A 68,397-nucleotide genomic window follows, 5' to 3' on the forward strand; every position below is an offset into this window, starting at 1 on the left:
CCCGCAATACCAAGGAGATATATCAAATGAAGTGTTCCACTGGAGACTGAAATTAAGGAAGTCTAAATACCTTCTGAATGAAGATCCTAGGACCAAGTTTGTATAAACATTCAATGAAATTAATGAAAAAAGTTTAATGTAATAATGTGTCCAATGCTTGCAACTGGAAAAAAAGTAATTTAATATAAACACATACGTATTGTTACAAAGCGTAAACAATAATAAAACATACACTAATAAAATATATACATAAGATAACTGAAGATGTTTTCATTTCAGCGCTCAAACATCTTGAGATGGAACGATTTTAGACAGGGAATTTATGACATATGAGAAACAGTGCAATGAAATTTCAAATTTTATATCGATTCAATTGGCAAGTTTTTTCTCGTCGAGTGATTAAACCATGGAATGAATTACCACATGTTGTAGATGTCAAAACTGTAAATGACTTTAAAATAAGGTTAGATAAGCACTGGCAGGGAGAAACTCCATGCAAAATAAGACACTAAACCATTGACGATATGAGCGGACCTCTCACCTTTCTAAAATAAACTGTGATAAAACCAAATTTAGCCTCGCAGCAGCAATACCAGAACAAAAAGGGGCTTAAATTAAAAAGGGCTTTAGCCCTTCCACCAGAGCCTAGAATCATCCTACAGGTATCATCCTACAGATTTTATGACATTATTTTTATATTTAATTTTCGGTCATTGATAAGTCATGTACTTAAATAAATTTTACTTCCTTTTACACTTTGTTTTTCAGTCTAGAAATTAGTCATGTATATACCGGTAAAGTATGTAAGTTTATAAATGAAGCCTTTGCAATTAGACAAGGTATAATAAATAATCACAATTAGGCATGTATTTACTGCCAATTTTCCCTAACCATCATTTCATGTGCATGTTTATGTAAACTAATATAGATGTTTTTGTATGAAGTTTCACTTTCCATGTCCTTGTACATACTTGTCATGTTTGTATGTTACGTTTGGCATATTATTGTTTCATGAAAATAAATATTAGTTTATTGAAGTGAACAGTCGTTCTTGTTGTTGTTACACCACACGTGGCTATTATTGTCCTCCAATTTAATTAAACGACTGCACACATACTCCTAGTCAGCCAGGTAGTAGGCATAGAAGAGCAAGAAAAAAGCAAATGAAGAGAGAAATGATACGGTTACATCATAGTCATTGTGATATATGTACCCAGCCGTACCAGACTGTTAGGAAAAGGCCTCATGGTTCTCATTCAGGCATCCTATCATCTAAGTTTGTTGTATAGCGCATACCCCTGATAAAGGAAAAAACATTCAAGAAAGGTTCATTTGCCTTGTTGGCACTTCACTTCAATTCAAAATGACGAAAATGAAGAAAGCTGTAACAGACTATTGCATTTTTAACTTAGATATGTTACAGGAACATGGAACATTTGCAGTCAGTTACTGTGCATACATTTCAGTGTTGTGCTGCATGTAATTTAGTGAGTAAAGGTGATATCTTTCAAGCCATTACGGTTCAGTGCACGGCTGTATAAAGGAATTTCCATTACCAAGAAGCAAAAAAAAAAAAAAAAACTAGAAAAAGGGTTGTATTATATAAATGTTCGTGCTGTATGGGGAACCATGGCAAGTGGAAGTCTTCTGATCTAAATGAGCAGCTAAGTACAATGAATATTCCATCAATACGTGATGGAACATTTTCAGGTTTTGAACCTAATATAGGCTGTTGGTGAGGCGAGGCCTTGAGAGAAGAGATGGCAAAACAGGCGCAGAAGAAAAGACACTTGCTACGGAAAGGGGAGAGTTTAGTAATGGTGTTTCTGTCGTCACCGTTATTCACATGGTCCGAACGTTCTCACAAGCACACATAGAATGCAATAGGTGGTGTATGTGTTATTTTCCGTTCTGTCACGAAATAGTTCTTCACCACAAAGATGTACGCAATAAAGAGTGCCATGTATGTACCCGAGCAAAAAATATGGGGACTAATACATGCTTTAACAACTGGTCGGATAGTTCACAGTCAATGGAATCTGACCGGATTTTTGGAGACCGAGTCTGTTCATGATGTACGTAAATAAAAATCATTGCAAATGGTGACAATTCTTTACACGCTAAACTACAGGAAAATGTACCGGTTTTGTTAAACTGGAATGTGCTTATCACACCTGTAAATGCTTAAGATCAATTTTAGAAAACAATAGTTCTGGAAATACCACAATATACGGGGGAAAAAAATTACAAAGTTTAATAGAGTACTATTAACAACAGCAGTACGATATACCATAAAATGAGAACTTATGAAAATAACCAAAAACAGCTGTGGACACTATTAAATCTATTTATCTTACTTTAGGATTTCATGAATACTGAAGTAAACTTTGTAAAAAGAGCAAACAAATTGCAAATGTGGTCGATGATCAGGATGATGAAGAGGATACTGATAATGACTTTCTTTCCGATCAGATCTTTGAAAATCAATATAAATTTTGGAAGTGGCCATTGGAAAAAGAAATGGAAACATCAATACGTCCTGCCAAAATATTTTTTGCAAAGAAGAATTGAAAGAACTGATAAAAGACACTGAAATGATATTGAACAGAAAAGTAGAAAACAGTGAAAGACATTTAGGGAATTTCACAACAAATTTGTATGAAAGTTGGATGTCCATACGTTCAAATTTGTAAATGGAAAATTTGTAAATAGATATGGAAGTGCTTCTTTAAATAAAAGGTGTTATGGGGGTGGATTAAGGAAAACTATTGGAATAGCTTGGTTCCCATTAACATTTCTAAAGGTGACGCAAATATGAAAATGGCATAGCTTTTGCTAGGCGTAAGAAGGCAATCACAGAAAAGACAAGGCTCCGTAAAACAGAACAATAAGCCAGACAGTCAAACTATACGCAGAAAAATATGGAATTGCAAGATTTAAAAGTTAGCCAAAATAAACCTTTAAAAATGGACTATGGCAGTAATCTAGATGATACCCCGGATATTTCACAAGCTAAACATATTAAAGGAGTTCTGCAAGTAATTTATGGACAAACGTGTTAAAAATCATAAGAAGAGATATTGAATAATGCGAAAAAAAGCAGTGAACCAAAAAAAAAAAAAAAAAAAATTTGGATTGGAGAAAAGAAAGACATATCACACTGACCAGGTATAACTTTGGACAAGTGATAAATAGGAAACACAATTAACAGTAACTTTAAGGGAAACATTAATACAATTCGAGGACTAACACAAGGAGAAACACAATTATATAATATAAAAACCAGAAAAAATATCTGAATCACATCCTTTTTAGCTGGATCAAGAGATAGTATAGTTCACTCAAGCAAAGATAGGAAGGGCTTACTTGAAATTAAAACATTTCTACCAAACAATACTTTATCAATTGTTAATGCTGCTAGAAAGTTACATTCTTTCTACAACTAAAAAGCCATTTCATATCAGGCATTGATTTGATCGATAAATTGCACATAAAACATATTTAAACATCAAATTTTTATTATATGCATTGTAGTTTAATATTCACCAAGTATCTGGAGCTAGTAGTAAAGTTCCTCGGACAACAGACAAGTTAGAGAGCAACTTCCGCAACTTCAGTAAGAAGACATGTTGTATATTTCAGGGAATCGGTGGCGCAGTGGTTAGCAGGTTGGACTACAACGCCAGCGGTCCGGGTTCAGTGCTGGGTGATATGCTTAAATTGGTACTGTTTCCAGCAATATCGGCCTAGACTGGATGCTGGGGAGGTAAATATGACACCTGTCGTGGGCTCGGCTGGAAATAAATTGTTCCATCCATTCCAGGTGGGGACTTTCGTCGACTACCCACGTTAAACAAGAAACTTTTTTTATATTTACACTTTGTACTAAGTCAGACAATTTGCGTAATGTCGAGAAGAAACAACTAGCTGAAACAACAACAAAAGGTATTAACACTTTTTGTCATTTGTTCGTATATTCTACCTTAGTCGTTTTGTCTTTTCGCGTGAACAATAGTCACATCGCTGTATAATGACAACAGGTCTCTTAAGGTCAGTATCTAAAATAAAATATTACATGTTTTTCATTGTATTATTGAAATATGTGTAAGGCAGCTGCTTTAAAGCTGTGTATTGAGATTAATGGCAAACCTGAATGATATTTAAATGCATAAATTTTAATATGAAATATGTGTGTTCGAAAATAATAGCAGAACGCGGTATGGGTGGCACGGAACCGCTGAAATGTCATCATGTGTACTAGTTGGTCGCTGCACGGAAAATCTTGTATGTAAGTAATTGTTCAATCGTGCATCGAATAGCATTCACTGATTTTTCATTTGTAGTAATATTAGAAAGAAAACGTAAGAATTCCTTACCTGTGTCTCTGTTTTTACAGTAAAACGTTAGAACAGAAGCATTTTCCATTCATAAACGAAAGGTTATGATTCTGGAGATACCGGCGTGAATTCATGTATTAAAATCTTTTGTCAAGACAGTAAAAGGTGTTACGTTAAACTTAAATAGATTAAACATTTGTTTTTGTATATATGTTATTATTGCCGTAATTTGAATTCATTTCTCATTTTAAGCTTATGGCATCCACAGAACGTCATCTTTTGTACAATTTCCCATGATTGATTTTGAAGGTTAGTGAATGTTTCTAAATATCTAATATAATCATAAAATGAAATCACACGTGTGTCTTTTAGTTGGGATTTGAATAACGGATCGAGAAAATGCAGGTTCGAGTCCTGCCGAGATTTCAATCTATACCATTTTCATATCAAATGAAGTTTGTGCCGCTCTCTTGGTTTATTACAAAGTTTTTACAACTCCAGCTAACTTATATTAAGTTTCAGGTTCTTTTTCCATGCAAAATACACCACACTTGCATAACTTATTTTTCGGTGATTTACACAGTGAGGAAAATCGAAAAACAATGCAACACCGATGATTACAGATTTACATGTTAAATTGTCATCACGAAAAGACTAATTATAGAATTGAAAAATTGCCAATTATTGTATTTTTCTTTGTGCAAGAAAAGTCCGATCCCGGCAGGACTCGAACCTGCAATCTCCTGATCCGTAGTCAGGCGCCTTATCCATTGGGCCACGGGACCTTGGTCTTGTATGAGATCCGTGTTCTAACATGTTAAGAAGATTCAGCGAGTTGATATAGCAGGGTAGTGTATTGTTTGCTGAACTGATAAGAAATAATTTTCTTAAATCACGATTTTGATTTTAGTTGCATGATACAGACCTTAGACCGGTCACTATAAAATTTCATTGCAACGTCCATTAGGTTTTCATTGCCAGTGTATATGATTAGAAAACAGGATGATTATAAAGAAAACGCTTGTTATATTGATATGTTATATCACCAAATTTTGGCTGCATTTCATTTCTCTCTCATTGCTTTAATTCTCTGTAATAACTGCACATGTATATGTGAAAATTGTCTTGAGTGTTTGTGAGCTGTTATGGGGGACATTGATGTACTAAATAAATAGTTTTGCGAAATATTTGCATTATTTTTTCCCCTATTTTCAATTTACAAAGTTGTTTGTTTCATTTCTTTTTTTGTTTATATGAGAATTACGTTGAATTTCTCAATCGATTTCCCTTCACATGCACAATGACTGACCAGTTCCTAGCTGTAGCTTTTCGTGTTACACACCAATACCATAGACGTGAACTACTTGACATTGGTACGCATGCCCGGATAATATCTGGGTCAAATATTACCCGTCTAACTACAATAAAACAGTTAGGAATTTTTAATCCCCGCCACGAGTGGTGGGGGTTATAGGAATGGTCCGCCCGTCCGTAACATTTTGTGTCCGCTCTGTATCTCCTATACCCCTCGAAGATTTTTATGAAATTAGGTTCAAATGATCACCTTATCAAGACAATTTGCAGCACCAATGAATCAGCCATCGGCTCAAGGTCAAGGTCACAACTCAAGGTCAAAGTTTTGAACCTTCCATTTCGTGTTTGTTCTGTATCTCCTAAACTCCTTGAAGGATTTTCATGAAACTTGGGTCAAATGATATGTGCAAAACTCAAAAGATACCCATATCAGCTCTAGGTCAAGGTCACAACTCGAGGTCAAAAGTTTGAGCCTTCAATTTTGTTTCCACTCTATATCTCCTAAAACCCTTGAAGGATTTTCATGAAACTTGGGTCAATGATCCAGTCAGCCATGTCGGCTCAAGGTCAAGGTCACACCTCGGGGTCAAATGTTTGAGCCTTCAATTTTGTATCCGCTCTGTATCTCCTAAAACCCTAGAAGGAATTTGAAGAAATTTGGGTAAAATAACCACCATATCAAGGCAATGTGCAGAACTTACGAGTCAGCCATGCCAGTTTCAGGTCCAGGTCACAACTCAGGGTAAAATGTTTGAGCCTTCCATTTTGTGTCCGCTCTGTATCTCCTAAACCCCTTGAAGGATTTTTATGAAATTTAGGTCAATTGAACACCTCATCAAGACAATGAGCAGAACTCGTAATTCAGCCATGTTGGTTATAGGTCAAGGTCACAACTCAAGGTCAAAGATTTAAGCCTTCCATTTTATGTCTGCTCAGTATCTCCTAATCCCCTTGAAAGATTTTAATTCAATATGACTTGGCTGTAGTATTTCCCTTATCAAGACAATGTGCGGAATTCAAAATTCACCCCTGCCAGGTTAGGGTCAAGGTCACAACTTGAATGTTTAATGCCTCCACCCAATACCATCAACCCTTTCACTATCCATAACAGTGGCGGGGGATATAGCTGTCTTTCAGACTGCCTTGTGAAGTATACAGGCACAAGATAGAGAAAATATAGAGTTATGTCAATATTGGATGTCAATGAAGGGGTCCATTTCAATGATTTAGAGATACTGCCTAAAGCCATCCTAATCATAGTTCGAACTTGAAATGAAAATTTTATAAATAGTTCAAATTGTATGAATGGCCAGGATCTTGAAATTTGGCAACATAAGACCTAAAATGTTACCCAAAATAAAAAGGAATCCATTAAAATAGGAAGACATGCGAAGAAAATTCGTTTATGTAGTTTCAATCCAAGATCTGTCAAAAAAAAAAATAAGACTATTTCTTTGTGTGATTATATAGTTTCAAATGATTTTGAATTTGCAGCCTTCACTGCGATTTGGCTCGGAACTACCCCTGATAAAACGTGCATTGACGAATTAGGTACTAAATAAAAAGCCCCTATTTCTGTCAATTGCCATTAAATCCGTTTTATGATCAATACTAGAAAATCTAGCATTTGGTCTTCAAACTTCATACAATGATTCATGGTTGTCAGAAGATACATCCTTTTTTCAAGGCTGAAGGTCAAGGTTGAGGCACCTATTTATCTCCAACAGGCAAGCATTGGGGCCATGTGTGACTTAGAAACAGCTGTTGTTCATTTTAGTTTGATAATAAGAAAACTAAAAGCTTATTTCAATCTCTCTCATGTCATTTTTTAGAGTTTACGACAACAGCATTTATTGAAGGACATGCGGTGGAATTGCTAAGACTTATCACACTTGACAACAGAAGCTTAGGCTATATGGTTGAACCTGCCTTAGCTTTCACCTGTATTTAGCAGTCATTTTCGTTAAGCAGCCTGGCAGCTTACTTCCGAATTGATACTTTATTATCCCCCCCCCCACGTCTTGAGCATCCACCTGTCATAAGCAATCAGAGTGTGGTACTCCTTTGGCTGGCTGCTTAATACAGGTTTGACTGTGAACATGATTATAAAGCTCTAAACATAGACACTGTTTACTGTGTTTATAATACAGTTAATTTGACATAAAAGTGGCTACTCACTGAAATTTGATTTCAGAAATTGATTTCTGTAGGTAATGGATGTCATATTTTCAGTAGGTAGAGATGTAAATCCAAATGCTGTGTATGATGTTTTGTATAAAGGGGAGGACATTTCCTAAAAGGTTGATATACTTCACAATGATTTATGAAATGTACAGATATCTAAGGAAATCAAATTTTGCTAAAACTCCATTGTCATATTTGACTTTGATGGACATCTTTCTTTTATATGAATACAATTATATCTGAATTACAGTGCCTCACTACCACTGGCACAGTAAAATGTGCTTTCATCAACTTTGATAAATTAAACATGTTCATTTTTTGTATATACGTTATTATTACGGTATCACCATTTTTGCATTCATTTCCTATTTTAAGATTATTGCATCCACAGAACTTTAACTTTTCTACAATTTCCCATGATTGATTTTGAAGGTTAGTGAATGTTCTGGCTGGCTGGAGTTGGCTTAACATCTAGTATAACCATACTATGAAATCACATAGTAACAGACTTTTACACTTGTCTTTTAGTTGGGATTGGAATAAGGGATGAAGAAAATGCAGGTTCGAGTCCTGTCGGGATTTATGTCTATATCATTTTCATATCAAATGAAGTTTGTGTCGGTCTCTTAGTTTATTACAAATTTCTTACAACACCAGCTAACCTATATTAAGTTTCAGTTTCTTTTTCCATGCGAAATATACCAGATGCGTATCTTATTTTTTGGTGATTTACGCAGGAATAAAACTCGAAAAATAAAACAATGCAACACCGATAAATACAAAGATTTACCTGTTAAATTGCCATCATAGAAATGAAAAATTGTCAATTATTGTAATTTTCCTTGTGAAAAAAGGTACGATCCCGGCAGGATTCGAACCTGCAATCTCCTGATCCGTAGTCAGGCGCCTTATCCATTGGGCCACGGGACCTTGTTGTCGTACGAGATCCGGTGTAATATCTTAAGAAGATTTGAACAGCGAGTTAAAATGACGGTGTAGTGTACTTTTTTGTTGTACTGATACGTCAATGTGTTTTGTTTTAATCACGAGTTTGATTTTAGTTGCATACCGGTCACTATAAAAATTTCACTGAAACGTCCGTTTAGTTTTTCATTGCCATTGTGGCGGTGAAAATTGTCACGAGTGTTTGTGAGCTGATAGGGGGGAGGTGGATGTAAATAGTTTTGCGAAATATTTGCATTTTTCCCTATTTTTAATTTACAAAATTGCTTGTTTTTCTTTTCTCTTTTTTTTATGAGAATATCATTGAATTTCTCAATCGATGTACCTTCACATACACAATAATTGACCAGTTCCCGCTTGTAGCTTTTCGTGTCAAACACCAATAAACTTGATATTGAGAAGCATGCCCGGAGAATATCTGGGCCAAATTTTACTCTTCTAACTATATTGAAACAATAAGGAATTGAGGCACAAGACAGGGTAAGTATAGAGTTAAGTCAATATGGGATGTCATTGAAGGGGTCTATTTGAATTATTTACAGTTACTGCCTGAAGCCATCCCAATTATGCCAAGATCTTGAAATTCGACAACATTACACCTAAAATGTTGCCAAAATAAATAGCATTCCATTAAAATAAGAAGAGATGAGAAGTAAATTCGTTTATATTCGTTTATTCAGATCATCCAAGTAAATAATACAGATTTTCATGTTCAGATCTCCTAGACACTCTTCCATCAGACGTTGGTATGAAATCATAAAGCAGTGCACGTAAAGACTGTTGTTGTTGTTGTTGTATTTAATATATACAGTAAGAAGATCAACAGCTAGTCAGCGGCCCGTTTGTTATGCTCAACATAACCGAGACTGAAATATCTGTGAAGTACATAACACTGGTGTTACACAAAATAGAAACAAATTTCATTACGAAAGAGTCTCTTTGGGTTTATATATTGCAATAGCTGGTTCAAAGCTTGCCAATGCAATTTCAATTTAAGCGATTTTATTATTATTATTATTATTATTGAAATCGGCTAATTATTGAGAAATAAACTGCAAAGTCAAGTAGATCTCGTTTTATTTCGCCTCCTCTGATTGGTCAAAGGTTTATTAGTTTAAATCTGTTGGCCTTAAGTACTGGATTTTGTTAAGTTTATTTCTGTATATACATTTTTAATCTAGTTTTTTTTCTAGATATTTTCTTTGGTCAGATAACACCATAGCAATAAAAGTAAGCTAAAAAATAAAACTGCCGCATCTTTATATGCCTCACAATACCATATTTCATCAACTACACGGAACTACATTATGGACTACTTCACATGTAATACTGAGAAGGCATTTCCCAGTTGGTGTAACAAGTACTTTAGAAGTTTTGATTTTTTGACGTGATCTAACCAAAGAAAAAACTGTGACTAGATTAAAACTGGAATTACAGAAATGTACATATCATATCCATTACTTTAAGGCCAACAGATTTGAACTAGTCATTTGCTTTGAGTGCCTGTGATGTTTACTGGAAGTTAATTCCTTGTTATTTTTTTTACATTTTGCATTTTCAGACAGAATTATTGAAATTTCGACTGGATGATACAGATGAAAACGTACGTACTTTCCACAAAACTAATACACCCTTGTTATCCGGATAATACGAAATGATGTGATAATTCCAAAATGCTACAAAATGACAGATGAACACTTTTGAAAATTTCAGGTTTTTCGGTCAGTTGCTGTGGCTTGATAAGATATTTTAACTACTAGATGTTGCAAAAAGAACGAATGGTGATTTGTTTCCATGAAACTCAAACTATTTTACTTTATTTTTGTGAATACAATACACAGTATGTTAAATAGTTTACAAAATACATGTAAGTTTAGTTTGAAAATTTATAAAAAATATTTAGAATTGTTTCTTATACTTGTAATTCACTGTATATACAGCTCTACTATTTCACTATCTGACAAAGTTTAGAGTAAGTTGTTTACGTTTGCCGTTTTTATGCCAAAACCATTTATATTGATCCTTGTGTGAAAAATGGATAATAGCCGAAAATAACCATGGATAATGCCCTACATGTGTTGTCTTTGAAACTGGATAATAGCCGTCATTGACTTCTTTCATTTACATACCATTACACATTGACCAGTTTTGTGTGTGTGTGGACATGTTTTGGTGAATGAGTTTGTAACAACATAATGATATGAACTTGTTAACGATTTTTAGCTCGACTATTCAAAGAATAGTAGAGCTATTGGACTCACCCATGCGTCGGCGTCCCGATTTGGTTAGGTTTTGTATGTAAGCTGGTATCTCAGAAACCACATGTGGGAATGGATTGAAACTTCACACACTAATTCACTGTGATAAACTGACCTACATTGCACAGGTTCATAACTCTTTTTACTTTTTTACAAAATCATGTCTTTTTTCGACTTAGAAATTCTTGGTTACGGTTTTGTATGTAAGCTGGTATCTCAGTTCTCACTAATGGGAATGGATTGAAACTACATACACTTGTTCACCGTCATGATTTGACATGTACTTTGCAGGTCCCATAACTCTATTTTGCATTTTTTTCAAAATTATGCCCCTTTTTCAACTTAGCTGTTTTTGGTTTTAAGTTTTTGTATGTAAGCTGGTATTTCAGTATCCACTAATGGGAAAGGGTTGAAACTTCACACACTCAGTCATGAGCTGATAAGCACTGTGAAGGTTCCATAACCCTTTTTCCAATTTTAACAAAATTATGCCCCTTTTTCAACTTTTGTATTCATTCAGTTGACCAGGCTGTTGAATAGTCGAGCGTTGCTGTCCTCCGACAGCTCTTGTTATACTGGTAACAGGCACATCAACCTAATAAGTAGAGCATATGAAACCCGTCGCAGATTAAGAGTTTTTGCCTCATATGTTATCGGAAAGAAATTTTAACACTCTCTCTCCATGAATGTAATTCTTACAATTAAAGAGATAGTCCGAATGATGACTTTGGATAAAGACCCGATAAAGAATGTCGAAAAGATATGTCCGCTTGTTTCAGTGCTAGTGGGGGTACCCGGCAGTTAACCTATACATTTATTTGGCTTCTTTAGAAATGGCTTTTGGAGTTTGGCTGGAAGTTATCTTCAACATACCAAGATCTACGAGACGTATTATTTTGTCTTCAAAAATGTCCAGGATTTTCAACACTACAAAACATACCACAGATTTTGAACAGCAGTCAAAATACCATGGTTATTACAGGCCAACGAACAAAGCAAAACATATCGATCTCAATTACAATTTACAACACCAACTTAATGTATTGAACTTACAGAAGAAGAGGGAAGGGGATGTTGAACAAATATTAAGTAAATGAACGTAGATCTTATCCTATACACTAGGACCAACTCTTTATATTTCAGTATAAAAATGCATGTGTCTTGTATTGCAGATGAAATTTTGGTAGACTTTTTGTGGAAAAGTTAGCAAGTGTACTAAATTATTAAGTACAATATCAAACTATTATCAGTTAAGGGATTAAGGGAATGTACTTCTATGATATCACAGCAGTATTCAACATATTCCAGCAAAACTGACCTGTTAAAGTGCCATTATTTTCACACTTTTAAAATGCTAACAGACCACTAGCATACTTAATTTCTAAATATGGATGTACCCCCTCCCCCTGTGGAATCTCAGCACATTTAGATTCAGGTGTTCAATTTACCTGTTCTGGCTTGTTTAATTTTTTACCAAAATCTAGCAGAAAAGATACAGGCGTGTAAGCTTTAGAACCTTCTAACAGCGGGCTTGAGTTTTAAAACAGAATTTTACAAAGATATACATTGATATTTATGTAGATATTTTCCCTTTTGATAAAATGTTTCAGGAACATCTGGTATAAAACATTACCTTGGGCATGCTACAGCCATTAGTACCACATTTAATGAGTATACTTCTTCAATATACAACAATCGGTACCTTTAGAACAGCAAATGCAAAATTTCAAACTACAATATTGGCTATTATCCTCATAGCATTTTGGGCTTTATCTTCGAAATTTCTATGAACACTTGGGTCAGTATCCATCGACCTCTACATATGCTTATATAATTGTCAATATGGGTTATTTGATCTAAAATAAAAACTTTTAAACATGTTCATATCATTGTTCATATTATAACTGAATAATACAAAATAATATTCATTACCGAAAGTCCATTAAATGAGGTTGACAACGCTTTGAATCGCCAAACACATTCTCAAAAAAAAAATGTAAACATTGTTTAGGGCTCTCCATACTGCACAATATGTCCAATATTCAAATTGTTTAGTGCAAATGTTACAGCCTCTAAACCATATTGAATCAGTTATAATACTTTAAACAATCAGAATGAGTAAAAAGAAAATAGTGACAAAAACAATGTCCATACAAAGTTTGACATTTCCTCAGGTTTGTAGCATTTTGGAATTATCACATCATTTCGTATTATCCGGATAACAAGGGTGTAATAAAACAGGCGAATATACGTTTTAAATTACAGTTACAGTTTCCGACAAAAGTGTTTGGTGACAATGCGGACCGAGCTTTAGTAAGAACGTGCATGAAAATCACGTGAGAAGTCTTCTTTTATTAAATGTTTGCTTCTTTGTGAATTCACTTTTATAAAGCGGATTGATGCGGGAATGAAATTCTACTTTGTACTTCTAGTAACACACATATTGATGCAGACAGAAAAGAAACAAGTCTGTAAGTAATATTTACTTTATTGCTACTGGATGTCATGTCTTCCCAATAAACAATTTAACAAAGGCAAAAATGACTAAAATCAATGCACTTTGCTAATAATAACATACAACTATTACGTCCTGCGAGGGATCATTAATGATCCCATTGATTAAAGCGACATCAGAGATCAGCTGGAGTTTAGTTGTCTTAAAATGTCTACATATCTTTGTAATTAGATATGTCATTTGTATTTCATTTGTATATTTATATTAATAACTATCACAGTTTCTATTTAAAGATTTGTTTTACCCTTGAAACGCTGCTTTTAACTAAGAAATATAAAGTAAACGTCTTTGAGGTTGTCTTGAAATGTCTTGGCATAATATCTGTAGTGTCTCGTTTGTTTATAAGACATCATTACATTGATATTTCTTACTTTAAATTTACGTTTGGAGTATTATGTCAAATAGTCAATCACAGATAATCCGAATGCTGTACTACTTGGAGAACTCAAGATGGCAACCACCGGAAACGGAAAGAACTGGTTAAATTATGGACTCCAGGAATTATTGTCATCACCCCCACCGGACGACGAGAAAGTGGTGTAGACATGAGGTAAAGATTAGACGAATGGGAGAAACTACAATCAGGATTCCTGAAAAATTGAAAAATATTACTATATAGTTAACCAATAGTAAAATATAGAAATGTGGATTGCCGCATTCCACAGGAAGCTCTGGTTTCATTTAAAGTACATACTTAAATTGCTTCTGTTTTATGCACATCTTAAATTTTAATACTGTAAACATATAAAACAAAAAATTAAATATGATAGTATTTAAACATTTAGTAAAATACTGATCCTTAATTAAATAGTTTATATAAGTGATGATCCACTGGAGGTTGCTGCTAGTCTCATAAAATTTGTGAAAATTGCACAAATGTCTGTACAGGTATAAACAATATAATATTCAAAGCAATTTTATGAAATTTGTTCAAACACATTTTTGATAAATAGACTCATGAAAGCATGCACATTCGAATATTAATCATAACTGATAATTCAATTACACAAGGTGACAATTTAAAATAATTTCTTTCCATAATCTGAATACACTTTTACATTAGGTAGCGACGGCAATATTAAATGAACGGAACTCTCTATCATTTACACTTTTTTTTCTCAACATTAACAAACCATAGATTATCAATATCATTATCTGCTGAAATTTTAAAAGGAATTTACCCGCTTCTGGAAGTAGCTGTCATACCAAGAGCTGAAACAAACCAGGGAGTGAGAAGGATGGGATTCTATGTCTATGAACTACCAAAGGGTGGGTCACATTTTGTAAAAAAATTGACAAAATATGAAGGGTGAGTAAAGGTTTCAGGAACGGTCTGTAAATCTGGAAAAGAAGGTTTAAGAATATGGTTTCACATTTTTAGGATAGAGGGTTCAGCAAACTGATTCTCACACAAGGTTGTTTGGTATTTCGAATCCAAAGTTGGTATGACCTGATGTTAGGAAGGAACAGGGCAAAGGTATTTCAAATCAGAAGTTGGTATAACCTTATGTTAGAAAAGACATTAAGGGTATCGGGGTATCAGGGTATGGGCACTTACGCTTTGTTCTTCTGTAGTTTGGGAAGGCCTGACCTGTTCTGGTGATGCGGGAGTATCAGTGAGATCAGGCAGTGTTTGACCTGAGTCAGTCGATTGGAATGTATCAGAACATTCACTGTCAGACGCTGGACTAATAGACAGGCATCTGTGTCTTAGTCTGTTCCAAGATCCCTACATTATTGCCATAATGTTAATCAAACATTTCCAAAGCCACGCATATAAATATTTACCAGCAATTTAAGCAATTTTATATTAGTTACAGTGTTAGTAGTATATATGGAAATAACTCTTCAGCCTATTCCTCGTCGGACTGAAAACACAGTGCAAACATACAAATGCATGCTTTCATTCAATTGATATATTTACCGTACGTTCACATGTACTAATGTTATTGTTTGGTGGAACATAATGATGGTTCAATCAGATAATTATGAAAATTTATAAAGAAATGAATTGATGATGTTGATTCTGTTTAATAGTATTTTAACTCTAAGAAAAATTGATTATCTAAGGTCTTTTATACCAAACATTTTGATTTCCTCTTAAAAGTACATTCATAAAATATTCGCTATGAAATACATAATTGAACCCGCTATTGCTGTTCTGTACAGATTGTCATTCGAATGTTTGAGTATAAACATCATAGCGTTCTAAATACATGCAAACCAAGCTGACAGTTTACATATAGCTCTCCAGCAACATGTAACAAGAACAATGACTTTAAATGTCAAATTTCAATCATTAAGATACCATTCCGATTACATGACACAAGTGCAGAATTACAGTTTAATAAATAGCAATTGAATTTATTCCATTAGTCTTCTACAAGAATATAAAGAAATAAGAAATTACAAACTTTTCATTTTTTCTAATTTTATATATGCAATTTGCATATATTTTGCGTAGAATGTTAGTTATGTGACAAGATGAATATTTAATTTTGATTTTGACGACATTCTAATATTATAGATATAAAATATTTCCAAAGTAACGAATCGGTTTAAACAGTTGGTCGATACAATACGATTATTTTGTAAAACCGTTGAAAAGACACGAGATAAAAAAAATTGTCCGTTTAACATGTAACACCGAAATATCTTTCACTCGCGGACATAAGATTTTGAAGTTTTACTCGTGGTTGCGCCACTCGTGAAAATATTGCTTCTGATGTTCACACAGTGAAAAATATTTCATTCCTACATTGACAAAAACACATATTCGCTATATCGCTAATAGATTAGATCGAAAATGAATTGTCTAAGTATTAAAGCCGCTATTGTACTTATCTCATATAAACACAACTTGACATATGATCAAATAGAGTGCATGACAACAGTTCCTATGTTTACAAATCAAGCATAACATTTGCATTAATATAAGCAAAAATATACGCAAGCATAATATTTGAATTACCTAAACAGTTACATTGCTCAAGTTTCAGTCAGTGCTAGAAGCCGTAACGGAGGATCTTATCTGAAATTGATGTACATACACACATGTATACACAAACTATATCACATTATTCAACACAAAACATCACATTTGCAGGAAAATAACTACTTAAACTTCTCTTTGAAGTGATACATATAGCGGATAGAAAATAAGAAGAAATCGTACATGTATGTGAAAGAGAACGACTAAACAGAAATTTCGTCTAATGTAATTTATTCGGACAACTGGTGCTTATTGTTGTTTTCAAATATTCAGCATACTTACAACAGTGCTGCCGCGGACAGTTGACATACTGCGATTCTGCACGCGAACCTTCTGCAGCATGTTCTCAGCTGTGTCAGCACGTGATTCAGCATCCTCGAGCTCCTCGTGCACCTTGCGGTATTTCGCGAGATTCACAGCAGCTACCTCTTCCTAAAATGTTAGAAAATGAAGAAGTGAGTAAACAGTTTTTGAAAATTAAATAATAATTCTTAAAGAATAAGTTTAAGTGATTATTTTGTATTTGCAATGTTCCAAAACTATGTCCTGTCTTCGTTGATATTTAAGATGTGCCTGATCTGTTCGGCATTCATTTACCATTCCTGGTCAATATCTTTGGGGAATGGTCAAGCATAATTTTCACAGTACACCAGTTGTTATACCAAAGTATTTTTCTTTCAAACAAATTACTGTACACTTATGTATAATACAAACCTAGAACTTTAAGTGATAAAACAGAAAGTGGTGTGCATGACCTTTTTAAGCAGAAACTATCGAGACAAACAAATTTCAGCTTCTCTGCATCGTATAATGGTAAATTTTAAGTTTTAAAGGTTTCCACCGGTCTAATTCGATATTTATGTTCAGTGTACTTTTCAAATGTTTAACGAATTAAAATCAGATTGTCACAGTATTTTACTTACAGCCTCCTCAGATTGGCGCTTGTACGTCTTGATTTTGCCTTGTAGTTTATCAATGAGCTCTTGCAATCTTTCCTGGTTCTTTCTATCTTCATCGACTTGGAAGGCAAGCTCCTTGAGGCGGCGATCAGCTTTGCGGGCAGTTTTCTGTGTCTCTGCATGTCGTCTCTGTTCTGCCTCGTATTCAGCTTCCAGTTGCTGCACCTGAATTTAAAAACGAAGTACTGTCCATGTACAGTCAAACCTGTGTTAAAGAACACCTCTGAACAGAGCCCATCTGGCTCTAAAGACCACATGTTTTGTTTCCCATTTTGACATTTACAGTGTATTTTAACCTGTGAATAAAGACCACCTCCCAATAAAGATTACATTTTGGCTCTCCCAGGGGTGGTCTTTATAGACAGGTTTGACTGTATATCATTTTTCACCCATGGCTACACTTGACTTGCATATGAACTAAAATACATGTCATCATTTATTATTATCTAATTTATTTATCAAAAAGAAAAAATCATTTCTGTATTGTAAAATCCAAAATTAACTCACCCTCGATTCGAGTTTGGCAATAATTTTCTTTCCACCCTTCAAAGCCGATGCCTCTGCTTCGTCAAGACGGAGGGTGAGGTCTTTCACTTGTGATTCAAGCGCATGTCGCATTTTCTCAATAGATGAAGAGTGCTCCTTTTCGGAACGAACTTCGTCGGTCATGCGTTGAACATCCAAAGCTGCCTTCTTTGCTTTCTCTTCGGCTGATCTCACTTCAGTGCTCATTTCATCCAGGTCAGCTTGCATAGCGCTAATGTCACCTTCAAGCTTTCTCTTCTGGCCACTAGCGCTCTGAAGACTAGCAGAGAGCTCGTTTACACGGTCTGCTGTTTCAACAAGTTCATTTTCAGCTGCCTTGCGTGCTCTATCTGCTGTCTCCAGTGCAGATCGGATTTCTTCGCATTCAGCCTGAACGGCGTTCGTACGTCTTTCTGCCATTTCATATGCGTCACGAGCATCGTTGGCCTTACGCTGTTCTTCTTCAATAGCAGACTGCATTTCTCTAAGCACTTCTTGCATTCTCTTGACGTTCTTCTCAGCATCTGCTCTAGAGCGATTGCTTACATCTAGAGAAGCTTCGAGTTCATTAATGTCTTGTTCAAGTTTCTTACGTATTTTCTGAGCCTCTAGTTTTCCCTTAACTTCAGCTTCCAGACTGGCATTGGCCGAGTCAAGAGATCTTTGGTGATTTCGTCTGAAAAGTAATGTTTGAATTTCTTAAACCTATAAGCAATTATTCTAAAATGCATCAGAAGATGATCTAACTTAATCATTTGCAAATCAAGTTACTAACTATACTTTGCAAAATTAAGGTACACTTGTTTCAATTGTTTACTCGGACAGTAAAACTAACCTTGTGTTCTCAAATTCTTCCTCTTTTTCAGCGATGCGTTTGTCAATTTCTTGTCTAATAGTGTTTATCTCTAGCTGAGCACGTGATACCTTCGCCTCTTCTTGTTCAAGGGAAGACTCAGCTTCTTCAAGGGCAGCTTGAAGTTCTTCCTTTTCAATTTCTAGACGTCGACGGGCCTTATCATGCTCATGAACCATTCGTCCACCTTCGCCGAGTTGGTCATTCAGTTCATTAATTTCATCTGAAAACAAATAAAGTTTAAACTGTATTTTTTAGTCAGCAAGGTCATGACAAAACATACACACAAGTAAACATACAGCATTCTTAGCATAATCAGTACTAGTTATTTTGTTAATATTTTCCCGCACAGCAAAAGACGACAATATATCTGCAAGAGAATTTCAATCATATGCATGGTACTGAAAGAAACAATAAGGATCACTTCAAATTTAGACTATAAAAATAGCTTGCAATTACCTGCCAAGTTCTTGTTCTCTCTCTTCAGGGATTCGTTGGTGTCGTTGGATTCATCCAACTGTATCTTAATACGGAAGAGTTCAGCTGAATAACTTCGTGACTCTTTCTGTACGTTTTCAAATTCAGCCTGGAGAGAGCGGACTTTAGCTTGCCATTCAGCAACTGTTTTATCGAATGATCGGTTTCTTTTTTCAAGCTGACTGATAGTAGCATTCGCTCTGTCTACATTTATAACAGCATCTTCGAGTTCGCCCTGGAGTCTTGTTTTCGTTTTCTCAAGATTATTGATCTTTGTATTGGCTGTATCGAGGGCTGCTTCCATTTCTTGAAGTTTGGCTTGCAGCTTGCGTTTAGCTTCCTCCAGTTCGTCAGCACGAGCCATGCCTTCGCTCTCGTACTTGACGCGCCAAGACTGAGCTTCGGCGTTTGCTCTAGAAAGTTGTCTCTGCATATCAGCCTTTGCTTCGGATTCCTCCTCGAGTTGCTCACGGAGAGCGTCAATATCAGCTTGGAGGTTTCTTGCCTCAGTGGCTAGTTTCTGGCGAGCCTAAAATAAAAATGTTTTATAATTATACTATAAAATCGAGCATACAATTATTTTGATACGCAATATTTCTTTAAACACTGCCGAACAAATACTTTTTACAGATTTATAACCCTCTCTTTTCCACTGTAGTGGTTTATCTTACCGATGTATGACTTATTTATATTACAATTCAGTCTGGTCTAGAACCCGTTTGTTATTAAAAGAAAGACAATTAATAAAATATAACATTAGCGGTTTATCGCATTTTAATACCCACCCTACTCTCCTCTTCAAGACTACGTTTGGCATCTTCAAGCTGAGACAGTAAGTTAGCTTTTTCTCTACCAAACTGGTTCAAACGGCTCTCAGCATCTTCGAGCTGACGTGTAAGATCTGCATTTTCATTCAGCATTCTATTCTTTGATGTATTCAGGTCTTGGATGATGCGTTGACTTTCCTCAAGTTGAGCGTTGAGGTCTGCAATCTGGGCTTCGACTTGTTTGGACATCTTCTCGGACATACCCTATTCAACATAGTGATTTTATATTCATGAGTATCAAAGTATTCAGCATAAGATTAAGGTTATATTGATTTTTACGAGCATTAGAATACAGGAAGTGCATTTAGAAACACACATGGTACAAAGTGGCACACCTTCGGACAATATTTACGACTGGGTTGTAAAACTGAATACAGCAAGAATTCTACAAACGGTCTTTGCAACCAGCTATCTGACGTCTCATTTTAAATACTACAATCTGAAATGAGTACTTAAAAGGGAAGAACATGAGTATTTAAAAGGGAAGAGCATGTCACTTGACGGCGACGTACCTTCCCATCATGCTTAAACTGTGTGTTAAGTTTCATTGGAATCGCTTTGTATCGTGTGCAAATTAAAGTATTGACATAAAATGTACAGACGACACAGATTCTCATCTTATTTCATACCCCTGTCACTACTTAAACCCTTCGACATTTATAGCTCAGTCACGCTTACCCAAACCATAACATAAGTACCTTTGCCTGTGACCTTGACCTAAGGGTACGAGCCTGACACTAGCGGGCTACACGTTTGCTAATCCTGCTAAATAATTCTATAAACTGACATTGGAATACTTGGACTCGTTTAAAAGGTTTAGCTGAGACAAAGAGATTTTGCACGAATAGACGGACGAACAAATATACTAAATATGCTAATCAAAGTGTTTTTGCCTGTGTTTGGCCTTTGGGCTGCGCACCTGGCGTTGTGCGGTATAACTTCTCATCATGTTAATTAATATTAAATTTTGTTAGAATTCGTAGAATGGTTCAGGAAAGAACTGTTTCGGACGGACGAACGGATACACGGACCATGCGATTACTGTACAATTTATGTCTCCAAAAAGTGGATACATGGTAATTATAATCGCAGATACAATTTTAACGTCAATACCACAACACTTTTAATGATACCCTATCTTGTATGATTGCTAAAACGTGGAGAAGCCCAAGAAAATACTTGACTCACTTTGTTTCTTGAGACGTGATCGATTTGAGCATGTAGATCCTCAACCTCGCTTTTAAGCTGCATTTTCTCCTTTTCAACCCTAGAAACGAGGTCCAAATCATCGTTAGTTGTAATACTTCACCTCATAACATTAGTAAAAGGAGCATAATGTACGACATTTTATTACAGACGAACATCAATTGTGATAATTATCAAAATCATATATTATAAGTAGTGCCCATGACCTACATAAGCATGAATCTAAACTAATTGCGAGCTATTTCACTAATTTAATGAAGATATAAAAAGCTAAGAGCGATTTTAAAAGCCCATTAAAGGTTTGTAATGCTGATCATAATTATAGCTGTAAATGACTAAGATTAATTGACAAATGAATATATTTTTCAAAATACGCGAACGGTTCGGAATATTTTACTTAAAGAAATATAAAAAGCAGTGAACATTACTAACATACTAGTAGCTAAACACAAGTCTGTTTTACAGATCAAATGAACAGAATAGGAAAGTATTTTATGGTTATGTAGTAATAGTCAGATACTGATTTCACTGATTGAAGAATAATGTTTCCTATAGCCGTTCACGTTACCATTAAATACATTTCAGCACTGGAGTTAACATTTATAAAATTTCTACTGAAAAACACGCGTTTTGACACGTTTGCAGTAATAAGTATGGCGTTTTACCTCTGTTTAGTCTTAGTAAGTTGATCGACCTGGTCTGCCATCTCATTTGCGGCATCACTTGCCTTTTTGCGCAGAGATGCAATTTGAGACTCAGATTGGAGAGCCTGCTCCTCCAGATCACGGCGAAGCTTTAGAAGTTCAGCTTCACGTTTCTTGTTCAACTCAACCTGAGCGGCAGTGGCACCACCAGCATCATCAAGACGTTCACTGAGGTCTTCGAGCTCGCGGCTGAGTTCCGCTCTCTGCTTTTCGACCTGCAGGGAAATGAAATAATTAACATTACATGAAATACTTACTTCATATTTAGAGTGTATAATAAGATAACACATGTAATGGTACACACCAATTGAAGCATATCTTAAGCTACCATTAAATATTAGATAAGTAACACATTTAATGCGCTTTGGTAACACATTTAATGTGCTTCAGCTTTATTGTCATGTAGTTAATAAAATGAGAAACAAACCTTTGCTCTGGCCTGCCTCTCAGCCTCTAACTCTTCTTCCAGTTCCTCAATGCGCGCCAACAGTTCCTTGATCTTTCTCTGAAGTTGAGCCACGAGATTCTGCTCATCCTCTAATTTCGAGTTTAGAGATTTGATTTCACTCTCCTTCCTAGATGAAAGCAATATTTTATGTAACTGTCATACAATATAGTAAAATAGTAAAAGGGGTTTATATATATAGTGGTCGACATTACGAGGCCTTAAATAGAAAAAAGTACATGTTTTTATCATTTTTAAAACATCAAACTTAACACTTTGGCTTACATTCGTTGTCAGATTTATTTTCAACTGGAAAATCTACGATTCATCGAATTTCAAAATTTGCAATTTTGTATCCTCTCTTAAAATTACTACAACTCAAAAGTAGTACTTAACAGACATTGTCTTGGTGATACTTGTTAACAGAAAATAAGCAGTTTGAGTATTTGAGTTATATAAAAATAATAAACACACCTCTTGACATTGCCTTCAAGGTCGGCTTTGACACGTTCAAGTTCCTCCACAGCGTCCTGTGTAGATTTAAGATCCATTTCCACCTTCCTCTTTGCCTTCTCAACATCAGCACGAACCTTCTTTTCACGCTCTAGGTTGTCTTCCAGCTGCAATCAATATAATTTTGATCAGAATATGCTAGATTTCTGCATCAAGTCAAGTAAGGAAGTCTTAAAATTAACAGATAAAAATGTATTTTGTGTTTGTTGATTTTATACAATTTAATGTAGTTATGCTAGAAAAAAAACTGAATGCTACCATATTTGTACAACGTACCTCATCAAGAGCAGATTCAAGCTTTTGTTTCACTTTGTTTAGATGGTTGACCTTATCCTCTTCCGCAGCAAGAGCATCTTGAGTTTTCTTAACAGTCTCTTCTAAATTCTTTTTATCCTTGTTCAACCTGCCGATATTGTCGTCCATAGAGGCCATTTCATCTTGAAGTGTTCTAATTTGATTGTCTTTAGTAGTTTTGTCTTGTTCAGCCTTTGCAAGAGTGCTTTCAAGATCATCAATGTTCGCTTTCAGTTTCTGAGCCTCTTCCTCCATTCTTTGTTTGACGGCTTGCAGTTCAGCGGCAGCATCCTCCTCATCAAGACATCGCTCCTCGAGGTCCTTAATTTGGGCCTGGTATTCAGCTTTTTCCTTGATCAAATTTTCCATTTTCTCTTCGTATTCGCCCATCGTGTCTTGCTCAGCTTGGAGTTGGAAATACATGTCATCTTTTTGTCTTCTTAAATCAACATTTTGTTCTTCTAATTCCTTCTTTATTTTTTCAATCTTGGCAAGCTCTTCTTTGCATTTCTTAAATTCCTCTTCCATCTGCCTCATTTCATCCTCTGCACGTGCGGCACTAAGCAGTGGCTTCACCTTTGTGTACAGTTTCCACCATTGCCAGTTCCTCAGCACCATCCATTTACGGATATTTCTCTGAATTCGGGACAGACCGGTTCTGGAACGAGTTAAAGATGCACACAGTTTAGAAACTAAGCAATGCTTTGTAGTTTACTGTTAATGGAATTTATACAAATACTTAACCTTGAAAGGTAATTTAGTTTCACTTGAATAGTCAATATAATTATGTAAACGAGTGACGGGTCGATAGATTTTCAAAATACATTGCAGTGTTGTCTTTTAATACAACATAGCCTGTGAAACTCCGATCTATAAAACGCGTATACATATACTTGCAGAAAAGTTGTAACATTGTAAAAAGAAACGGATATTGATAGCAAACCTCTGGTCCTGAAGTCTCTTATACTGTTTGCGCATACTGTAACCTCTGATCCACGCCTGGAAAAGGGAGACAATTTTGGAGAGACGCTCATCCCGCATGTCTTCAAGCATACCCAATACACCAGCTTTGAAGAATACTTTGGTGTTACCAATTTTGTATTCAGCAGGATCCATCTGGAGCGCTTCCAAAATCTTTTCGGTGACCTGTTTGCCATCAACAAATCCTTGTGGAATGGCATTTGGAGCCAGGATAGAATATCTAGAATGCATCAGTGTATATCATATCGGTATTAGATAATTTAGAAATGTGTGTATTATGAAATAATTGCGTTTAAGAAATACTTTTGTACATTTAGAATGATATATAAAGTTTAAATACCATGAAATTTGTGTTAAATTCCCTGTTTGATATTTTGACCACTTTTGATCAGAGACCACCTGGTTTTTAATGCCACTAGTTTCTATACCTTCTCAATACTTTAACCACTGAACCAATATCACATGAAATTAAAGTAAAGACCAATTTTTTCACAAGCATTGTCTATATATATAATAAATGTTTCCCTAGTTCTGACAAATGAAAGTGTATCAAATGAACTTCTTGCTCAAGATTGATATGAGTTTGTTACGAAATTATATAGACAGAGGAGACAGTCGATATTACAAATTTGCGCATTACCTACAGACAAAAAAGAAAAGAACAAATTACCAATAGACAGAAGAAAAAACTGATTTTAATAATGAACAGATTTTACACAGGTGAGAAAATCCGATATTAAAATGAAAAAATTACCAATAAACAGAAGAGAAAACCCCGATATTACAGATTACCAACAGACAATTGAGAAAACTGATCTTAACTGGTTTTAAAGGGGAAAAATACCCATAGACAGAAGAGAAACCGATGGAAGAGCAAATTATCCTTAGACAGAAGAGAAAACTAATATTAGAAGAGCAAATTACCGGAAGGCAGAAGAGAAGAGCAAATTGCTAACTGGCAGAAAACAAAACTGATATTATTAGAGCAAAGTACCCAAAGACAGAAAAGGAGACCGATGAAAAGTAAGGAATTCATCCAGAGACAGAAGCCAAAACCTATATTTGAACTGAGCAAATTATCCAATGTAGAATGTTTCTTTTGTTCGTCATCATATGCAAATAACTGATTAGTTACTTTAAGCTACACTCCATTCGCCTAGCATAATTACATGATTAATACTTATAGTCGCACTAACTCAAAGTGGGGGGTGGGGGTGGGGGTGGGTACTGACCTCCAGCAGCGACGTCGTTACAGTTTGACGTCTATCTACTGTGACGTCGTACACAAATTAACACCAAAGAAATTACTAACAGCTTTAAATGTTTGGATCTGAGTAACTCTTTTCTCAACTAATTTCCGGATAAAACATTTGTTGTCTATGTTTCGGACGATATGCGGATTTATCAACCTGGGGGAATTGATATCAACCTCGGCTACACCGCAGTGGATATCATTTTTCACAGGTTGATAAATTGTCATATCGACCTCACTAAAAGGCTACACTAGTAACTATTCCATAGTCAACAATATATCGAAACGAACAAAAACAAAACCATAATATCGGATCCAATATTGTACCTGTAATGTGTGTCTCTATATTCCTTAAAGCTTAAAAATGATTAAACAAATGAAAAGTGTTAAATGCAACATCTAACTAACCTCTGTTTAAATTCACCGTAGAGGACTCTGCTGGGGAAGCCCTTTCTGCAGATACGGATACCTTCAAGTACACCGTTACACTGGAGCTGGTTGAGTACAAGGGCGGCATCGATGACACCTGGGGACTTTGTCTCGTTGGGAATGATGCAACGTACAAAGTGAGGATGGGTTGTGTACAAGTTCTTCATCAGCTTGTTCAGAGATTCCTATTTTAAACAGAACAGCTAATTTACTGAATTTAACAAAAATCGAAAAGGGACTAGCGAGGTTAATCACTTGACCAGCGAAGCCCATCTAAACCTAACAGCTATAAAAGTGAAAGAACTGTTCCTGTAAAACCTCCCTTATGTTAATATATATATGTATCCATAATAAATAAGAGTATCATGACGGCGATTATTCTAGTCAAGCATGTATTCAGATACGTTTTATTCAGATATGCAAATACCTGGTTGTCTGTAACAAATATGGAACATCCGTAAAAGTCGTGACCCTAATAACGATTTGGTCCATATTTTTTTTTGAAAATTTAAACATAACCGAGTATTTTGTTTGACAAAAAATACCATACCAGGTCAACGTGCACATAATTTAAACGGTCACGCTTCTAAATTGCATTAATGAAATATTTTCTATTTATGGACTTTGCGTTTCTAATTCGCGTGAGTTTATGTATAGCAGAAAAGAATGTAAGGAAGGCTTACTCTATGGGTGGCAGAAATTGTCTGGAAAGCAGATGATTTACCCTTTTTCTTTGGAGCACCATCGCCTCCTACAAAGTAAAGAAGTCAAATGCAAAGAGTGAAAGCTCTATTCTGTGTGAAGTAATCTGAACAGAACGAAGCTATGTATTACAAATTCTAAACTGACTTGATGTGTTGTTTAGTTAAACAGAGAATGAAAACAAAGTAATAAAATTTGAAATAAAGAACAGTTGGCGTTCGGACCTGTGAGAGAACATTATAACATCAGATTTGTCGTCGAAATACCATAAGATGTCCAGTTCATTACTACTCGGATAAATGCAGTTCAGCTTTCGTGATTCAATAACTGTTCGTCTGAAAACTGAACCGTGGTAAAACAGACTATAAATCATGCAAAGGTCTTAATTATTTGCTGAATGAACTTATTAAATCACATGCGTTATCTGTACTTGTAACCAAAAAAGGTAGGGCCGTTGCAAGGACTTCATTGTATACATTTCATTGGCCAGAATGATAACTGTAATACCACATAACTTACCAGAAGGTATTGCAAACAGGGACGCGACAAGTGCTTCCTTAGACTCGGAGAGAATACCGACAACAGTTTCGTTGATTGGATCTTTGTTCTTCTCAAGCCAGTTAGTGATGTTGTATGGTACCTGAAATCAGCAATTTGAAATTCACGTTAACTAATTCGTTTAACGGAGTTTAAAGTTGTTTCTTTATGGTCATTACGGATATGAATAGAAGATGATGTGGGTGGATTAATTTTCAATAGTTTATATGCAAGGTATGCTAGTTATGATTGGTAGAATTGCCGTTACTAACCGCTCCAGCGTAATGACCCAACTCGAAGTGGGCAGCACCACCTCCTTTTCGGCTCCTCACTGGTTTTTGGAAATTCTTGGTCTTGCCCAGGTGGTTGATCATAAGCTTTTCCTCAAAGGTTTTGTCTGTAGCCTTCGGGAACATGCATTCTTCCTCAAGAATGGACAAAATACCCATGGGCTGTCAAAAGAACAAGAATAGTTTCTTAATTGGCTAAAATTGTATGTGGTGATACATACGTGCTAAAACAAAATCAGACACTTTATAAACAGTCAGAGCGGTTATATTTCGATCTCTTCAGATCGTTCAGCACGACATTTATATTGTGTTAGAGTACTGTTTGATTTTTTAGCTTAAACATTTCAGCTTGGGTGGTTCCAATACTCCCGCTTTAAAGGTTTTCAGTATTGTTTAATCACCACTTGGATATGGTGCCTGCTTTTTAATTTTGTCTTTTGCAGTTTCTTTGATATACATGCTCCATAACCACAGACCCCCTCCCTAAATTCCAGTTTGTTTAGTTCTGCCCGTTGTTTTCTCGTTTAGGGCAAAGCCATTATTTTATCTGGGGACCATACGCCGCTTTTCATGAAATTGCACTCTGTGCATCAATGAAGTTTCCATGTGCACCGCCGTATGAATACATATGCGGATGTCTATAAACTGGTACTTATAACATGTGTAAATGTTGAGTTTCTGCTCAACCCGGGGCTAGATGGCGTGGACGGTAGCTTGCATTTCCACTGCCGTCCATGAATAGGTTCAATCAAACCGGGCCTCCAAAATTTTCGTTTATGTCGTGTTGGGCGACCTGTGGTTTTCCGCTTTTTTATTTTACATTTACATATAGTCAAACTTTCGCATCGAAGGACAAAATGAAGTATTGATTTGTTTGTTTTGGGTTTAACGCCGTTTTTCAACAGTATTTCAGTCATGTAACGGCGGGCAAATGAAGTATTGAACAGGTTCGTTTCTTTTCTACTGAAAGTTTTTCAAAAACTTTATCAAACAAAATTTGCGTGCAGCTTTAATAAAGTATGTATTATATGTACCTTTTCGATAAGGTCGATGCAGGCCTGTAAGTCCATACCGAAGTCAATGAATTCCCAAGCAATACCTTCCTTCTTGTATTCTTCCTGTTCCAGTACGAACATGTGATGGTTGAAGAACTGCTGGAGTCTCTCATTGGTGTAGTTGATACACAATTGCTCAAAACTGTTGAACTGAAACATTAAGAAGAAATTAAAATATGAAATCCTTTGAAGCTAAATCATAACTAACGTCTAATGTCCTTAATCTACAAATCAACAACTTGAATTTACATTGTCCTTTAATTCTTTAATAACTGGAACATGGCCTGGACTAAGAGTACGGTTTCCTGCGGATTCAACTCGCCAATGTTTTTGTTTTCGCCACTTACCATTCTAAGGCGATGTACGCTTTATACATTTATTTGGTTTTTTTCCTCGTCGCCACATTGATCTGTTGATTCTAGGTATCATGTTGTGTACACATCGATACACTGCTACAAGATTTTGTTTCAAGGGGCTGCAGTCTTAGAACGTAAAACCCCTACCACAGCATTTTTACAATGTGTAGATATTAGTCTTTTACTAGAGCTATCACTAAAGGTCATGAATGTACCTCCCGCATGCACTGACACAGTACATTGCAATTTGACGCACACATGATTGCATAATTATGTGGACTGTAAGTATATAGACTGTATGTATACAGTATAGCAACAAAAAACAAAGTCCAATGACTATGCAGAATATTTATCTAAAAGAACGTAACATGCACCATGCACAACTAGGGCTGGTACTGATCCCTTGTGTGAAGTATCATTAAATTGTGTGCAAGGGTTCGGAACATTAGGCGCGCACAAGATTGCATATGCATACTGTATGTACATAGTATGTTAACAAGAAACAAAGTCCCATAACTCTGCAGAATATTTATCTAAAAGAACGTAACATGACATGCACAACTAGGGTTGGTACTGATCACTTGTGTGAAGTTTCATTAAATTGTGTGCAAGGGTTCGGAAGATTGAGCGCGCACAAGATTGCATATGCAGACTGTTTGCACATAGAATGTTAACAAAAAATAAAGTCCCGTAACTCTGCAATTTTTTTTGAAAGAACCTTACATGCCCCATGCACAACCGCTGTTGTTACTGATCACTTGTGTGAAGTTTCATTAATTTGTGTCAAGGGGATGAGGAGAGATGGTGCGCACAAGATTGTGTCTATGTATATAGTATAGTAACAAAAAACAAAGTCCCGTAACTCTGCAATTTTTTTTTCTGAAAGAACCTAACATGTCCCATGCACAACTACTGTTGTTACTGATCACTTGTGTGAAGTTTCATTAAATTGTGTCAAGGGGATGAGGAGAGATGGTGCGCACAAGATTGTGTCTATGTATATAGTATAGTAACAAAAAACAAAGTCCCGTAACTCTGCAATTTTTTTTTCTGAAAGAACCTAACATGCCCCATGCACAACTACTGTTGTTACTGATCACTTGTGTGAAGTTTCATTAAATTGTGTCAAGGGGATGAGGAGAGATGGTGCGCACAAGATTGTGTCTATGTATATAGTATAGTAACAAAAAACAAAGTCCCGTAACTATGCAAATTTTTTTTCTGAAAGAACCTAACATGTCCCATGCACAACTACTGTTGTTACTGATCACTTGTGTGAAGTTTCATTAAATTGTGTCAAGGGGATGAGGAGAGATGGTGCGCACAAGATTGTGTCTATGTATATAGTATAGTAACAAAAAACAAAGTCCCGTAACTATGCAAATTTTTTTTCTGAAAGAACCTAACATGTCCCATGCACAAATACTGTTGTTACTGATCACTTGTGTGAAGTTTCATTAAATTGTGTCAAGGGGATGAGGAGAGATGGTGCGCACAAGATTGTGTCTACGGACGGATAGACGGACAGACAGACGGACAAACGGACGGACAAACAGACAGACAGACAAACTGAAACCAGTATACCCCACTTACAACTTTGTTGTTTGGGGGGTACAATTAGAATGGACCATTTGATCTTAAGTTTTGTCATATACGATGACAAATTTGAAATATATGTGAACAATATACATACACAATGCACTAAAGCATGCAGCATATCTTTTCTGTAATAGCAACTTACGTCAAAAATTTCGAAACCGGCAATATCCAACACACCAATGTAGTAATTTCTCTTCGCTTTTGTGTCAAGGGTTAAGTTTACTCTCTTGACCAGCCACTCAAACATGCGGGAGTAGGTAGATTTGGCCATGGCGCTGACCGAATAGACAACTTGGTCTTTGTTTCTGCCCTGGGTGACAAATTCTGTGCCGACCTTGATCTTTGGTTTCAAGAAGCCCTTAAGCAAATCACCGCTGTTAACACCAAGCAGGAAAGCAACCTTCTCAGCCTCTGAAAATATCATTTGAACATATGTTTTAAATAAATCGTATAGATATGCATGCACTGATACTTATAACTGAAACACGTCTGAACCATATATACATCATATTTACAGATGGGATTATGTATTGTACTTTATGAGGATTTCATTGTTTATCATTTTCTATAGAACAATCTCTTTGCCACTGAACTTAATTTCAATTATAGTCATACCTAAATAACTTCATTGGCAAATTTTCAAACATAATGCTTAAATTGCAAATGCAAATATCAGAAGGGAAAATGTTACCAGCAGTGCCATCGGCTTCCGCCTGTTCTTCTCTTGGATGCTGCTTCCATTTCATCTCACCAGCATGGACAATGGCGGAAGTGATCTTGTACAAGCTGTTCTTCTCGTCCTGGGTGAAGCCTAACACATCGTATGAATCCTAGAAAAGATTATTACATCGAAATATGTCAATGAATCTCAAAGGAACAGTAAACAATACACTTTTTCAATTCTGTCCGCGATTTTTAAAAGTCTAGAGTGGAAAGCTTAGCATCTGATTTTAATGTATTTACATCGGTAAGTTTCATTTCCTCAACGTCATCAATACCATCCACAGTGAGTACTCCCTGGTTGATGAAAGAATAGAGTCCTGGATCTGGCTGCACCAAACACATCTCTGAAATAAAAGGAGGACAAAATTAACCGCGAAATATAAATTTGTTGTGTTTAAAGCATATATACAAAAAATGAACAAGACAGGATAGGTAGATGTTTTATGCTCACTTTGCTTACTATAGTATAAAATGTTACCACGGTATTTTGGAAGAGTATTAATGTATTACCATGGTATTTTGGAAAAGCAGGTGTCATCATCTGATAGAAGATGTGATAGTTTCTCTCAGCCGACTGCTGGTACGTTACACGAGACTTCTCCAGTAGGTCTTTGAAAATAAAACAAGAAATGACTTGTAAATATATAACAAAGAATGGCGATCAAGGTCAAGACAGAGTTGAATCAAATTGATGCAGTTAATATCTTATATACGAATATGTCCCTATATAACAGCAACACCGGTAATACCAGAATATGGCAATACCACAGCAAGTGAGCATCTGAAATGACCATCGGAACAATGTAATATTTCCACCAGCATATGAATATGGCAACATCGATCAAAATATGTAAGTATCACAGTACACTACCATAGAAAACCCGTAATATTAGCAGAATGCTTAAACTTTGAAAGCCAAAGCTTGTTGCAAACTAGGTACCATCCATATTATACTTACAAGTCTCGATATCGGCTCCAGCGATTTTTCCAGTAGGACCAAAGTGGATACGGATAAATTTACCCTGTTAATAGAAATGAGCATAATAATGTAAGATTGCAACATAAAACGGTTTCTACAAAAAGACATCAACTGTTTCATTTCATCTGTTCATTCTGTTAGAATTTTTCGTAGTGTATTTATACTTTCTGGTAATCTGTGTTAATGGGGTCAATTTAACAGTGATAGATTTCCGCTCTAGCCGGTGCTAGTGAGCGTGAAGGATGTTGCACATTTCATTACCTCTCATGAACAGATTCAGTCAAACCGAGGCTACTATTATTTTGTTTGGTTGCGTTTTATGCTTTCGAAGAATCTTCTTACAGATTGTTTTGCAAAATTACACTAGCACTGAATAAATTAAACTATAATGTCAATATTACCCAATGAAACAAGTTCAATATGGCATTATAAATTGGAATACTTACGGCTAGGAGAGTTTGGTTGGATATTATTGATATGCTTTAATTATCCAGCTGCTACACGCTAAAACAGAAGTTGTAAAACAGGTAAAGTATTAGGTTGTGTGAAGGTATATGGATTTAGAGTTAACTCGTGCTTATGGGAGGGTAAATTTCATTCAGAAGAAATTTGGGTACAAAGACTTTCATCTATATGCTCTGACACGTGTTTGGATCTAAAGTTAAGATATCATGTAACTGTTACCATTATTTTTCAGTGGTTTTAGATTTACGGAATGTACGAAGAGTACGCTCGGTTAGAAACCGTTGATCTAAGATAAGGTATTGCCAGGGTATATAGATAATAGTCTTTTCGAAAAGAACACCTCTGAAAAACATTTTATTCTGTTTGTTATTGAAAGGAATGAATATATTTCAACCGATATAACTATATCGTCAAATTTTAATAACATCCAGATATACAGATAATTTTCATATGTATAGTAATGTATGTTTTTCAGAAGTTTCACATTCCCTAGGTGTAAACCCAAAGCGATCTCTTCGGTTTCAGCTGAAACCTTATTCCGCCGAAAAACAATATTAGAATCAGGAACAATATTAGATCGGATCTGAAATGGATCAATCGGTAGGTTCACACAAAGCATAGTAAAAAGGTTATGGTGTGTGTTAAGACGGTTGGAAAACAAGTTTTACATTAAAAGATGTATTAATTCACTCATAGGGCAGCTCAACTGGAAATGTCAGGATTAGGTATTCGTGTGAAATTAGGAACCAACGGGCTTTTCCAAGTTTCTTAAAATTTATAACTTTTATCTATGTAAATTTAGTCTCTGTTTTATACATTTATTTAAGGAAATGTTTGATGCACAAGCTGGTTAGTAATTTCACACACCTGGATAAAATGAGAAATGAACTTAGAAAGGTTTTGGTGGCAAGACATAGGTTAAATCACAGCAATTCGGTCCTGTTCAGTAAACCAACAGATCAAAGAAATGTTCACTTAACGAGGACATCTGATTTCAAACATTGATCAAATACAGTCTGCATTTGCTGAGGCTTCTGTGCACCTAAGTGATGTTTTCACGGGAAAACCAAAGGCAAAACTGCAGATGAAATCGAGTGTCTAAATATAGAAAGACGTATCAAAGATGTATACAGACTGTACATGTCAACATTTATTGGCGGCCAACAAAGCACTTACGAATCTAGAGGAGTTGTTGTTACGGGTTGTCTTGGCGTTACCGTAAGCCTCAAGTACTGGGTTAGCCTGCACAATCTGGTCTTCAAGGGTACCCTGTGATCAAGATCAATCATAGATTTATTTATTGTGAGATCAAACTATGTTTTATTTCAAACCAATTTCCTCAAGGTCATATGCAATACCGCATTTAGATCTTAAGTTGTTAAATTGCAAAATAAAATAAAAATAATAAGTTGTGTGAGCTTGTTTGACTTGAACTATATTATGTTGATTTGCAACTTAACCCTTAACCTGCTATATTTCTATAATGGACTGGTCCATCTTTCAATTTGGACAGTACCACTTATTACTCAAAGGGGTTTTCACTGAAAATTTACTGACTGAATAGCGAACAGTGCAGATCATGATCAGACTGCACGGATGTGCAGGCTGATCTTGGTCTGCACTAGTCGCAAAGGCAGAATCATCTGCCGCCAGCAGGCTAAGGGTTAATTACCTTCTTGGAGGCTGCGGCGGCTGCCTTCTCTTCCTCTGTCTGTTTCTGGAGTTGAGCGGCCACCTTGGCGAAGTACATGATTACTTTCTTCGTGTTCTCAGTCTTACCAGCTCCAGATTCACCACTGACAAAAAAAATATCACTGTATTTAAGCAATCTAAAAAATGATAACCGTTTTGACATACCCAAGTATTCTAGGGGCATCGCAATATAAATAATACCCTAGGAACCAATTTCGGATTTTATGGGTCTTGTGAATCAAAAAAGATGAAGTAAAATGTTTAATTATTAATTAATGTATCCATTAATTCATTAAATTTTACTCACGTAATCAACATGGACTGGTTTTCACGATCTGAAATTTAAAGAAGGGAAAAATTGATATTCGATCCAGTTGAAAATCTATATAACCGGATAAAAATCATGCACTATACAAATATGAACTTCTGTTTTGAACATCTGAATAAAGTAAATCACCACATCATTTTTTTCAGAAACAGTGGTAACACATAATTAATATTTTAACCCGAACGAGAGTAAATAACATTTCAAGCCAACGAGGGAAAACGAAACAAAACTAATGGAAAGAATATAAGTGGTCTCGACTGTCCCAAATGTTTTACGAAGAAAACAAACTGCAAGAAACCATAAATAAAATTATTCAGCATGTGTGTTGAATTATTTTGAACCAGTTCTGTGATAGACCAGTATTGAGTATACAAAAAATACACTTGACGTATAATGGATAACTGACACGCACGCTGCTCTCGATGATAACTGCTTCAAACGTTTTCAAAGAAAATAACTGCGAGATCCGTTCAGAACTGTTCAGGTATTTAACTAGAAATGCTCTGTTACCATGGTAATAAATGCATTTCCAGAAAATTACATTTCAGCAGTCGTGTAGACTGGCATTAGTCGTTAGAGTCATTAAATGTAAAGCACTTGGTCATAAAATCAATCCTCTTTGATAGCACTTTCTAAAACAATTACAATATCTCTAACCTCTGAGATGAGTCTAGAGAGAAAATGTTTTTCTTGGAAAATATTAGTGTCAGTATGAAGAAAGAATAAACTTTATTACAAATAACTTGATCTCAACAGACTTTGTAAGTCTAGCAGTCGTGTAGCACAAATTGAATCAGCAAGGTAACCTATACAGGAAGGCGGTTCTCTCTCTATGAATAACATACATGATATCTTAGACATGTGATTAATCGTAGTGATTTGATCACATAATTATTTGACCTTTAAATTAGTTAGGTCTATGCACTGTTGCAAAAACAAGAAGACATGTAAAACTTTAGCATAAAACGTTGTCTCACCTTGCAACATGAACTGGAAAGCGTTGTCAGCTACGGAGAACAAATGGGGTGGCATTTCTAACTTCCTCTTACCACGGTACTTTTCGATGATGGAGTCCAGATAAATCGGCAGACGACGGTAGGGGTTCACAGCGACGCAGAAGAGACCAGAGTATGTCTGAAAAATTATTAATATAGAATAATTGTGCAATTTTGCTTTGTGACAATTGCAAATGATATTGTCATAATCTTGTATTGAACTAAAAAGCAAAACGGACAGATCCTCATGGGGAAAAAGTATTTTGTGAATATTGAAAACTCGTTGGAAAACAATACGTATTCAAACATGTTACAATAAGCATAAGTATGATGATACTGTAATTTGCGTATTGTTTTTCCTTACATAGATGAATCCGTTATAATATCTAGTCCTCAAGTTGTTAAGCACAGAGCCTTCATTCAGGTATGTCATGTTGGCCATGTCATCCGTCATCTCAAACTTGGGTGGATTCACCTGCTGAAGGTCATCCTTCTTCACTGTTTTGTTCTGTTCAGGAAGACATTTAAATGATCATGTTAAATAAAATAAATTGATAAGCAATAATTTCATCAAATTTACAGATATTTAGTTTTTAATCAAAGTATTATTCTTGCATATACATTTATGAAAACAATTATATTTACAAATTAAACTTACCACAAATAAAATAGTATCATATAATTTGAAGCAGGAAAATGCTGTGGAAAAAAGAAGTATAAAAAAGAAATCATTATCATCTAGAAGAGAAGAAGATGAAGAAGGATTAAATGAAATGAATCACAGCAAATTGTTGGAATTACTTTCAGTACTTCATAACTCAAATTTCGTAATATTTTATCGTACTTTCTTATGAGCAGACGATATATACTTAGCATTTTTACCTGCTGGGTACTGACGAGTTTAACAGTGATTTCGTCACCTTTGGACGAGACAATATCTGCGCGTGCGAAGCCTTCCTTTTCATCGGGGATCCAACAAGCTTTCTTGCCATCGAAAGGCTGGGTCTGCTCTTTCATCAACTTATTACGGTCCACCGCCAGGTACTTGAAGTCCGGATCCGCTGACCAGTCCGTCATGGTTGCAGTCTGTTATTGACGAACGGCAACAAAAAACGAAAGAGACAAGACAACCTCTGATTTGCGCCAAGACTTGAACAGCTGCTTCACTGAAACAGAAATTTAAACTGTAAACAAATGCAAACAGTATTTGTTAATATAAAACAAAACATTTTTACTCATTAGAATAATATATAATATCGAAAACATAGGACACATTTAAAGACAGATATGTATGGAACAATATTAATAATGTTCCATAGATATGTGCCTGGATATGGAGACGCAGTCTGACATCGAAAATGTGTCTGTAGTAAAGAGAATCGGCGATTAAATCAAGTCTATCAACTTTCATTCTGGTGATACCCGTAATGTTAAACTATTCTTATGTTAATAAAATGGGGTGAGAGGGTGTATGGGGGCTGGGAACGGGTTTTTTTACCGACTTCTTAACATTCAAGAGGAAATACATGTACAGCGATGACATGTTTTTGCCAGTATTTTGCTTTATTCTGTGGTGTGATCATCATTTACACAGCTTTAATTATTCAAAACAGACGATAGTGTTTTTCTTTGATGAAAAGTTGTTAAACAACGAAGCAGTGCTCTTTCAGCCAGACAGTAAAATGAATAAAATGTTGAAGTTTCTTAACAGACTTTGACACATACATTTAAATCCATAAATACATCGAAGTTTTATTTTGTAGCATGAAAGCACTGACAAAACTGTTGTTACTAAATGTGGCCTTGCTGTGACTACCAGAAACTAATGGACTTCAAGTGTAGATTTGTCACATTCATTTAATATAATCTTTCAATATTAAAAAGTTTAATCATAAAACGTGTGTGTGGATCAGAGCGAAACGCGAATCTTTTATTAATTTTATTAATCCTTCTCTTCCGAAGGTAATGGATTACTATTCACATGTAAAACAAACATGAATGAGGTAATTGGTTGTAACTTTTTGTTCATATTTTACTTCAATGATTGAATTACAATTTACTTACAACGCTTTTAAGTCAAAATTATGAATTATATTGGTAGCTCTTTATAGTTAATGTCTTTAAGTTACTTATGTTTTACGCATATTGTGTACACAGCCCTACGCGCAATACTTGTGTAACTTCACGTTTCGCTTTTGAAATGTGACTATATTCCGCGTGCTATGCAATAACATCGTTAATATTCAGTTTGAGCTCGTGTGAGTTAAAGAAAAAATGGCAAAATGCTCGGAAGGTCCTCGCATTTTATTTCTTTATTCAACCCTTTTAGTAAATTCAGTATGAAAACACTCATGTAATATCTAGTGGGTTAATGCGTGAAGATTTCCCGGACATCACACAGTTATTACAGTTCTCTAATGACGCAAATCAGTCTTTGAATTATGAAATGCTGGACGTATGAAATAACATCCCCTCTAATTGTTTATAAAGATTTGCATTTTGGTGTCATAAAGTTACAATATGAGTTTTGTGAATTATAACGTTTTAAACAGTTCACGTAGAGTGCCGTTTAGTTTTATAGTTCACCTATGTGTACCGTAGTACTTACAGTCACTATGAATACTTGGTATAGAAAGAGAATATACGCTATTCACGATTTTCTGATACTTTTTGGAAAAAATGTATGTGTACAGATTAAACATAATTTGTTGTGCTAGCGGGACTCAATGATTTGCCAGGAGTCTTAAATGTTTGTTATATTTCACTTTTCAAAATTAGTCCCTGAACGTTTTTATTTTCCAATTCATGATAAACGTTTTCGGAATTTTAGTTAAAAACAAAACCAGCTTTGCTACGTCGCAAATATAAACAACAACGCAGAATTTAACTGCTATTTCCAGTGAAGCTGATGAATTGAATATCATTAAATCCTGTTTATCTCGAGATTTTATCACTGTACTCCTTTTTTCTCCTGGAACTATGTTGTCCTATATCTGGTGCACTTTGTTAATAAATTCAAAGGTTTTGAAATTGAGAATGTTGTATTAGTGTAAAAGATAGTGAATAGTGTTAGGGGTATAGGGTAAGGATGCACACCGTGGTAAAAAAGAGGGTAAAGTTAATAACTTGTACTTACGGTTGGAAGAGCTAGTTCTTGTGAGCGCAGCCAGGATACCTATCAGTTTTATACCATTTCCTGGTATTAGCTTCCGCAATATTTGTAACAAAGAATCCGATTGGTCCAAACTTTCAAGACGAAATAGTTTAACCAATTGAAATTAATGTTACGGAAGTAAACTGCATTTCTCTATTTGGCATTTCCTTATCGTCTGTTGCAGGGAACAAGAATTTTACTGTCATATGATCGTCTGCTGCTTATCAGTTTTACTTTTATCTCACACAAGCAGTTCTCTATGAAATAAAGGTAACTTACCTGAGAGCGATACCGTAAAACATATGTGAACATTTCGCGACTATGCATTACGAGATATTAAACGATTATTTACCGGTAAACTAATTAGGAATCCAGAAATGATCGATCACTAGTAGTTCCTCGTTCGTTACTCTTCCGCTTCCTGGTAACTGAAATCTTTTGAACGTTACGAAGACAGTCGAAAATATAATTACCACATGTTTTACGTCGTGGGAGTGAAATAAAACCATTACACATTTTTGTATTACACTTGTGTAAAAACATTTTGACGTTATCGTCGTTTTAACATTGAGTATTTTCCACATTGAATCTATTAATTAAACTCGTCCAGTTATATTTTCATCTCTTTTAATAAACTAAGTATGAAAAGAAACTAATGTAAAAACCTCTATTTATTTTAATGTTATGGATACATGATATATTATTTGCATCTAAATGTAATTAATAATGATACATACACAACTCTAAGGCAAGTTATAGTGACTAAGGTTCTAATAATGCGCTGCACTGCTAAACTTTCAGTCAGGAAAAGTACTGGTATTTTAGCCTATTTTCATTGACAGAAAACTATTTTGTATTTTTCTTTCTACAACAAGGGAGTGTTGGGGAAAAAAATCTCAGGATTGCAGCGATTGACACGTAGGTAGGTTAATTATGAAAGAAGTAAGTACACACTATTCTGGGAATGTAAATAGGGAAGCCGCGCATATTATGAGTGATATTGTCATTCCAGTTTAGTTCTACAATAGCTTTTTAATATTCCAGAAAAAAGATTTAATACATATATTTGTGTAGGCGTTGATTAGGAATATATTTATATTTGCAAGTTTCATAAAAATGTTATAAGTACATTTTTTTTCAGAATCCGGTATCAGTACATGTAATACATATACATATATAATTGAGCCGCACCATGAGAAAACCAACATACTACATTTGCACCTGCACATCCGTACTGTTCGCTTTCAAACCCTTTTGCAATTAGAGAAACCGTTAGCGAACAGTATGGATCCTGACCACACTGCGCGGATGCGCAGGCTGGTCTGGATCCATGCTGGTCGCAAATACACTATGCTGGTTTTCTCATGGTGCGGCTCAATTATATATAATTTTTATTATATAGAAAGAGGATATTACTTTTTTATTTAAGCAGATATAAAAATTATCTTGTGAATAATTGAGTCATTTTTTTTTCATTTTCGCTCGCAGTACACACTCGTGAAAAATTAAAATTGTCTCACTTCGAAAAAAGCGACGTCAGACGAAATGAAGTCCGTCGCGGTGTGATTCCTCAAAGACGCACACGAAATTGACGTCAGATGTCTTGTGACTTTTCAAAGACGATAAAATAGATCCGTTCCATCTATTGTTATATAACGTTATTTGAATCGAGAAATATACTGTAAAGAACAAAAAGCGAGATCTGTATGCAGAAAGGTAATGCAAAAAATACAAAAAACGTGTAGTATTTAGGGACATAGACTTACAAAAAAAAAAAAAGTCTGTTGAGATCAATTTAATAATCTGTAATAATTTTAATTTCTTTCTTCATACTGACACTGATATTTTCTCAGAAAACCATTATCTCTCTAGGTTCATCTCAACAGAGACAGAGGCAAGAGATATTGTAATTTTTTTCAGAAAGTGCTATTAGAGAGGATTGATTTTATGGCCAGATGCTTTACATTTAATGACTCTAACGACTGAGGCCAGTCTATTAAGGACAGTATTGTCACAAACTCCACTTTTATTTAATTCTAATTTTACTAGCAAAAATTAGAAAATAGCTGTCTTCTTTAACATTTTTAAATTATGATGTTCATCTGGCTGTACGTCCCTTTACAGTTAATAGTTAGTGTTCATATACCTATTTATATGTTTTCAAAAACGAAATAGCACCTGGCATGGATTGTCTCTAATGTAGCTCAAGGTAACAAAACTACACTTTACCGTGAAATTACAAAAACATTATCCTACAGAACAGCGCTTCTAAGACAGGAATTATTTATTTTCTGTTGGCAGAACGTCAGTAGAGTGTATATATTGCCAGCGGTCGTTACCTGATAGTTAAAAGCAAAATTAATTGTCTGAGATACCTGGATCCGCATCAAGATGCACGTGTATATTTTTGTCGGATGCATTTGATGATAAGTACATAAGATTACATAACGTTACAGCAATGTCTGAAATAGCTAATAAATGCAATAATTATTTGACTTTCAGATTTGTTAAATCTCTAGGACCCGTATTCAATAACGTTTAGACTTAGACTCAAGAATGACAAATATTGAAATTGTCATAACCTTGTTCATAGCAAATTTATACTGATGAAATTTTGCAGAACGGTTTATGTATTCAGATTGCTCGTTCATGCTTCGTTCCATTACAATCTTTTGAAATTTAACAATGACAGAGTAAAATGATCCTTTGGCATTTAAAAGTATGTCTTAACTTCAGACTTTAACCTTGATGAAATTCTGGCCGAAAAAAACCAAACACCTCTCCAATCACTGAGCGTGAAATATTCCCTCTCATAATTAGAAAACGTCTCCAAAATTCATCTTTGTAAGTTTTGTCTATCACATATAAAATATTTATTAATTAACATTTGGAAGACCTTAGCTTACAACAGACAAAAAAAGAATATTTATTTAATATTCATGCCTAGTGTGTCCGTTTAGCAGAGAAATTAACGTATTTCCACGAATGAGGTATATCTACCCACATTATGGAAATCTACCAAAAGGAATTTGTTTTCGTATCATTAACTTTTGCAGTGACGGATATCTGTGTGTTTGACTGGACGTGAGAGCTTTTGAAATTGCAGATGTGTTTGAATTAGGTGCTTTTCTTAAAGAAAGACATGTAATTTGATTCTATTGAATAAAACATCGTTGGACACTTTGAAAAAACTGATAGAAATATGAAATTTCAAATAATGTGTATACGCTGATAATTATTTCACGCATGGCTGGATAACACTGTTATTATTGTGAGGGGTGTTAATGAGCTGTGCAGAGTAGTTATATTTGCTATCCGGCAAATGCTACGCATTCTTACAGTTACAGCAGCTTGCAGTTTATTACAGAATACGAAAACACTTCATTATGAGATAGGTGTTTATAAAAGTGAACCTTTTTTGCATTATATCATGGTTGTTTGGGGGGTTTGAAATATGAACACAAGCCAAACAATATGTTAGTTCTGCTCAGATTTCTGCGAATTTTCATCGTCATAAATTGTTGTCATTGTCATAAATTTCATAAATTGTTGTCAATATCATTGAGTTTGACTCAACACGTTATTAATCAGCTTTTTGTAAGCATTTTAAAGAGATGTGTTTTCAACTTTTATTTCGTATATCGTAATGTATAATTCATTAATTGTCATCGGAAGGAATCATATTGTAATAATTATGAAGATGAAATGTTTCTCAGAAATATGTTTGTAACAATGTTGATATTAGGTTTTAGTAAGAACCGTGTTTTACTGTAAAGCAATTAAAAACGATAGACAAACGAACTTGTAGGAATATATAATTATATTAACTAATAATAAACAATTTTTATGTTTTTTCATTTAAGTGCTTTTTAGAATGGCAGTAGTTCAAGAATAGCGAAAATGTTCCAGATACTAATTTTCCAGAAATATTTTGGCAACAGTGTTAAAATTAGTTTCAAGTAAGTGCCAACTCTTTTCCCAGTTTTACGGTACAGATAATAAAAAAGAGACTGAGGAGGGAACTTGTAGAAAATATATTGACTAGCAATAAAACAATTTTTCCGTGTCTGTTGAGTCCTGATTAGACCGACACTGCGAGTAAGTCGGGTCGTTAATGTGCATTTATTTCCCCCCCCCCCCCCCCCCCCCTCCCCTAAGAATGTAAAAAGCCAGCACTGTTGACAGACGCTTAATACGAATATCTTGTTTAAATCGAACAGAATGTAGATAGAAAATACTTTGGCTGCATAATAATGGCAACCACCCACAGAAATTTACATAGATGAAAAAAAGTCTTAATTACTGCAATATTTTACAAGAATTATCCTGCTAACAAATCCAGGTATTTTCATGATAAAGAAGATGAACAGATTTCATTTGCCATAATCCACATTTCTGTAGCATCTTTCTAGTTATTATATCTGACAGTTCTCATGTTTTATTAAGATCAATGTTACTTATTCTTACTGATATGGTGATGTATTATTTGTATAGCCTTACCTATAGATCATAATCTACTTGGGGTAGCAAGAAGTACTAAGTGTAGGCAAACATAGGAGATCGCGGCTAGATGAAACGAATGTGATATATCGTTTTTATCATGAAATCGATCAATTATGTTGCGTTTGATCTAACCATTGTTATCTAAAGACCTCGGGTCAGCTTGTACATTGGTCAGTAGGAAATGGATCAGAAAAATACACCAAAATACTCAACAATAACGTTTTACGTAATGTTGTTATATAAATTAAAACATGTATAATTGCAAAGAATTCTGATTTCTCTTTAAGGTGTAAGCACTGATCTAAAAAGGTTAGTTAGCTAGCTAGCTACAAAGTGTAAACCAACAGCGTTGAGAAACGAGAGTACATGTTAAAGTCATTTGATCACCGCCGTAACAGCACAACGATTCTGCATGCAGTTTATACTTATATATTATGTTTATCTGATGTTTAAAAATTATTACTAATGTTAATGAGTCATGAATTTCTTCTAAATTTATTTCTGTTTTTGCCCATTTACATTACGTGTTTTTTCGAAGATCAGTCACAAATCCAATTTAAGTGAAAAGGAAGATTTAATCAAGCCATTAAAGTGTTTTGCATCTTTGAATTTCGCAACTTCATTAAATAGGATGCAATGTGGCGGAATGAACAAATTGCACATTATTTTGCACAAATACACATACTTTCTCAAACAGCCTTAAGTATGCGTTTCCCTGACAACAACAATCGAGATTACGAGATGTATCATCAATTCATAAGGTAAATATTTACTGCATGATATTTTTTATGAAATAAACTTTCGTTAGATTGCTTATCCTTTGGATAATGGCTTACAAAAGAAATTGCATTTGCATCGAGTGTGGGATGTTTTTACCTCCCTTGCCAAGTTGGTTTCTTTTTTTACGCGCGTAATTGACAAAAAGTACGGTGTATAACGTTTCGGTGAAAATAGTGTATCATAAGGGTTATTATAACAGAATCTCGATCTGGGATGCTGTATTCGGCACGAGTGTGGATTTTGCAAGATCGGATCTCATGAGGCGCGCAAGTACCGTGTGTGATCCGTCCTTGCAAAATCCACGAGAGCCGTATACAAAATATCAGATATAGCTACTGTTGTAATGACCCTTTTATTACATACGTCAACCTTTTTGTTTGTAGTTTTGTTTTGGAATGATTCAATGTTTGTCGATGTTTAAATAGAAATGAGAGACGTTTTTGTGTGCTCTATTTATAGAACCGTGTCAAGTCATGCATATTGAATAAAAGAAATCCGGCAACGGTATAAGGGGGCGGTTAAGGTCGCCAACTTCAAATCACTTGACCCTCATCGATGTGGGTTCGAGCCTCACTCGGGGCGTTGAATTCCTCATGTGAGGAAGCCAACCAGCTGGCTTGAAGGAAGGTCGGTGGTTTTAACCAGGTGTCCGCTCGTGATACAATAATGCACGGAGGGGCACCTGGGGTCTTCCTTCGCAATCAAAGCTGGAAAGACGCCATATGACCTATAATTGTGACGGTGCGACGTTAAAACCAACAAAATAATAAAACAATACGGAAATGTTCTGCCTTTTCATATTTACTTGTGCAATACAAGCCATATTTTTGAAGCCGTATTTTGACAGATATTTATAAAAGTATATAATAAATGATATACACGTTAGTTTGAGGAAATTCCGGACCCAGTTCAAAGCTTATTGGTTTTCTTGAACTTGCAAAACTGGGAAATTTCGTGTTCAAGGCCGTTTTCATGCATTCTCATAATTAATGACACCATGGGACCCCATTGGAAATAAATAATTAATGACACCATGGGACCCCATTGGAAATAAATAATTATTGACACCATGGGACCCCATTGGAAATAAATAATTATTGACACCATGGGACCCCATTGGAAATAAATAATTAATTTTACTTTGATGGGTCATCCCAGGTATTAAGATCATACCTTTTTCTACTTAGTAAATCATAAAATATACTGACGTAATCTTTCATGTACCAATTATGAAGTAGAAATCTGTTTTAACATGTATATTATATTCTATCAAAACATCTATATGGGCTATTGTATACATATATTTTAATGCATTAGTTTTATTTAATGTTTTATGATCTTATGCCTGAATAAATTTTAATTGAATTGAATAGACACGATTTATATTCATTGACTACAAATATTCGTAGTGACCTGTTCACATCACGGCAAATGTTCACATTTTATCATTTGTACAAACTGTTTCACTATGGAAACAAAACTTATATTAAAAGTGCTAAAATTCATGGAGAAAAATCCCGAGACTATTCGTACCAAAAAGTTGCAAAAGTGCATGCGAGTGCATCACTTACACATAGGTGTAATGTTAAAGATGATACATAAGTTTAATACAAGATACCAGGGATCTAAAATCTCTGAAAACAGTGTACCTATGAAATTCAATTAAAACAGTAGTCATCATCTAGTTCCGTAGAATCATAGTCTGTTCAAAATATTTAAGAAAAAGTAAAAAGGGAATTAAAATGAAATTAATGTAGCTGGAGCTGTCGTCAAGATGTCTTTCGCATAATTACTTTCGTTGTTTTAGATTTCCCTCACGGATACATTTTATAATTGTGTGAAACATGCATCTTTGATATGCTTCGCCAATTTTTGTTTGTACTTGTATTTATATAATTTAAAAGATGAAATATATCATTTGTGTAGTAATAGTAGCTTAAATGCATGAAAAATACCAAATTTCAGTATGATAAAATCATTTTTCAAGGTTTTATGGAATTTCCGGAACGCGTACGTGTCGCTCCGCAATTTTCCTCAAAAATAGTTGTCGCACATAACTTCTAAGTTCTAACCATTTCTCCTACTTGGAGCTTATGTTTGCCCTGTTTTTCTATTTTTTACTCAAATTTACAAACAAATAACACATAAACTCTGATAACTATACAAACTTTCAAATCTGGTGGCTATGAATGGGTAATATTTAGGCTCTAGATATGCACTGTTTGAAATAAAAGAACACCAAGAAAGGTAGGGGTCATATATCTTCTAAGAGTGATTTTTTTTTGTCTGACAGGTCAACACTATGGAATATCTTCCAAACTGACAGCTAAAATGTTAGTATAAACACATGCGTACTAAGGCTTGTTTACATTTCTTTAAATGCAAAACATCTCCTTGAAATGCTACCAAGATGTCAGGTATATGTCCACAATGAAATAAAAACAGGACCTGGCTTACATAAAAATGCCACTTTAACTGGGCATATATGGAGGAGTCGTTCTTTCTGCCTTTATCCGACTAGAGCCCGGAAGTGCTGTTTGATTACCTACTAGTATTTAGTACTATTGTACCTACATGACTCGCTGTCATACATATCGTTTATTATTGTGACATGTGCATGAATAATACCACATTGCATATAATTGAAAAATATGGCACCCGACCTATTGGGCCTACAAGTCAACAGGATGATCCAGATATAATATATAAATTTCGTCAAACAATTTACAATATAGTCTTCACATTTAGATTTATTTCCTAACTATACGATACGTGTCAATTTTGATACACTTCAGACGTCCCAGTTTGGATACACTTTGGACGATGTCTGTAAACTAGATATTACAGTAATTCTTCACTGTTTATCCGTGGGCAAGTGAAAACTGTTTTACTGTCGTTGAGGATAACTATAAGCGTCGACTATAAGTGTTTAAAGTCAAGTAACCTGTTATAACTGCATTTGAAGTAGTCAAAATTAATGATATCGAGACATTTGAAAGTGTTCCATACTAGCGGAAATTCGCTATAACCGTCTTCATTATATATAAAAGTGATCGTTCTTTGAAATATTATTGTAAAATTGTCCGAAAATCACACATTGATATTTTCGACGAAATGAATAAAAAGTAAGTTATTGTTTTTGATTAGCAACATCTTATTATAATCAACACACTCCGACACTTTCAGAATGATGCAAAATACGGTTGGTTTTTGTTTCATGTATCAACAGAAAACAAGGAAAACCCATGTTGCAGAAAAGATGGATCAAACAGTAGTAAAATTAATGATTTATTCCACTGTTCCATCCTGTCGGCACTTCCATTCGACCATTCCCTACCAATAAAAAGAATCGTATTACGTAAAATTATATGTATGTTTAACAATGTACGTGTAGTGTTAAATAAACTTTTTGTTCTGTTCTGTTCATACTAAACATGAAATTGACGGGTATTATTTCAGTGTCTCTGCTTAATTAGTTCCTCTATACTTTTTCTTTACCTTTTCCACTTTGCACCGTTAGTCTATGATTCCAAGTTCGCCTTTCGTAATTTCAGGGTACATCGCTCAGCAATATTAATCTTAATGAAAAAATGGCACAAATTAATTATCATTGTTCAACAGTATGCATTTGCTATGAAAACGCACAAAAATAATATGGTGAAAGCATTTCAACACAACACACATCCTCAAAATTGTGCGTCATATAATGTTAAAGTACGTTATACACAAGCAGGAGTGTAAAACGTAAACACAAGATATCTTTGTCATCTTAATTTCAGGCTGTTTCAAAGGATATGTAGTTTAAATGCGCCTACAACTACTTCTTCGTGGCATTTCTTTAAAACTGTGTACAGGTTTTGTTTGATTGTTTGTTTGTTTGTTTGTTTCAGCTCTCGCAACAATAATTTACAATACATCACAAAAAACTAACAACAAAAAAATTGACAACAGCAGGAACACGCTTTACAACATAAACAACAACCTCCACAACAGTCACAACAATCACAACAATCCGATTCACAGCAATCACAGCATTCATTTTTATCGTCTGTTTTCCTACCGTCTGCTGTTATATTCAGATGAAATCCCGTCTGTACTTGGTTCTGTACTTGAGGTTGTACGGACACAGCTTTGGCAGGCTGACCTTGTACTCCTCCGTATGCGTCTTGGTTGTGTGTGTTTACAACATCCTGTCTCGGCATGATCAGGACAGGCTGCGAATGGAGTACATTATTAGCTCCACCGTGATATCTGTAATTATTGTACGGAAAGGTTTCCATATTCCCCGGTGAGTAGGCATTGTAAGGGGCATACACAACTCTATCCTGATTCTGCGTCCTCTCAGAAGGCTCAGGTCCAAATACAACATTAAAATCACATTGGTATCTGTTGTTCAAAATGCGCTGCATGATTACTTAATTCTTGTGATATCTATCATACTATGTTAAGGTTTCGATGGAGGCCTTGAGAAACAAAAATCAAACAACACCAAATCATGGAAAGAAAGAGTTGTTTGACATGAAAATTGAACAGCATGTAAAACATGTATATTACTTTACGAAACAAGTGTCAGTATACTGATATAAACATTGAATTCCGGAAAAGAGCTGCCTAAAGGGGCTCCACTTCCGGACAGTTAAACGCCTTTAAAAACTCACCATTTTCAAAGAACAGTTACACATGTTCGTTTTGATGCATTTGCAATAGCGTGCGAGTGGTGAAATTTCGCATAACAAGGTGGAACACAGTTTTCAGCAATTGTTTATCTTTATTTATTTACAAATGGCATTCATTTTCAATGGGAGACAACTGTTCCCGATTATTTTAAGTACAAATGACATTCATTTTCAAAGGGAAACAACTTTTTCCGATTATTTTAAGTAATCTTTGAGAAAAAGTTGTCTCCTTTTGAAAATGAATGCCATTTGTAAAGAAAAAAAGATAAACAATTGCTGAAAACTATGTTCCACCTTGTTACGTGAAATTTTACCACTCGCACGCTATTGCAAATGCATCAAAACAAACATGTGTAACAGTTCTTTGAAAATGGTGAGTTTTTAAAGGCGTTTAACTGTCCGGAAGTGGAGCCCCTTTAGGCAGCCCTTTTCCGGAATTCAATGTTTATATCAGTATACTGACACTTGTTTCGTAAAGTAATATACATGTTTTACATGCTGTTCAATTTTCATGTCAAACAACTCTTTCTTTCTATGATTTGGTGTTGTTTGATTTTTGTTTCTCAAGGCCTCCATCGAAACCTTAAACCAGATCATCACTTCTTTATGTAAACAAACCTCGTGTAACACGTGGTGAAGCGATAATCCGGGATAATGCAGTCGAAACGGTATCAATTTTGGTACCCGGCAACGATTTGCGCAGTTCAAAGCAGGGATCTATTCGCAAGGAAGTGTTCCATAGAATTTAGATAGATTGATTTATATTATTTATTGATTTCTCGTCGGAATACAAACGACAGTTGTCGGGACCGGTGTCATTTGACAGAATGGTAACAGATCTGACGATTGATACCAGTGATTCATTGGTAGGGGTTCATTTAAACGTTTAACTGGCTATTGTTTCTCTAGTGTTCGTGAGATGTTTCATATATCTTGTAATATTGAGAGCATTGATGGTAAAAATGCATTTTTTAAAAACACGCTGAAATGTTACAAAATGCGTTTTATGATCGTCACCTATGCTCAATACATGGTAAAATGCTAACTTGAATATATTGGCTAAACTTAACCAGGGGCGTAGGAGGATGGGGTGTGTGGAGGTCCGAACCCCAAGTGTCTGTGGGATTTTGTACATTGCTCAAGTTTAAATGACAATAAAGAGGATTAATCCCAATGATCAGAAAAATCTACTTAAACGTGACTGTTTTATTATATCTAAAGACATTTTGAAGTGGAAATAAATTGTTTATCTTCAACACGGCTAAAACGCTTGTCCTTACATCACATGAAATATATCTTAATGTATAATTTTCTAGTAATTAAATGGAAATGTAAACATTTTTCATAGTTTACTAATAAAATAATTACTGGAAGCAGCATATAACGTCATAAACTTTTCCTGATAAAAAATATCCACTCAGACTTTGTCCATATGAGATATTCTTTAAGAAAAATGCAGATCAAAAGATAAAAAAAAAAATGAAGTGTTGTCAAAAAAGATTTGTCTTACTGAGAAAGTTTTCTCGATATTTATTTAGCCAACGCGAATCTGTTCCGTTACGGTGAACCTTTTCCGGTTATCTTACGGCAGAAATATGCCACCATAGTTAACCATTAATTAGTACAACGTCCGACTTGTCTTGATATTTTCAAACATAAACTGAGTTCAGCTTATGACGTGGGTTATTTGCGCGACATCTTGTCTCATCCTGGTACGACGGCTACACCTACTGCACATTTGCTCAACGCCATCCGGTCTTCACGCTTTGCGATTCGCACTTTCGTGTATCGCCATATATCTTCGCATATCGTCCACTTTGATTATACAAAGTCACTCTCCATTATTAAGAATAAATTTGAGGCTCCATATTTACAGGAAATGGCGTTTAGAAAGAATAGTGTTTGCGTGTTTGGGAGGGGGATGCAAGCGTACGAAGTATCGGGAATGTGTGTGTGTGTGTGTGGGGGGGGGGGGGGGGGGGGGGGGGGGGGGTGAGAGACTTTCATGCGTCCGAAAGATATCATTATTGGAAATTCTATTCTATTTTATTTTTCTCTGTTCTGAATCTTTTAGTGCATTTTTTGTTCTGTTTTGGTAGGTGAAATATCCGTTTTTGCTTTATTAGAGGTACAGATGTGAAACGTAAATTTCACAAATATGTGAAATATTATTTCACAAATATGTGAAATATTCGTAGGATTTTTGTTAAATATTCGCACGAACTATTCACACAAACGGTGCATTCTGTTTCTGGGATTGCAGTCCGCAGTCTTAACTTAGGTTATAGCTGACATGCATGTTGTGTTGGCCTCCGGATGGCACTTTGCTTGCTTTAGTAAGCAGTCTTTCACCGTGTGAACGGCTGATGCAATATATGCGCCCTTGAGTAGCTGCACTCGGAAACTGTCGCCTCAGTAAAGAAACAAACTTGCCTTTCCTTAAGTGAATTTAGGGGGTACGTCACTTTCTGATAACAAATCGAGGTGAAGTAAATGTTTGACCCATTAAGCACAGCGTTATATTTTTGATGAGCATTAAATTTGTTTAAAGTACACACCACATACTTAATAAATAGTGTTACTACATTCGTATAAATAGACATAAACCACATTTGTGAATCATTCCAGCTAAAATCATCTTAACGTAATTTCTTCAGTAATAAGAAAAGAATTTGTCATTCTAATCAATAGTTACATGTATACCATTTGAACATGTGGCAATTATTCTGAATTTTAAAAATCTAATCAATAGCGATCGCCAGCAGGTGCTCGTACCTGCTATGACACGAATTAGTGCGTGGCCAACTATTTTTACAATGAATGAAGGTGTATACCAATCTGACTAAAGTACTTGATCTTTAATATGTACTTTAGTCAGATTGGGTGTATACATAAATCTATTTTAGTTATAAAGTAAAAGGCACATAATGGAGAAAGATAACAGTGAAAAAGTTGAATCATTTGGAAATTTAAGTGAGGTACAATTGGATACAAATGTGAACTGTAATGAGAATATTGTTTTACAACAACCTACATCAGATTTGAAAAATACTCCAAACGAGGAAGACGAAATGAACCCGAACAGTGACCTAGAAACACCGTTGCAAACTTCATCGGTTTTGTTCGTTCAGCCTCAACAGTTTGACACTGTAAATAAACGTAAGAAGCGCAGAAGAAACAGACACGGCGAGGATGCTGACGACATATTTTGTTATGCTTGTCTTATCGGTTGTAACGATTTTATACAAGATGTTATCCGGTGTATGTGTTGTAACTACATATGCAGGAAAATTTCATGTTGTCGATGCGATGTGGAGGACACGGATAATGATTTGTGCACGTGTTGCGGGGATTCATGCCCAGACTGCTGTGGGGATTCGTGCAGCGGCTGTTGTTCATTCTGTGGGGACTGTGACTGTGATTGTTCAGGGCTCTTTGATTTTTGTAGCGGATGCTGTGATGGTTGCGGGGATGTGTTTGGGGGTATATGTGGGTGTGTCTGTGGATGTTTGGGTGGTATTTTATCCGATTAATTTGCTTAGAAATGGCAAAATATTCTTCAAAGATAACGAAAAAGATTCTCCAGAGGATTATCGACAGCTACTCGAGATAATATCGTATTAGACTCTGAAAGAAATGACCCATAATAGAAGATACACAGATTAACTATTATCAACATACATGCATTTACGTACGTTGTGAAAATAATGTATATTTTAAGTATCACGTTACTAATTTACATATGACGTTACGCTCATTGTTGGCGTACATTAGCGTAACTGACGTTATCGTCGTTTTTAGCCGTTTAGACGTTAAAGGATTACTTGGGGTGGTTGGACTACAGTTTTCATAAATCATGTCGTTTTGATATTTAAGGAAATATTTGATATAGATGTACTATATAATATTTATTCAATACAATTATTTATCAGACAGTGAATTATATTGCGGTGTTCAGATACAATTGTAATACATATACATTATTTAGTTTTCAAACGTAACGTCGACGTTACATCAATTTCACGGCTGTGACATCTCGGCTAGATTTTCCAATTTTCAGGTGTTAAATTTAATTCATATTCAACGTAAGCCTTATGCATATCAATTTGCAGACAATTGTATGTACTTTCAGACGATAGTCGCTGTTTTGTAAACAAATACATATTTCTTTAAATATTTCGGCACGTAACAACTTCGTAATTTTTTTTTTGCACTTTTGGACACGTGTGACATCGCGGCTAGATTAAAGTATACATATATTAAACGCCATTATCAATGTCAATATACGACAAAAACTTACTAATTCAAAAGTAGAATTTATGTACTTTTTATCAAAATAAATATTATAGAAAGCATACAATAGTTAAAGAAAATACAGAAATTTTAACAAATCCTGTCGGAGGAAGACATTAAATCTTACGTTTTAAGTTGGATCTGTCTTTTGCTTCCTGTTTGTTACAGGAAGTATTGAACAGCAAATGACTGCAATATTGACGTCAAATATAGTTAACGTCACGTCACCGAGTCTTCTTATTTGAAGGAAAAAATAATTTTATGAATTTACCAAGCCGTTAAATAATGCGCATTGGTGAATTCTATTACATCTTACATGACGTTTTAGTGTTGTTTTCTATGATTCTATGTCGAATTAAATTTTTACTAATTGTTAAACGTAAATGCGATCATATTTACTAACAGGGAGATTGTTTTGCCTTTCTTGTGATATAAGAAGATAAACAATTGTATTTCTAAAACGAATTTCATGAAACATTGAAGTGAACGAAACTGAAAAATTTCCGATGTTCGCCAACAACGTACGCAACGTCATATAGTAAATCATAACATATGTAATTATAACGTCAGTTTAACATTTATACGATCGATAAGCAGCAATAGATAAAAAACTATTATATTTTTTAAACAACATATGTCCATAAGTAAGTTTCTTACTTAGTTTAAGATACAAACAAAACAAACCAACTATTCTCAAAGATCCGTCAATTATCAGCAAAACTATTTCTTGTTCCGTTCCTTTCCGCAAAATACATTACCTATGTAGCTAATGGTAGTTTGCGGAACGGAACGGAACCAAGTCAGGAATAAAGCTCAGCTGCATCTAATGTAGAACTGACTAGTCTGAATATGTTATAAACATTAACAGAAGTCAAATCATAATGTGTCAGATGTAATCATTACTTGAAGATGACAGCAAGATCATTCTTCTTATCACTTACAGATTGTAGGTGTATACTTATTACTCTGATTCTATGTACTGTCTACAAAATTAGAAACTGAAAATGGGTGCAAATGCTTGCTAAACGTACTTGCTGCAGAAGCAGTGCACGAAACTAGTCAGCTGGTTGTCTGTGGTACAAGCTGAAATCACATCAAGTGAAATATTTCTTGTTCCGTTCCGTTCCGCAAAATACCATTACCCATATAGCTAATGGTACTTTACGGAACGGAACGGAACCAAGTCAGGAATAAAGCTCAGCTGCATTTAATGTAGAAATGACTAATCTGAATATGTTATAAACATCACCAGAAGTTAAATCGAAATGTGTCAGATGTAATCATTACTTGATGATTACAGCCAGACAGGTCTTCTTTTCACTTACAGTTTGTAGGTGTATACTTGTTACTCAGATTCTATGTACTATCTACAAATTGAGAAACTGAGAATGTGTGCCAATGCTTGCAAAACGTATTTGCTGCAGAAACAGTGCATGAATATAGTCAGTTGGTTGTCTGTGGTGCAAGCTAAAATCACATCAAGTTAAATATTTCTTGTTCCGTTCCGTTCCGCAAAATACCATTACCTATATAGCTAATGGTACTTTGCGGAACGGAACGAAACGGAACGGAACCAAGTCAGGAATAAAGCTCTGCTGCATCTTATGTAGAAATGACTTATCTGAATATGTTATAAACATCACCAGAAGTTAAATCGTAATGTGTCAGATGTAATCATTACTTGAAAATTACAGCCTGACAGTTCTTCTTTTCACTTACAGATTGTAGGTGTATACTTGTTACTCGGATTCTATGTACTATCTAAAAAAATTAGAAACTGAGAATGGGTGCAAATGCTTGCAAAACGTATTTGTTGCAGATGCAGTGCTTGAAACTAGTCAGTTGGTTGTCTGTGGTACAAGCTGAAATCACATCAAGTAAAATATTTCTTGTTACGTTCCGTTCCTATTTAGCTAATGGTAGTTTGCGGAACGGAACGGAACCAAGTCAGGAATAAAGCTCAGCTGCATTTAATGTAGAAATGACTAGTCTGAATAAGTTACAAATATCAACAGAAGTTAAATCGAAATGTGTCAGATATAATCATTACTTGAAGATTACAGCCGGACAGTTCTTCTTTTCACTTACAGTTTGTAGGTGTATACTTCTTACTCAGATTCTATGTACTATCTACAAATTTAGAAACTGAGAATGTGTGCCAATGCTTGCAAAACGTATTTGCTGCAGAAGTAGTGCATGAAACTAGTCAGTTGGTTGTCTGTGGTGCAAGCTGAAATCATATCAAGTAAAATATTTCTTGTTCCGTTCCGTTCCGCAAAATACCATTACCTATATGGCTAATTGTACCTTGCGGAACGGAACGGAACCATCAAAGAAAAGATCCCACATTCATCCCCCACGTCATTACAATGACTGGCTCTAATTTTCCAGTACTGTCTACAAAGTCTTACCCCTGAAAAGGACATATTGTAATGTTTGGTGCAGGTCTTAAGAGGCCCTACATAGTGCTAAGTATGGAAAACTGTTTTAGTTATTTTGAACCTTGATGGGCTTGACTAGTCGTTAAAGAGTTAGCTCCCTTAAATAGTTTCACGTCATTTGTAATGCTAACATCGGCGAGTTTATTTTTAGTAATTTAGTCCATTTATGTGACCCCTTGGTGTAAGTTATGTTTCTTTTTGTTTTTCCACTATAAAATGTGCATGTTTTATGTTTAAAGGTAAATTAAGATGAGCAAATTTCTGCATTATTAGACGCTATATCGCATTATATTATTATTCCTAGCTAAACTCTGTACCGTACGGTATATAAATCGGTCCAGGTCATTAGGTCATAATGCACTAAATGTTAGCCTACTAGAGATTGAATGGTGCTGTTTTAAAAGATTCGGTGTTAAATTACTGTGCTTAACAGACTAAAGGGTTTGTATTATTACAAGTATATTTGTAAATTGTAATGACTTATTTTTTGTGAATCTTATATTTGTGATTGGTATGTTTTTTGTGTACTTCAGTCAGCATTCAAAGAGTATTTTATACTTCTTTGCACCATTTTAGTAAGCTTTTAGCAAAGAAATGTAAATTAAACACCCAAAATATAGCATCTAATAATGCAGAAATTTGCTCGTTTTAATTATCCTGTAAACGTAAACATGCATATTTCATTGTAGAAAAACAAAAGGGTCATTACTTACATATAGGGCCGCATAAATGGACTAAATTTGCCCAGTATAGCAAAACAAATGGCGTCGAAACTATATAAGGGAGCTAACTCTTCAACGACTAGGGAAGCCCATCAAGGTTTAAAACAACTAAAACCAGAGCATTATGTACGTCTTCTTAAGACCTGCACCAAACATCACACTCCAGAATATAGTAAGAAACAAAAGTACACAACTGAAAGCATACTAAGTAAATATACTTAGTACAAATTCAAATACACATTCTTTTGCTGCAAATCATCCATGACCTGACCCCCAACGCAAATTGTTACAATAATAATATGTTAAAATAAGGCTTGAAAATTACGAAACCACCCGTTATAAATAAAAACTACTATACGGAGTTCCGTTATTATATTATTAATTCACTTAATTGAAGTATTTGATAGTCGTATTAGAAATAAATTTATCATGTTCTGTTCCGTTCCTTTAAATACCATTACCTATATGGGTATTGGTATTTTGCGGAACGAAACGGAACCAACAAAGAAAGTTATTTCGTTCATGGTTTACCCCATTTAAGTGACAAATATTACCCCCGAAAAAACGTCCCACAGGTCGGTGCATGCATATTCTTGTGCTGCAAATCGCCTAAAAATGTTACTTGTTTCCGCTAACGGCTCTGAAAAAAAATAGGGTAGGTAGGTAGGCAAACCTTTTTTTGTTTGATTGGCCATCAGACCATGTGAGAACTACTTGAAGTTTCTTGTTAATATCCTCTCTTAAACTTTATTCAGTATGTAAAATTTATTTAAATGTTCCTTTATTATAAAAGATAATTAAAAAGAACATCTTTGTATTAGTTTCAGGGGTGTTAGCAGAATAAAACAGCACGAGTTCGAAACTCGCAAGAGGTTTATTTTCTAAGAAAACGTTTTATGTAACGCTGCTTTATGTTTAATTCTCAGTTTGTCTTCTCTTTTTTTTTTTTTTATCTCATTACGTTTATTTCTTCTTTTTTTCTATTTTTTTTTTCTCTTTTGTTTTAACTTGTTTTAATATCTATGAAATTTTAATCAGTAATATTCCTTTCATTTCTGGCTCGTCCGCTGTATCTATTGCCGAATCGTCAGTTGTTTCAGAATTTCAGAATAATGAAATCGCTCATCAGAAGCTTTTTTCAATGTTCGCCATTTTGACCTATGGAATGGTATGTTAGTGTATAATGTGGGAGTAATGTAGCGTAACGTTACGAATGTTTGATAATATAACGTGTTTTGAATCGAGAAATATACTATCAATAACAAAAAAGAACTGTCAAAGTATTGGATTTTTATTCCGTTTCTGAAATAAAAATAAATTACTACATAAACCTCCTACATATAAGTAGTCCGTAATACGTCATTTACAGCACAAAAATCATCTTACACCCCGGGGTGTAAGATGGATTTTTTCAGCACCAGTAAAAATCCCGGAAATCCCCATCTGGTATGCAAGAAATTTAAGTCTGGCTTTTATGACCATGAAGATGACACCATTGACCTCTAAGAAAATAGATGCTGCCAAATATCTTGCCGCGGAAAATGGGGGTATTTTGTGGAAGTGTCAGCTTATAGGCTGGGGATTTCAGAAAGAACAATTCATATTATTCTGACAAAGCATGTAGGTCTGCACGGTAGATTCCTCATTTACTGACCCTTGATCAGAAGAAGGCTAGATTACAATGTTCCAGAAACCTGCTTAAACAATTTAAAAATTGCGACGGTTGAAAACTATCTAACTATCTATTAAAAGTCCATGTGGCTTTGTCCTATTTCCTCGCCTCATGAAAATGTTGTCTTGACGACGATATAAAAGTGAAAGTATCCTTAGGAATGATATCCATCAGTACTTGAAACCGGTACCAACGGCAGATTATTCTGACGCTTTTATACATCAGATATCGCGTTTCTATTAAGGGGAAATACTTTGAGGGGTTGGTATATGTGTTATTTAGGTAGATTTTCTCATTTAAATTTTTTGTCCCAGTAACAGAACGTTTTGAATCATCTTCGTTTTCAATTATATACCCATAGTTTAACCCTTTTTCTGTTAATCAATTCAAACGCCTCAAACTTCCTTGTAATTCCACAAGAGATGTTGTCCTCTATCCCTATAACAGTACATCGGAGGAAACTATTTATATAATTTTCAGTATGTAAACTTATAGTAGATACAATTATTAATGAAAACTGAGTATGACTACTAAACTCATGAGTTGTGAGTCTTTGCGATGACAGGTAAAAACACAAATCAAAAACAACATTTATTTATACTAACACATTTATAAGATAATTTTTGATCATTTGAAATAGAAGAAACAGTCAATTTCTACGTTTGTTATCATATTTTGCTAACATTAAAACATTGATAGTATTATCTCTCCAGTAATTATCAAAAAAGTTAAGCACGCAAAGTAAACTTAGTCAACCTAAAATTAACACACAAATCATGATTGATGCATCATATCGTCTGCGGCTGACTTTGTTTGAAACTTGTGTTCTCACACATATTTGCTCATCTCAGCTATACATATGATATAAAGGCATATGATCGTTTTAAATTTATTATTTAATCCGTCAGATATTTAAAACATGTTCTCTTTTGTATCTATATCTGTTTGTAATCTATTTCCGATTTATTTGTTCACATAATGAAAAGGATCTTGCGAAGTATGCGTCGGTTCACATACTCTCTTAACTACAACAAAAAAACTTTAAATAGTATAGCTGCTTAAATCTTCCTTGACTTTTTAAAAATCCGTCTCTCCACTTATTCAAACGCGACCGAACTACTCATCAGAGGCATTACAAAGACACCTACATAGTACACAACAAACACAAGATATGAAATAATTACAACAGCACTCCCAGAATAGTTCTTTTGCTTCTACTCGGCATTCTTTATCACAGAAAACATACTCTAAGTATTCACAACAATGGCACTCTCTAGCGGCACAACGGCAACGTAAGCCCCGACACTTATCTGTAAACACTTGTCCGCACCCTGGTAAACGTCCCAAGCAACAAATGTCTTCTTCTTCTACACCATTGTCAGATGTTTCCGCAGTGTCGATACTACCGAGAAAATAATTATTACAATCATAGTCACGTGCTTTATCTGTTTCACATGTGTTTATGGTCTTTCCTCGTGGCTCCTTTACAACCGGTTGATCTTCTATGATTTGTGATACGACAAGTAATGGCTGCAATGGAGTTCCTTCATCCTGAACGTTGCCAGCTTGTTTCGCTTCTGTTGTTGGTTCTCTTGTACATTCTGCACTTTCAATAGCTAGACAAGACAGTATCAACATTTACGTCTGTCTCCGCCCTTCCTGTTCTACATTGTGTATTAGGTTTATTTTCAAAACCGACAGCGTCGTTTAGTTGATTATGTTTTTCGCCTTCCGTACTTATCTCTACAAATTCTTCAGTTTTCATGTTTGAAATATTATTTCCAAATTAATCAATAACTGCACATGCACACGTTATTTCTGAAGTGAAGTGTTGAACACACTGTATTATAATCTCAGCTAATGTAGCAACGAAGCGGAATAACTAAAATTTAATCAAATATAGTAAACAGTTAAGGGAAATCACTTCCGCTTTATCTGGTTTCACTTCCTTCTTGGCCTTTATCTTTCTAACACACAGAAAAATTACATAAACTGAGAGAAACGAGAAGTAAGATTATCTACTTTGTTATTACATTTTTTTTTTGAAATCATATGGCATTAATTATTCTACAAATTAGATCAAATTTGTTTTTTGAGTAAAGTCAAAATAGGAATCCAGTGTTGAACCTCAGATTATACTGAATAAACTGAGATAAAATCTATAGCTAATGAGTTCGGTTACTTCGGTTATTTAGAATAAGAAATATCTTTAAAAATGTATACTGCCGCATTAGCCAATGCACACTTTAAGCTAAGAAACGTCCATGCACTCTGCACGTTTACATACGATGCAAAACAAAATGTAGTTTTAAAGTAAAATGTTCATGTTATTTTTATCTAGAACTTATTTAACAGAACACATATTTTACATCATAATTATATTGATCATAATCTAGGAAACTTTGACAAACAGTGGGGGACGAAGTGACCAATTTGAAATCGTAAAGGGATACCAAATGACCAAAATGGGGACGAGTAGATTGTAAATCGTTTACGGGAGATCACTCCGTATCAGAAGTTAAGTTATTTCCATAGGAGTCTTGCAACGGATTATACTGTCTTACAATACAGCTCAGAGCACCTGCGCACCACATAAGAAAATATTATCTATTCCATTCGTAACCCTGTGGAAAATTTCATCCACCAAACAAAATGTACAGTTTTAATCTATTAAATGACCTTCACCCCAGATATTTAAGGGAAGTAAAGGTGAATACAATACCGGCCTGCGGCCGAAAAAAAAATAAATTTGATACGATACCATAGTAGTAACACCGAAATGTTATCCGATATGATGAGGACAAAGTGACAGAATGCAAGTACACTTCATACTCGTGCGGGAAAGAGACTTTAAGATTAGGTTATGTCCAGCTACGTTTTCTTCCTTACCGTGTCATTGTCTAATCATATGCATATATGTAGTATTTTCCTAGCCCTGAGACGGTATTCGTCTCGGGCTGATTAAAATGACAGGTGAAAGAACAACAAAATTGATTTAAGTCTTTATACCATCAAAATATTGTTTTGTAAGTAACAAAGTAAATACATGTGCATGGACTGGGGACGGAAATGAAATATATTTGTTCGTAAATGACACAATGGCAGACCAGTTTTAGGTCCATATAGAGATAAATGTACTGTATGTCAGTATTGTCAAAATGGTACGTCCTAAAATATCGGATAAAATTGAGGATGTGGTGCTGGGTCTTTTGAGGACTAACCATTCATTTAGAAGTGTCCAGAAATAGCATTTCATTGGGAAAAATAAAAATATTCTTGATAATATTGGTTTACAGCGAGGTTTAATTCAAGAGACAGTATAGCTATATTCAGAAAACAGCCTACAGCGGCAACACGTTGTTCGCCAGGTCGCTCGTATTTCGAAAGTGAATCCGCCGACCCATCGGTAGACTTACAAAGTCTGTTGAGATCAAATAATCTGTAATAATGCTAATTTCTTTTTTCATACTGACACTGCTCTTTTCTCAGAAAACCATTTTCTCTCTAGGCTCATCTCAACAGAGTTCAGAGATAAGCGATATTGTATTTTTTTTCAAGAAATTACGATTAAAGAGGATTTTATAGTAGAGATATTTGTTTTGAAGGACTCTAAGAACTGATGCCAGTCTAACCCATCAGGAGATTGCATCCAAGCTAGGTATATCTAAAGGAGCAGTATATCGAATATCTATTTCTATTGAAATATGGAGGATCCTGAAACGGAGACTACAGAAACGGACAATTAACACCCTGAGAGGTCTTAAATGAGCGCTTAAGGACGAATGGCAAAAACCTGACCTAAAGGCAATAAATAAAACTTTAGAATCATGGCCTAGACTTTTTCCGGAGGGTTCAAATAATATGGTCTTCTTTCAGGACAGCGCATAAAGCCATAATTCAAAACACATCCTGACAATAAAGTGAACTTTGTAAAGCCTGAGGAATGGATGCCTATGTCCCCCGAACCGCCCCGATGGATTTTGAAATATGGAGGATCCTGAAACGAAGACTACAGGAACGGACAATTAACACCCTGAGAGGTCTTAAATGAGCGCTTAAGGACGAATAGCAAAAACTTGACCAAAAGACAATAAATAACACTTTAGAATCATGGCCTAGACGCTGTCGTCTCATATACAGCCGTCACGGATCTCGTTTTTTTTATAATGAAATCAGATTTCTGGTAAAATTATTGCGTTTTATTTTGTGTTCAAAAATAAATCGGGCACCTCTCGTATAGCTCATTTTTGACAGGATATAATCAAGAATCAACGATATAATTATTGAGCACTACGTTATCACCACCGTCGTCAACAACATCATCATCATAATCATTATTATATTCATCGGCATTACAACCATCAGCAGCAGCAGCAACTGTAGTTGCCGCAGCATGATCACCACCACCACTACAACAACCACAACCACAATCATCGTTATTTTTCTAACGATCATCACAACTATCAACACCACCATACGCGTCGTGTTCATCACCACCTTCATCAGCAGTATAATCACCATCAGCGTCGTCATCGCTAATACTCATCACCAATCGTTATATAAAATATCAAAATTGTATTTGCAAAATGTTTGCTAGCATATTTGCAGACGTCCCGGCAGACGTGCACTTTACCGCCCAGGTTATGTATATTCGGGCATGCATTTCTTTTCGAACATGCGTATCTTGGGACATGTAGCTTTCAACAAATGGACTTGTAAAGCATGCACACAGACGACAGGGTGGGTCATGGCAACAGGTTTACTGTTTTCTTCAATCTTTAAACCAGAACACGTGATTATCAAATTTATTATCATGTGTTAGAAACATAGTTTCAAACCAAAAAAAAAAAAAAAAATAAAAAAACAAATGTGTAACGTAATCATCAAACATAAAGTCATAGTCAAAATCTACTATTACTGCTGGTGCTGCTGCTGCTACTGCTACTACTACTGCTCCTCCTACTGCTGCTACTACTACTATTACAGCTACTACTTCTGCTAATGCTACCACTATTGCTACTACAGCTGCTAGTACTGTTGCAACTGCCACTACTGCTGCTGCTGCTACTACTACTGCTGCTAATGCTACTACTGCTGCTGCTACTACTGCTACTAATGTTCCTACCACTACTACTACAGCTACTACTACTACTACTACTACTACTACTACTGCTGCTACTACTTCTGCTCCTACTACTACTACTGCTGCTGCTACTACTACTACTACTGCTACTGCTACTACTACTGCTACTACAGCTGCTAGTGCTGTTGCTACTGCTACTACTACTTCTGCTGCTACAGCTACTGCTACTACTGATGCTTCTACTACTACTGCTACTACTACTACTGCTCCTACTACTGCTGCTGCTGGTACTACTACTACTAATACAGCTACTACTTCTGCTACTGCAGCTGCTAGTACTGTTGCTACTGCTACTACTACTGCTGCTACAGCTACTACTACTACTGCTGCTACTACTACTACTACTGCTCCTACTACTGCTGCTACTACTACTACTACTACAGCTACTACTTTTGCTACTGCTACTACTACTGCTACTACAGCTTCTAGTACTGTTGCTACTGCTACTACTACTGCTGCTACAGCTACTACTACTACTGCTGCTACTACTACTACTACTGCTCCTACTACTGCTGCTACTACTACTACTACTACAGCTACTACTTTTGCTACTGCTACTACTACTGCTACTACAGCTTCTAGTACTGTTGCTACTGCTACTACCTCTTCTGCTACTTCTACTACTGCTGCTACTGCTACCACTGCTACTGCTGCTACTGCTACTACTACTATTACTGCTACTGCTGCTACTGCTACTACTGCTACTGCTACTACCGCTACTGCTAGATTTCATACAGTTTGCCGGGTTGTAGTGATGAATATAGCCAGTCTATCCCTCTGATCCGTGACATTCCGTGCAAAGCATGGTTGCAAATTATCAAGATACATGTACACTGATGACTAGTGTATAAAATAAACGCACTACAGCTAATGCGGTCTCAATCAAATCGAGTCTGCAATATAAGCCTTGTCATCAGTGCTTCCATCTTTTAATGATGTTTCAGCAGATAACTTCTTATTCATACTACAGTATGTTTTTTGATTGTTATGCCTCGAAGATGGGCATATTAAAATCGCCTTGTCCGTCCGTCCGACCGTAATTTTGTAAATTCTTGTCCGGGCTGTAACTTTGCCATCCATGAAGGAGTTTTGAAATAGTTTGGCGTAAACATTAACATTAAGTAATACTCAGACCCCTAGCTTCAAGGTCAATTTAACACTTAGAAGTCAAACGTTAATAGGGTCTGTTTCGTGTCCGGTTCGTAACTTTGCAATTCATCAAGAGGTTTTGAGATTACTTAGCATAAATGTTTATCTTAATGGGACGACGTGTCATGGGCAAGACTCAGTAACCCTAGCTCCAAGGTCAAGGTCAGACTTAGAGTTCAAATGTTAATAGGATCTGTTTTTGTGTCTGGTCCATATTTCTGCCATCGATGAAGGGATTTTGGAATACCTTAGCATAAATTGTAACCATAATCAGACAATATGTCATGCGCAAGACCCAGATTCCTTGCTCAAAGGTCAAGGTCATACTTAGAAGTCATAGGTTAAAAGAACATTTTTTCTTGTCCGGTATATAACTCTGTTATCCATGAAAGATTTTGAAACAACTTGGCATAAATGTTTACCATAATGAGGCAATGTGTTACGCTCAAGACCCAGACCACTAGCTCCAAGATCAAATTTACACTTAGAAGTCAAGTCAAAGTTTAATAGGGTTTGTTTCATGTCCGGTTGGTAACTCTGTCACTCATCAAGGAATTTCGAAATTCCTTGGCATAAATATTCCCCATAACGTAAAAACGTGTCATGCATAACAAAAAGACCACTAGCGCTAAGGTCAAGATCACATTTAGAGGTTGACAGTTTACATGGTATCTTTCTTGTCCGTTCCATAACTCTTCCATCGATTAAGAGATTTTAAAATTACATGGCATAAACGTCCCTATATTGAAATGACGTGTCTTTTTTTTTTTTTTTTATTTATTTAACGGAAAGGTCATATGGCGACTTTCCAGCTTTAATGGCGGAGGAAGAACCCAGGTGCCCCCCATGCATTATTTCATTACGAGCGGGCACTTGGGTAAAACCACTGACCTTACGGAAGCCAGCTGGATGGCTTCCTCAGATGAGGAATTCAACGCCTCGAGTGGGGCTCGAACCCACATCGATGAGGGGCAAGTGATTTGAAGTCAGCGACTTTAACCACTCGGCAATGACGTGTCAGACACAAGCTCAAGACCCCTAGCTTCAAGGTAAAAGTCACACTTAGACTTAACATTGTATCGTTCTTGTGTGCGGTCAATAACTCTGCCATTCATCAGAAATTACTTGTCACAATTCTTCCCTATGATGAGCTGGTGTGTCATGCTCAAAACCCAGACCCTAGCTTCAAGGTCAAGGTTACCTTCGGAGAACTTGTTTAATCTGGCCGCAAAATGAGTCATACCTAAACTATTCTGGCATATTTTGCGCAGACAGCTGTAGCAGTTTTGTGCACACTTCGGGGGCGTTTGTCACTAATAGTGCCAGCTCTTATCTGAGCTTCAATTCTAAATGCTTAGTATATTTTGAGAGTTATATATACTTGTATTTTTTCCTATAAAATGTCAAGGTCAGTAGTGGCTATTGTTAAGTTACATTAAAGACACACCACAAAATAACTGTAATCTTTTGTATTTCCATGAAGGTAATTATACATTTTTTATATGAAGGAATAAATGAGAAATAACAAGTATCTATTTACAATTTGACAGTAACAGATATAGGGCTAAGACAGTGTATTTAATGTCTAAATATATTATTCAATTAATGTAGTAGTATGCACGATTATTTGCACCAAGTTCATGTGAGAGGAAAAAGTAGACCACGAGGTACTGGTGGGTCTTTAACACTTCTAATTTCTTGAATACTGATGGATAAAAATAAATTCTATAGCCTATAATTAACGGTTAATGCGAACACGATAATGTTGCACACCGATAGCCACACGAGAACTACATGCAGATATAGACATGCCACAGTCCGCTACTGCAAAAATATAAAGTGGTAATATTGGACTGGGAATTCATGGCATGGCTACTACTACTGCTGCTACTGCTGCTAGTACTGTTGCTACTGCTACTACTACTGCTGCTACTGCTGCTAGTACTGTTGCTACTGCTACTACTACTGCTGCTACTGCTGCTAGTACTGTTGCTACTGCTACTACTACTGCTGCAGCTACTACTGCTGCTACAGCTACTACTACTGTTCCTCCTACAATTCTACTTCTGCTACTGCTGCTAGCACTACTATTACGACAACGATGACGACGATGACGATGATGATCACAAATATGTTTTATACTGACCATGTAAGCTACATACGTTAATACGACAGCCTATCTGAAAAGCATATATGTATATCCAACGCATACAGCTTACGTAAGCTGTATTTGTTGCATGCTTAGCGATACAGCTCTTCGTAAGCTGTATTTGTTGCATGCTTACCGATACAGCTCTTCGTAAGCTGTATGCGTTGCATGCTTACCGATACAGCTCTTCGTAAGCTGTATGCGTTGCATGCTTACCGATACAGCTCTTCGTAAGCTGTATGCGTTGTCAACCACCGAGTGAGCTATATAAGGCGCAAGCTCTATACGGTGTAACATCGCTCTCTCCAGGACCATAATTTTCTAGCCTTGTCTGAGAAACCCTTTCTTGAAAGACAGTAACCTATTATTCTCTATGTCGCGATCATCGCTGATTTTTTTTTTTTGCTGCATGAAATTATTACAAAGTACTTCGCAAAAGTAAAACTGCCAAGCCCATGTCAGTCAGTATATTGAATTAAATCAGAGAAACTAGAGAAAAGCATCGCAACTGGTTTAGGTTAAGTAGGTTGGATAGGTCGCTTTAAAATATCTGGTAAAGGAGATGATTTATATTACTATATGTAGCTTTTCTACAACTTGCCCAAGATGACCAATTAAGCTGTATATTCGACTATTCATACTCCCGGTTGCCACATTACATGCAGTTTAAGAAGTAGTTATGAAAATTTGACGGCGGCGTTGTTTGGTCGCAGATTCCATATCGTAAATTCATTATAACGGTCAAAATTTTCATCTTGAGTTATACAAATCATTATGCTTAATTCACTTTTTTTTCAAAAATAAAGGGAAGACATTTTAAACTCAAAACAATCTCTCGAAAAAGAAACTTTTAATACATTACTGACATTGTGGCTAACTATTTACTATCTGACTAGTTAACTGACTAGTAGTTACTATTATTTAATGAATATATTAGTACCATTAGTGTTCACAAAATTTGTGAAAGTATAACATTTCCCTAAAGATTCACACTCAAATAACTTGATACTTTTTTGTGCTGTTTTTCCTCAATTATTTTATATAACGAATCGTAGGAATTACACACAAAAGATGTAATTATCTTTCTAACTTAAAGAATGTCAAATATTCATCAAATATTAAAACCGGATAAACATTCCCCAACTGCACCTAGACACTCACAACAGGACGCCAAACATTCACAACATGCACAATCGCAGTCGCCACAGTCGCCACATCCATCGCAACAACAATCTACTTCACCGCAACAACATTTATTACACTGCTCGTAACATCCGTTGCTACACAGCGGTTTAAGATATAAACAGCAAGGGCAATTACAGTGACATATAGTATCATTACAGTTATCTCCCGCCGGAAATGTACTCTTGCAGTTGGCACAGCAGCCGTCACAACACTCCCACTGACACGCTAAACAACTACAACACGAATTCGAACATGCCTCACAACTTTGATCACATGATCGGTCTACTGTATTGTAATAACAACCACCTGGATCACATATGCAACAACAGCATTTTTCTCTTCCACACCCGCAGTCGCCTACACAGCAAAAGCAGCATACACAGTCACCATGATGAGATCCATAGCAGCCACCACAAGAGTCAGACGACGTTTGGTCCTTTCTTTTTCCAGCTTGCTCTGTGACCACATTGTGACCATTTGCGTCGGGACCAACAGGCAAAGGTTGTTGATGAATTGCACTCTCAATGCCAAGTCCATGTGATGGAGCACCTGGTTGTGATGTAATCGGAGCAATGGAAGCCATTTTATACAACTAATACTTCCGAAGGATTCTAATGCATTCACTATGTATATAGAATTTGTACGCGCTTTTAATTTTGTACCGGATACTTTCTTATGATTTTAAGCGTATTAATCGTAGGACTATTTGTTACTGCAGTCATATGATATCTGACACACCTTTTGATTTTAAATGAGCTTTTTTTCCAAATAAATACATACA

At 35.5% G+C, this 68,397-nt stretch overlaps 1 protein-coding gene and 2 non-coding genes across 3 annotated transcripts; all 3 read right to left on the minus strand.

Annotated features, from left to right (window-relative positions):
* Window positions 1–5,049: 5,049 nt before the first annotated feature.
* Window positions 5,050–5,122, minus strand: Trnar-acg (transfer RNA arginine (anticodon ACG)). The gene has a single exon. It is a non-coding gene; the product is annotated as a tRNA-Arg (tRNA).
* A 3,570-nt stretch (window positions 5,123–8,692) lies between these two features.
* On the minus strand, window positions 8,693–8,765 carry Trnar-acg (transfer RNA arginine (anticodon ACG)). Its single transcript has one exon. It is a non-coding gene; the product is annotated as a tRNA-Arg (tRNA).
* Window positions 8,766–13,526: 4,761 nt separating this feature from the next.
* LOC123564462 (myosin heavy chain, striated muscle-like) lies at window positions 13,527–39,014 on the minus strand. The gene is made up of 31 exons (XM_045358073.2): window positions 38,886–39,014; window positions 36,632–36,915; window positions 36,114–36,257; window positions 35,732–35,888; window positions 34,734–34,761; window positions 34,407–34,530; window positions 33,911–34,003; window positions 32,249–32,312; window positions 31,801–31,899; window positions 31,531–31,634; window positions 31,259–31,397; window positions 30,710–30,978; window positions 28,592–28,762; window positions 27,540–27,719; window positions 27,250–27,370; window positions 26,712–26,779; window positions 26,008–26,213; window positions 24,310–24,567; window positions 23,349–24,024; window positions 23,034–23,179; window positions 22,542–22,689; window positions 22,076–22,329; window positions 21,393–21,471; window positions 20,163–20,408; window positions 19,360–19,906; window positions 18,883–19,123; window positions 18,030–18,723; window positions 17,487–17,687; window positions 16,846–16,995; window positions 16,543–16,602; window positions 13,527–14,161 (listed from the first exon to the last, which is right to left on the minus strand). The coding sequence occupies exons 2-30, from the start codon at window positions 36,824–36,826 to the stop codon at window positions 16,567–16,569; spliced, it is 5,838 nt and encodes a 1,945-aa protein (XP_045214008.1). The 5' UTR covers window positions 36,827–36,915; window positions 38,886–39,014; the 3' UTR covers window positions 13,527–14,161; window positions 16,543–16,566.
* Window positions 39,015–68,397: the final 29,383 nt, after the last annotated feature.

Source organism: Mercenaria mercenaria, chromosome 2 (genome assembly GCF_021730395.1).
Source record: "Mercenaria mercenaria strain notata chromosome 2, MADL_Memer_1, whole genome shotgun sequence".
In the NCBI taxonomy this organism is placed as follows: Eukaryota; Metazoa; Mollusca; class Bivalvia; order Venerida; family Veneridae; genus Mercenaria; species Mercenaria mercenaria.

Coding starts and splice junctions, on each gene's coding strand:
- LOC123564462 (XM_045358073.2), bottom strand. CDS start 36,826: ATGACGGACTGGTCAGCGGATCCGGACTTCAAGTACCTGGCGGTGGAC. Junction 34,531..34,733: donor AACCAGTCCATGTTGATTAC/GTGAGTAAAATT, acceptor TTTTTTTGTCAG/TGGTGAATCTGGAGCTGGTA. Junction 27,371..27,539: donor TGGGTCATTACGCTGGAGCG/GTTAGTAACGGC, acceptor TGCTGATTTCAG/GTACCATACAACATCACTAA.